Consider the following 72,089-nt stretch of genomic DNA (forward strand, 5'->3'; position numbering starts at 1 on the left):
ACACAAATGCACCAAATTGTTATTAAATATTAGTCTCTAAAATCCACTCAATTCTCTAATATACTTCACAATAAGTCTTATATCTTAATAGTTAGGTTTAGCTAATTCTTATAGGTTTATAGTTATACGTACTTAGTATAATCTTATTTCGCTCTCAAATTACATTCCTAGGGGTTCGCGTCCTAAGAATATAACTATAGCTCTAATACCACCTCTGTAGCGCCCCCAAACCCGCTCTTTCACGGATTTGGGTCGCCACATCATGCAGTGTATCAAATACATGTTTATTATTACAATAGCATAAAAAGTACTTTTATTACATTTATCTTATCACGTCCACAGATCCAAGGATCACATACTAATAACATACAAACTCCGCGAACCAAAGTATCAACCACTAGAACTTTATTACATAACTAAAATTTATTCCACTGTTAGGCGACTTCCATAACATATGGTTGCCACACAGACAATCTAACGATCCATGCTTGAACTTGACATCTTTTCATTGCCCTTCGCACGCGGATTTGGATGTTTATCATTTTCTGATTTGACTGCTAAAAGAAATATAATGATAGAAAGAGTGAGCATTAATATGCTCAGCAAATTCACTATTTAACCAACACCCAAAAATAGAAAATAACAGAATACATTTGAATTTTTTTTCTTTTTAGAATAAACGATAACTGACGACTTAAATAATAAAACTCAAATATGAGAATGTTAACAACTCAAACATATCTTTAAACAACATGACACAAGAGCATACTGGTCGTCCACCTTTCGATACCCCATGGCTCGATCAACTACCATGACACAAGTATCGACTCCTGCAGAACTCGCGTGTAGCGTGATCAGTGCCTTCAGGCAAGTCCCACCTTACATTTCAAATTTTGCTAGCAATTAATCATTAATGGGTTATCACACAACCCTGTCTATCACAGAGCAAATGTCACTTTGAACATAACACATTATCACTAACCATGGTTAACCATCACGGACCAGATTGGATATGGTCAACGTTTCCGGACCATATAATCATGGTCAACGTTTCTGGACCATGTTGACCAGTTTTGAATATGAATCCCCGAGTAATTCCTTGATAGCGAAGCTAGACACTAGAAAATTTATTTGTTAAGTCTAGCACACAGCTAGCACTTTCCAAATAAATTACATTAACCCGAAAAATGGATTAATTCAGAGAACAAGGAAATAATTTTAGACGACACGGACAAGGCATCGTCTGGAAGGCAAAGGAGGTGACCATCTCGAACAAAGAGATGGGTCAAGTTCAAAGAAAAATTATTTAGTTATCTCAAATCAGAAGAATAACCAAACGGCTAAATAACGTTCAGGACTATTGTGAGTAGGACCAATCACTACGAGTAATAAACTTAACATATTTCCTAATAATTTCTGATTCGAACAATGAATCAGTCCTTGACTTCAATAAAAGTGGATACATCTGGACAATAGATGTAACCAACAAGAAACTAATGTGGTTGACCCGAATTAAGGAATCAAACCTTAACTAGAAGAAATTAAAAGGAGTCGTCTCGAACAATGAGCACGACTAAGGTTTATTAAAAGATAGGGTAATCGATCGAAGAAATTTAAATACAAATAGCTAATCCAAAATGATGATAATATTTAAAAAGTTCAGAAAATAAATCATTCTTAAATAAATAAATAAATTTGAAATAAAAATACTCGAGAAAAATATAATTAAAAATATTTACGAAAACAAATATTTTTAAGGTGAGTGGAGAGATAGTAAACTTGCCTTGCTCGCCCGTATGCTAAGAATAATTATAATAATTTAAAATAATACGCAAGCTCAATATTGCTCCAATATTCCACGAGGAAAAATAGAATTTCTATCAATTCATAAAATAAGGAAAAAAAATTAAATAATATTCGACAGAGGAGCTCAAACACTCACTCTAAATATTCTTTCTTAAAATATTTTAATGCCAATAATTTTTTTTATTATTATTTTAATAATGAATTAATCGAGTCATTTTATTTATTAAATTATACTAAGCTGATAATATCACTAAAACTTGACTTTATTTATGACCACATTTACACTCTTCTATTTTTATTTCATAATTATTTTACTATTAAATAACTTGGTAACAATGCATCCACTCTAAGTATCTTGTATTATTTTTAATCACCACTTATACTATATTCCATAAATTAATACTCAAATTCTTGTTTAACCAAAAATAATAATACGTTACTTTTATCTAATTTCTTTTGCCCAATAATCCAACTATTTCACCCTTTTTTTTGTTTTAATGTCACTTTTATTTATCCCATTCTTTTATTTCATTTATTACCCATTATTTATTAACAATACTTATTATTTATCAACTCATTTTAATTTTATTTTACCAATTTACAGATTTACCCCCATCTTCCCCAAACTCATCCTCAACCTTTCCTCCCCCCACCACCTCATCACCTTCCATGGCTGCCGCCGGCCGGAGCCGCCGCCACCGGCCGTTTTCCGGCTAACCCGAAATATAATTTTCTTCGCATAATTCTGCTGCCCATGGCCCGATCTACAAGCTCCCATTAATCGTTTTTCCAGAAATTATTACCCACCCATTTTCCGGCTAAAATCTCTCTCCCTCTTCCTCTCTTTCTCTCCCTCACTCTCGTTCTCTCTCTCTCTTGTTCTCTCTCTCCCTCTCTCTCTCTCTCCCTTTCTCTTTGCTCTCTCTCTTCTTCCCTCTCTCCCTCTCTGTAACTACCGAACACCACCACCACGTCGGTGGTGGCTCCGCCGTCGTCCCCTTCCCCTGTACCAACATCACACATACACAACTCCCTCCTCTCAACCACTCTCAATCAATCTCTCCTCTCTCTTTCCCTCAATCTCTCCCTCTATTAGCCTCTCCATGTCTCACTCTCGGTTGCTCTCTGCACCAACATGCAACACAGCAACAACACAATCAACACTTCCTCTCCGTTTTCTCCGTCTCCGACCGACCACCCTCCACCACCGCTGCACAAATACACACAACCAAACACACCACACAGATCTTCCCTTCTTCTCCTGCAACGTCCGTTTTCCGCCACCATGTCGGAAACCACCGCCGGCGACTCCACAGCCGCGGTGGCTCCGCCCGTTCTCCTCCTCCAAACAACTCACGTACAGTTGTTCTCCCCCCTGTTTATCTTTTGCAAATTAGGACCCTTACCACAGCAACCAACACATCTGGGAATACCCTTATTTACAGTTCTACAACCCTTTTAATTTGTAGTCCCCTTTTGTTAAAATAAAAAATAAATAAATAAATAAACAATTAAATCAATAAATCTCAAGCCCCTTAATTATATCTTATCAATTTATTAGGTGTATACATACAGCTTAAAGGCTGAAATTTTGCAACACTTGCAAAAATTAATTCCCTAACAATAACAACAATACTACTCTACTCCCTAATTATTCTCTAGAGATAAATTAAGGTTAATGACACCAAATCTTAGTAAAGAAGGATAAAATTTTGCAGTAGTTACCTTGAATGCAGATTAGTTTTATTACACAATCTCCTAATTTCCCTCTTTCTCCTGAATCTTTTACTCTTCACAGACGGCTAAAAGAACCTTCGTAACCCTAATTATTATTTTTTTTATAAGGGTATCTTTATCTAGACTCTTCCTGAAAAAAATCTAACTTCCCGATCCTTCTACTCAAAATATCTAAGAAGCTTCAATTATAAGCCAAGCATTTTATTTTATTTATCACTTTTCTTTATGATGAAAATATTATTACCAACTAAAAAAACATAAAGATAAAAATTTTCCTAAGTGAGTTAAATTAAAATATCTTAAAATAATTATGATACTAATTTTATTGAGTCTCAAATAAATCATTACTAGAGTTTAAATCTATCAAAATAATTTTACTAGTTAAAATAAAATAGTATTCTAAATAAATTAATTAGCTGCTTTGAAAAAAAAATAAATTTATAAAATAAATAACTAATAGTTATTATAAATAAAACTAGGGATCTCCGCACACAGAATAAAATTATTAAATGACTGATAAAATTTTCTAAGAATTAATTCTAGCCTCAAATTTTATTTTATTTAATTATTTTTTCATTTATTTATTTATCTATTTATTATTTTTAACCGGGTACAAAAGCAAAATTTTCTTGTGGGCTAAAATTTACAAATTTTTGAGGCGGTCTAAATAAAAATTAGAATATTACTTGTGTGTTGTCGGTCGTTACAGAAACTATTTTTCAGAATTTTTAAATCAATTTTAAATAATTAAATCTAATTATTAAATCAATTAAAATTAATTAATAATTAATGAAATTAATTAATCAATTAATATTAAATTAATCGATTAATTAAAATAATTAAAAATTAATTAAAATTAATTAACAAAATAAATCAGATTTATTTTTAAGTAAATAAATTACTAAAAAGAATTTTCAGAAATTTTAAAATGAGTAAATGAACAATTTCTGATTTTTAAAATTAACCAAATATCACTTTTAAAATATTTTTAAATAGCAATCCATTTATTGCAATTTTTATAAACGTGAGGGACTGAACCGTAAACTGTTGTAAACTACGGGGGTTGAAATCGTAATTTCACCCCCTTCCCCCTTCTTCTCCGTCCTGGCCGGCCGGAACTCCATGGCCGCCGCCATGGAGCTTTTTCGGCGGCACTAAAACATTCCAGACCAACGCCAGACTGATGGGAATTAAAGGTTTTACTACCAGGGATCTATATACGTTTGCCATAACATCAACAACTCATAGAAATGGACGGAAATCTCGTCTGAAAAACGCGCCGCCGCTGGGCTCGTTTTTCCGGCGAGCTCTTTCGGGCTATCGTTCGTTAATCCTATATATACCGTTCACTTCGTCTCCAAACGATCTACAAGATGGTATAAACAATTCCAACCAATAACTCCTGAACCATATAGACCCTAATTTTCAATTTTGAGAATCAAACTCAATTTTTTATATGTTATTGAACTCCAAATTTGAAGTATAATATATCAAAATGACCTGGAAGATATAATCTACACGATTATGCCATCAAATCATATCAAAAATATCAAGAACAAAAATTCAAATTTTAATCCATAATTAATTCGAATTTAAATAATTAAATCAGAAAATACCATGATTTCTGGGCAAAAATAAATGGTTGATTCAGAAAGAAGATTTCGAGAGCTTCATTTTGATATGTTGCACTCCCGAATCGGAGTTCGATAACGTCTTCGTTTGTGCGTTTGATTTTCAAGAACGTATCGGTTTCCAGGGTTTTTCTCTGTATTTACTGTATTTTTACTGGTTGTGAATGAATAAACGAATAAGATAAAATAAGAAATATGCTATATATATTTACAGAATATTGGTTTGTTCTGGATCGTTTTGGATCGTTAAATTAGTTACTTAGCCGCTAAGTAACTGCAATAACGATCCGATTTGATATTAGTTTTGGATAATTATCCCAACCGGGCTTTTTATAAAACACTTTATACGAAAATAATGTAATATTATACCGTCTTTTGAGAATACAGGTTTTGTTGATTCACCGAAATGATTGTCTTATCGAAAATCTTGCGTCGGGCCGCGCACGGGTCAAACCGTAATCTGGATCGAAAAAGTCAAAACACGGAAAATATCTGGATTTACCAGATTAGGTTAGGAAGGAGTTTTTAGAAGAGTTTCGGGTTGTAAAAACGTAAAAACGGTTGAAGTCGGACGATTACCGGCTTTATAAAATAATTTTGTAATTATTCAGAAAATAATTAATAATTTCATAAATCATTATAAAATCATATAACACTCCATAATTTACCAGAAAAATACCTTAATTATCTATATTTTATTCTGGACATATTAAAATCAACATATTCATATTTTATTATATACAAACATCCAAATATTATTATCAATCATCAGATAATTCACCAAAAATTTATATAATATTCACATAGTAATCATATATTGATACAGATAATTACACAATATTTCCCGGATGTTACACCTCATTCCTGGCTCCCTCCTTAAGTTGACAACGTGAATGCTTCTATCATCGAGCTTTATAATCTGGCAATTGCCAGGAGTTCTCATACGCACTAAACAACCAAAAACTCTTAGATGACCAACGTCTGATTTCTTTCCTGTAAAAGCCTCGTATGGCGTTATCCCGGTTAAAGCACAAGTAGGCAACTTGTTTAGAACATACACAACATTTCTTACTGCCTCTACCCATAACATAATTGGTAAACTCATCTCCTTCAAGCTGCTTCTTGCCATCTCAACCACAGTTCGGTTTCGATGATCTACTACGCCACTTTTTGAGGCGTATAGGGCGTCGTGTAATGCCTTTCAATCCCAGCAGCCTCACAATATTTTCTGAACTCATTCGAACAAAACTCCCTTCCTCTATCAGTCCTGAGAGTCTTGATTTATTTTCCAGATTTCTTCTCGACCAAAACCCAAAACACTTTAAATGCATTGAGAGCTTCATACTTGGTTTTAAGAAAGTAAACCCATATATATCTGCTGAAATCATCGACGAGAAGTAAGAATTACATGTTTCCTGAAGTCTTTTATGGAGAGATTGGACCACAAATGTCTGCAAGGATCAAATCAAGTGCTTTCTTGGACATGTAATTCGTTTTGCTTGGAATTTGCATTCGAGTTTTCTTGGACATATGACAACCATCACAAGTACCCTTTGGCTGTTGAATGTTTGGCAACCCCGTTACCATTTTATTTCTTGTCATTAATGTCATAGCTTGGTAATTAACGTGACCCAAACGATTATGCCACAGTTTTGACACTTCTTCCACCTTAGACATCGAGCATATACCTTTACTGGTTTCGATGATTATTTTATAGACGCGATTCGATGACCTTTTCACCTTCATTAGCAGTCGTTCTTCTTTATCGAAAACCCATAGAAAATCTCCTTTCATCACCACTCTATTACCATCTTCAGAAAGTTGACCAAGACTCACATTGTTGTTCTTCAAACTGGGAATCAAATACACATCTCGCAAAGCTCTTTCTTCCCTGTTTTTGCAGACCATCACCACTGTACCCTTTCCTGCAACTTCAACCATCGATCCATCTCCGAATATGACCTGACCAGTTATGCTTTTATCTAGGTTTGTAAATTTTGCACGTGATCCAGTCATATGGTTGTTGGCTCCATTATCAAGGTACCATACAACTGAATCATTGCCATTTTCTTCTTTAGTTTCCAGCAGCGTTGGCAATACACGATATTCATCAATAATTTTCTGTTCTGCATTCCCTTCATCGATTTTTGGCATCAGTAAGGCTGGCTCATCATCATCAACCAACGCCATGTTCTCCATGTTTATAATCTCTTATTTTCTTTGCCTTTCGACATTTAACTGATATATGTCCATAGTTTTGGCAATTATAACATCGAATCTTGCTTTTGTCACGACTCCCTCGACCTCTGAAATTTGAAGATCCCTCTTTTTTTGCATGTCTCATCCATTCCTCCCGAGTAAACAATAGCTTATTTTCTTCACTTTCTCTTTTTTCCCACTCTTCCTTAGTCAGCAAAAGCTGACTTTCTTTTGGCTCTGTTTTGCCCACCAATCATTCCTCATGTGCCTTGAGAGAGCCTATGACCTCCTCCACCGACATTGTTTCAAGGTCCCCAAATTGTTCCATGGTGGATGTAATTTGTAGAAACCTCGACGGTACTGCACGTAGGAGCTTTTCCACAACGTATGATTCATCCATCTCCTCCTCCAAAGCCCTGATGTTTGTTACCAAACCATTCATTTTCAGGTGAAAATTATCGATTTGCTCACTTTCTTTCATGCCCAAAGCCTCAAATTCGGATTTCAAAGTTTGAATTTGTGCTTGTTTCACTCGATCTGCTCCTTGGCGTAGCGTCTTAATCATCTCCCACACCTCTTTGACAGTTTGTTTCTCCGCAATTGACAACAGTACTTCCTCTAGAATCCCTTGGTAGATCAGAGCCAAGGAAATCTTGTCACTTTTCTCACCACTAGCAGCTTTGGAGTCACTGTTGTCACTTTTCTCTACAATAGCAGCTTTTGGGTCACTCGGTTCAACAACACTCCAAACACCTTGTGCCTGCATGAAAATCTTCATCTTGATAGCCCAGCTCGTGTAATTGGTTTTCGTTAACATTGGTTAACTCAACCCTATGGACCCTCCCTTCAGCTTGTTAACATCCATCGCCGGTGTCTTTGACATTCACCCAGAACTTCCCACTCTAATACCAAATATTGTTAATATAGATATCAATATATAAGTATATTAACTGTTTAATATGAAACTGAGAAAGAAAAGCACATAAACTGCTCCTCAAAAACTTACACTCTTTTATTCAGCTTGACAGAATACAATATATGAAAAGACTCTAACTGAAATAAACGACATACTAGAACATGACTAAAAACTTCCTAAAAACTGTTCACTACTTAGACTTATTCGCAATCATGTACTAATGTATATTGCTGCATATAATGATTCAGACAAAACAAACATCAACTTATTCAAATAAAACACCGGTTTGAGATTAATGTCTAACAATAACCAAACCCTTCCAAGTAAACATTCTAACCTAATGATGTTGCAAGTCATTTTCTGTTAAACATCATCAGAAAGAATGTTTCAAATGACAATTAACAAGTCGGCGCGTTCTCCATTCATCTTTATCTTATGTTTTTACGTACTGTAAAAACCGGGTCAAATCATTTATATTAATACCAACTCTTACACTTAATTACTTGTTCAATTAGATCTTCTCGCCCTACAAGAAAAGAACTTAAACAACTGTTAAAACTAAGTACTGAATACAAAGTAAAAGAGAAATGTACATTTTTACTCCTGAATTATTTATGAATATTTTATTTAATCCAACCAAAGCTTGAATTTGTCTTCATTATATATTTACTTGGTTAATTATTATTTGTAAACAAAGTCAGACAATTTTTTAATATTAAATACCTTATCAACATATGTTTTGATATGTAAACATGCAGGCGTGTAGCTTCTCTAACAGCTGCAAAGCAAATGGAGTACTGGGATTTGGTTGTGATATTGTTTATGTATATTGCTCAATCTTAGCAGACATTTTCAAAGCTGGACATGGTTTTCATTTTATGACAACTTCACACGTCTCCACCTAATCGTCCTTAACAATCCTAAATTTAAACTAATTCAGCATAACCACTTTTTCCCGCGTTTTATTTACTATAAAAGCACACAAACATTTATCACTAATGCTACATTCAAAATTTCATCCACTAACGCGAAATATACTCTCTCTTGTGTTCGATTCACATACGAAGTTATTCCGGTAACAAGAAGCAGATTTTTTAATCGAAAATGATGAATTCAAAGTGCATCGGACTGGCGTTGTATTGTTGTTTAATTCTCTCCATCATTGTATCTACGATGGGAGCTTACTCGCCCCCACTTAAGGTTGGTTATTACAGGAGAAGCTGTCCACAGGCAGAGTCAATTGTTAGAAATGCTGTTAAAAAAGCTGTGTCGAAAAATCCAGGCCTTGCTGCTGGTCTCATTAGAATGCATTTCCATGACTGCTTTGTCAGGGTATGTGAAATTAAGAATTCATTCTATTTACTTTAAACATCATGTGTCTATATTTTCTATCAACGTTTTCTGTAAAATATCATCAGGTCATGTCAAGTTCTACCAGGCTTGACATGATTATATGTTTCCAAAAAGGTTTTCTTAAGTATTAATCAGAGATGTAACATCTCTTTGATTCGATGGCTTGTTTTTTATGTTTCAGGGTTGTGAAGGTTCTATATTATTGGATTCAACGCCTAATAATCTAGCTGAAAGAACTCATCCAGCGAATAATCCAAGTCTACGGGGTTTTGAAGTGATTGATAAGGCCAAATCTAAACTTGAAGCTGTATGTCCCAACAACGTGTCATGCTCAGATATACTAGCTTTCGCTGCTCGTGACAGCGCTTTTAGAGCAGGAGGCATATACTATGCAGTTCCTTCAGGGCGTCGTGATGGACGTGAGTCTGTGTTTGATGATGTTACAAATAATCTCCCTCTTGCTTCATTTACTGCCACGGAACTTGTAGACAACTTTGCACGAAAAGGATTGTCATTAGATGAAATGGTCACACTCTCTGGCGCTCATTCTATTGGCGTTTCACATTGCAGTTCATTTTCAGATCGTCTATATAAGTTTAACGCAACACATTCCCAAGATCCTTCCATGGATCCAAAATATGCTTCATTTTTGAAGAGAAAGTGTCTCAAATCTAGTTCACAAGATCCTACAGTGAATCTTGATTCGACACCTAGACATTTGGACAATCAATATTATAAGGATTTGAAGTATAAAAGAGGTTTATTGACGTCTGATCAGACTCTGTTAACGAGCCCTTTGACGTCTAAGAATGCATGGTACAACGCCAAATTTGGAACAACTTGGCGTGCTAAGTATGCTGCTGCAATGGTGCGCATGGGCTCTATAGAAGTCCTCACAGGGACAGAAGGGGAGATTCGAAAGATATGCAGGGTTGTGAACTGATCTATGATTTCTTATAATGTTGGATAGCTTTGATAGTTTAATCTTTTGGTCACAATCTTGTCAAAATCGAATAAGCGTGTCTTTATGCTTTTTTCTTGATTATATAATAAGAATTGATATGCATGTTGATAACTTATTTCTTCCCGGGTCTTCTCCTCTCTCACATACGTCAGAGCCCTGTCCACGTGGAAGCCGAAATGAGGTTAACCTGCTTCGTAGGGGACTCTGCAAAATAGAACCGGAGGGGGTGGTTTCCTGCGGCAACTCCGGTGTGAGAATAAGAAATGGGGTTTCTTGAAGAAGAAGGGGAGAGAAGAAGGAGCTATTCAAAAATATGTATAGTAGTGTGTGTATAGGTGTGTAGCAGTCAAATATTTTTCAACCCCTAAAACCCTCTTTTTGGTGCCTTTTATAGGTCCCAAGATTTAGGGTTTTTGGGGTTTGTACCTCTTCATCCTAGCCTTTGATCATTTTTGATTGGTGATTGATTGGATGGTTTTGATGGACTGTGGGGTCAGGTGTCCGTCTTCCACCAGTGTTGCCTTGGGATCTTTGCACATGAACCGCTGAGATGCAATTGTTCCATTTTGGGTAACATGAGACAGTTGACTCTTTTATCCTATGCCACATGGCACCGATGACCACCCTAGTTTGGGCCTGAGGTGTTATCTCTCTGGGCTTCTGTTCCTTTATTTGGGCTTGGTTATTCGTGGCTTATCATTTTCCTCCCACTCCCTTATGCGGTTTTTCCCGGATGGAGAGTAGTCTTCTTTTTCGGGGCGTGTGTTTTGAGCTATGTGATTCAGAATTTTTTTTTTGAATTTTTCCTTTGATTTGTGGCCCCTAGCCCCGGGGTGCTGTTGGGTACAAATCCCCGGGGTTGTGTTTGGGTAGGCTTTTTGGTTTTTGTCACTTGGAAAAAAAGTTTCATTTTTCCTTTGATTTGTGACCCTTAACCCCGGGGTGTTGTTAGATACAAGTCCCCGGGATCGTGTTTGGGTAGACCTTTTGGTTCTTGTCACTTGGAAAAAAAATTCATTTTTCCTTTGATTTGTGGCCCGTAACCCCAGGGTGTTGTTGAATACAAGTCCCCGGGGTTGTGTTTGGGTAGGTCTTTTGGCTTTTGTCACTTGGAAATTTTTTTAATTTTTTTCTTTGATTTTTGGCCCCTAACCCCGGGATGTTGTTAGATACAAGTCCCTGGGGTTGTGTTTGGGTGACTGGGTGCAGATGCGACAGGTGCATAGTACTTTAGCACTTTTCCCGGAGTGTCAGGCGGCGGTTGAGCTTCTTGTACGAATATAGGTATACATATATGTATATGTACGAAACGTTGCAGTTTCCCCCCCTTTTTTGTCCTCAAAAGTCGTTCCTGTTAAATAATTACAGTTATGTAATCATTAACTGCGGTGGTTATTTTCTGGACTCTCAGGATTGTGCCATGTGTCTTCATCCGACGGACACGATTGTGTGGCAGTTGAGTGGGTTACTACTTCGTTTGTGCCTATAAATACCCCACATTTGCCATTTCTTTTTTCTTTACGAAATTACAAACACCAAAAATCCTCCATTTTCTTTCTTCAAGGCGAACTTCGAGATTTCTGCTCTTTGAAGCTGTTCGATTTCTCTTGCTTTCTTGTAGGTGTTTGAGCCCTTCTTTTCGGTTTTTTGCTTTTTTTGTGACTGTGTTTGATTTGATGAATATTCGTAGTTTGAATCTTTGAATGCATGTGTATGAAATATCCGAGTCGGTTTAATTTTGTCATGTCGAGTTTTGGCGATTTGAATGTAGAATTGATATTGTTCCTTGTTTGGAGTTTAGGTTTGGGTTGCATAAAAAATGATTTATTTCACATAAAACTGGGCTTGTTATCTGGTTTCTGTATATGTAAGAAAAGGGGTTTTGATTTATGCCAAAAATCTGGGTTCGTGTTTGCATGTTGGTGGTTGTGTATATGCGTATGTATAGGTTGTATGATGTATTTTGGTGTTTTGATTCTAAGGTTAACTGTTTCTGAGTAGTTTTTTGTGTTTCTTTTTCTTTCCTTCCCGAAATGGCATAGACTCCGGGGTTACATGGTTAGGAGAGGTAAAAGGAAACAATTGGCTAAACTTAAACGTAGACCCGACCGTCCCCATTTCGGATTTCCCGAACATTCTTCAAGTGACTCTTCCCCGGAACCAGAGAATATGCCTCCCCGTCGCCAAGTTGTAGTTGAGGAGTTGCCTACTTTCCTTTTAAACCCCGGGAAGACTTTGGGTAGAAGAGACGGGTCTTGGGTAGATATAGATCACTATTTTATTCAGACCCGGGAGAATAGTCCCCCCCATGACTACTATTTTAGGGACCTTTCTACTGCTTATAGGCATGGGGGAATAGAGCCTTATGATGGGGCTCGCATGGATCAACTTTTCTATAACGCTCCCGGGACGGGTTATGTTCCGGCTTCCCGTCATCCCGACCTTTCGGAGTATACCTTTGAGCAAGTAGATGATGTAATGAAAACCGTTTTCCACTTTGGGGATGAGATTGAGTGGAGGTGGCCCGAGCCTCATGAGAGGGTTTATCACCGTCCTGTGGGTGGTTGGGTAGCTATTCCTTTAGAGCATCTTCGTAGCATGAGGCCCAACCTTCACCAGTTCACCAAGTCTTTATTCCGTGATGTCTACGGGATACCTTTTACTCAGCTAGCCCCGAATTCTGTTAAGTGGGTTTCCTGGTTTCTTGCCTGTTGCCACGTAAAGAAGCACCTTCCTACCTTCAAGCTTTTCCACTACCTTTTTAAGATTAAGAAGTCCACCCTGCCTCCCCTTTTTGAGTTCACAGTCAACATAGATGTTTGCGGGTTTCCTCCTTTTACCAAGAGTGCACCTGTGTTTATGTTGAACTCGCTCTAGGTTGGCACCAGGAGTTCATCTTCGTCCGGGGTGGGGACCTGGAGTTTATGCCTGTGTAAAAAACTGCTTTGAAAAATAACAGGTTCCCAACCGAGAGGCTCGGTGGAGATGCCCTGACAAAGATGTATAATTTTTTGGTGTCTCTTGGTGCCCAGTGGACCCGGGATACCTTTTTAGATAACCAAATCCTGTATAATGTTGGCTGTAAGAGCTTTACTTCAGTAGTTTTTTCCTTGTACTTTTTCTTGATGTATATTTTTGCCCTGATGTCTTTTTTCTAAACTGTTGCTCCTTGTGCAGGTCTTCCGCTCCTTAACCCTTTCCATCACGCTATGTCACAACAGTTCAAGGATTTGGCCGGAAGGTTCAAGAAGATCGGTGGAGTTATGCAGTTGGACTCTGGAAAGAAGAAGGCTGGTGTAGGTAGTGGTTCTCAAGCCCGGGATGATGGTTCTTGGGGAATAGCGTGAGGCAGAGTGCTCCGGTGGTTACTACGCCTATTGTCCCGGAGCCCGAGGAGGTTGAGGTGCTGGAGCTGGATGAAGAGGAGGTTGGAACTTTGAACCCTCGCAAGAGGAAGGCTGCGGAGGAAGCTGCTGGTGGCTCCGGAACTCCCCAGTGTAGAAGGGTTTCTTCCCCGGGCCCTACTGAGGAGGAAAGCCAGAAGCTAGTGGAGGAGGATGCGTTGAAGAACCTCTTAGCCCGGATAACTCTGGATGATCGTCGGAACGAGATGTTCGAAAACTATGCCCCCCTGCTGACTTCGAGTGCTATGCCAAGGAGGATCTGGATACCTTCCTTGATCATCTTGTTCGGGATGTTTCAGAGGTAAGAGTGTTCCCTTATTATCTTTTTTCTTCTTCCCTTTGCATCAGTGCTGGAGCTGGATGAAGAGGAGGTTGGAACTTTGAACCCTCGCAAGAGGAAGGCTGCGGAGGAAACTGCTGGTGGCTCCGGAATTCCCCAGCGTAGAAGGGTTTCTGATTCGGGCCCTACTGAGGAGGAGAGCCAGAAGCTAGTGGAGGAGGATGCGTTGAAGAACCTCTTAGCCCGTATGACTCTGGATGATCGTCGGAACGAGATGTTCGAAAACTATGCCTCCCCTGCTGACTTCGAGTGCTATGCCAAGGAGGATCTGGATACCTTCCTTGATCATCTTGTTCGGGATGTTTCAGAGGTAAGAGAGTTCCCTTATTATCTTTTTTCTTCTTCCCTTTGCATCAGTATTGAGTCATCTCTTTTCAGGCTAATGCTCGGATCATCGGCTGCTCTACCATTCTTGCTTTAATATATGATTCCTGAAGATATATTAATATCATCAGTCCATTTCTTTCCTCGTTGAAACTAACTAAGGCTCAAATTAAATGTAAATAACATGTCACTTAAATTCTCATATATTAACAAGATCTGAAATTTATAGCAAGGGAATAACACTGGTAAATCATAACACCGTGTAAAATAAAGATTTTGATGCCGCATACATAATATTATATATAAATATATAGTTGTTTATAAATCAACAATGGAAGTTTAACGGCAAGAAGCACCCCCTCCGCCACATTCAACATTCACCTTGACAGCTTCCTCTTTCTTGACGCTAGTAACATCTGCAACAGTCTCTTTTTTCTCAACCTTTGCAGCATTCAAGACCTGATAATTTTTAACTTTCTTGACTGGTTCGAGCTTGGAAACTTCCACTTTGGGCATTTTCATGGTCACCAACGGCTCTTTCTTAGGAGTAGTCACAGCCCTTGTAGACGGGCAGCAACTCCTTGCTGAACAGCAGCTCCTTGCTGAACAGCAGCTCTTTCTATCCATTTTACAAATTTTTTTATTTCTTATAACAAAGTACTGATCAAAAGCGTTGGTAGAATCTTTATGGGTGTGGAGAAAGTAGCGAGCAAGTAGAGCAATATATAGTTGCATAGTTGGGCGCATTGTGGTATGCCTCAAATATTATTTAATATTTAAGACTAATATTTAAAGAAATACTTTCTTTATTCAACTAGCCAACCTCCTGAAATGAGGTCGTGGTTTTATATTTATAGAGAATCCGAAATGAGCTATTATTTACAAATAGACCTCTTGGGATTTTACAGAAGGTGTTACATAATTATTACAACTAACATTACATGAAAAATGTCAATAGACAACGGTTATGCACTGATGTGAAAAAATTCTAAAAACCGATGTCTACGTGGGTGCATGTAGTAAAAGGCCCCTATTTTTCATATCGGTTTTGGACCGATGTGAAAGATAGTATAATACATTGTTTCTAAATAATAACTGATGTATTAGATATACTAAGACATCGGTCAATAACTGATTTGTAAAAAAAGAAACGATGTTAATTGTACTTATACAACAACTCTTCTGTACATAAAAACGATGTATTTGTACAATTAAAACAAGACATGTAAAATTCATATACCATAATCACAAGATCAAAACCGTAAAAATTAGAACAAAACTAGAAATGAAGAAAACAAAAATGCTCCAAAGTCATGTTTATCTCATGGAAATATAATCTCCCGACTATTAGCATATTTGCTCTGATTTTATATTAAATCACATCTAGATGTTAGTTATCTAGGCCTACATTTTGATCAAATATATAGTGCATTTTCACGAGATTATATTACCTAATGAGGAAGTTGTTTATAATAATCCCACAATGAACTAGAAAGTGTTCAAAACTTGTTCTTTGGGATCATTTTAATGAACAACATATTTGATAAAATGAGTACAATCATAAATTATGAAGGAAATATGATCCTTGCACACAAACACAACCCAACACTCTTTTTTTTGCTGAAGATATACTCTTATTAAGAATATGTCAGCTCATACAAATTCAAACTTACTAAACCCCTAAGCTCTGAACAAGAAGTGACATACAAATTCATATTACTAAACCCATGAAAGTCAAAATCATACTAATCAGACCCGAGCTCTGTAACATCAAAAGAAATACATAGCTGGATAAAATATATTAGAATTTAGATACCTCGAAGAGAAGCATTGGGATAAAGACTATGAGCACGTTAGAGCAATATAAGGAGACAAGAACAAGGTGAAACATGAGGAGGCAACTGAGAAGTACTCCTGCAAAATACACTATCTAAATTCTCCAGATCTGTCAAAAGAAGTCTGTAGAAAAAAGATGAATTAAACCAAAAATTGAATTTTGAAAAGAAATCAGAATAAAACTTACTAATTGAGAGCAGGTTCTAGCTAGGGTTCAATCTTATTTGCACAAATTGACCAATCTTCAACCTCCTTTGCAGGTAATCGTATTTTGTCGAAACCAAGGTTTTGATAAATAGAAATCTAGGAATTAAATTAGGAATTTCATGTCTAGGGTTCGAATTAGGGGTTTAGTAAGTTACGGTTTTGATTTGGGGATGAAGAATGAGAGTGACAGCGAGAAAGAGAGAAAATCGAGGAATGAAAGAAAAGAGGAAGAGAGTGAGAAAGAGAGAAAGTCGGGAGAGAGAAAGAGATATGAGAGAGTTTAGTGTGGGGGGAATATTTAGAGATACAGAGATAAAATGTAAGGGGGGAAACGTTTTAATCAAAGAGGGAAGGAGGCCGCATAAGTTTTTGGTTTTTTAAAAGGTAGTTTAGACATCAGTTTTTTTATAAATAATGTAAAAAACGGTCTTTAACATCATTTTGGAACAAACTGATGTTAAAAACATTTTTAACATTGGTCCTTAATGACAGCGATATCTATGAGGTGATGTCTATTGGTCTTTTTCTTGTAGTGTAAGTCTTCTTGGGCCTTCCCTCCTACTCCAAGTCCCAACATTTGTCACCCCTCTCTTTTTGTGCAATATCTCTAGATTTGCTTTGTGTATTTTTTAGGAGGTAAAATGTGATCGTAATTAAAGTTAGTACAGTAATAGAAAATAATGAGGAAGAATAAAATGAAATGAAAGAAAATAAAATAGTAAATAAATAAGGACAAGCATAGGGTGTAAAAATAAGTGATTTCATTATACTTTTTTTCCGCAAGAATATATACTGCAGTTTCTTGTTTTTATGTGCCCATTCAGTTGTTTCCCATTCAGTTTCCCTTCCTGTCAATCAAAAGGAGTTCGTCGGTTGCCTCTGAAGTTCATTTCATCTCCTCCCCTATTCCTTTAAGTTTTCTTTCATTTCTACTTTTAAAACTAGTCGGTACTTAAGGTCTGGTTAAGGTAAAAAGCTTGTTTTTTATGTTCTTTGTAAAGTCTTGTTTATCTTGTTCATGGCCGCCAATAGTTCACCTTCTTTCGTGCAAACCATTTTTGGTCGCAACCCCGAGAAGAGACCTCTTGAAGAGGGTGATCAAGAATCATAGAATATGGAATATGGAATGCACGGCATCCCGTTGATTTTGTTTCACTATGGCCTTCGATTACCCATGCATCCATTCTATTTTGCGATGTATGAGGTGATAGGATGTGGCATTGGTAAGCTGGCCCCGAACTTGATTGCGCAGCTAAGTGTCTTTGTTGCTTTGTGTTATGATAAGAATAGGATACCGTATGTCAAGTTGTTCTTCTCTATCTATGGGGTACGGTACCACGAGAGACAGGTTTATTTCGATACTCGACATAGGAGAATGAAGATAGTTGTGTCACATCTTCTAATTCTGGTTATCATTCTAAGTGGCTATACATAGGTGGGCCTGATTTGGAGTTTGTTAGGCCGTGTCGAAAGATTAGTAGCATAAATATCGAACAACTTAATGGCTTGAATAAGTATGATTCTTATTATTTAGATAGGTTTCATGGCTCGAGGTCTGTTTATACTCATTTGCAGTTAAAAATTTTGAAGTTTTTGGAGGAGCATAACCGTAAGGCTTATATTTTTGAAAGATTGTGTATATTTTCACTTACGTGTTTTGAATAATAAGACTTTGACACTGGTTGGCAACCGGGTTTTGATGACTAACACAGTTAATCCTCAGGTTTGTCAAGAGGCGGTTCGTGTGGAGATTCAGTTGTCAGAGCGTTGGACTGGGAGTGTGACCCTGCCTTTGCGATTGTTTAAGATTTTCAACCTTCCTCAGGATCAAGTGGATTACGAGGGTCGAAGGCGAGATGAGTTAGTTGATCATTGTAAAGGTCGAACTGGCCGGGTGAGAATAATTTATATCTGAAAGTTTCCTTTCTTTGATTAATTCGTTTTATGGTTTTGTTGTAGCTTATGCTCTTTGTTTCTTTTGACTGTTAGATTCTTGCAGACTTTGTTAGGACGAAAACATGCGCTAATATTCACGCAAGTATACGCGATCACAAGTAATATAGAATTAATTCTAGTTCATTCCCACAGAGTCTGGTTTAGGTTAATTTCAAATAATTTACTTATACAATAATGGTATGATTATTATTCAATGTTATGATGATAACAAGTTGAGATTGTTTATAACTAAGAATTAACTAACATGCTATAACTAAGAGATTAAAAGGTTGACTTACTATATGAGACAAACATTAGATTCTAACTTCATTACTACTTCATTCAATAGCCTTTTGTTCTTAACCTTAGCATGCAGTGGTGATGACAACTAATCAGATAACACGAAACTAGTAAACGCCAACCTTCGTTGTACAAATACCCTACTACCAAACATCCACAAAAGAGATAGAAGCTGAATAGACACCGAATATGTTGAGACCCTATATGTCTATAGAATTTGACAACATAACGGTTTAATCTGCAAGTTATCTATTGTGATTACATAGGGCAAGTAAGATGGTTAAAATTACCTACGAATCATGCATAACAAATACATGAACCTATGCTAGCATGGCAAGTTCTAAACCTCTATATTCACTTTCGCTTCAATAGAGATTAACACGCTATCTTATAAGTTCGCGATGCTCGTCAGATGAATAGGCACAACCAATACTGGGATATCATAAAGTCACCACACACTAAGGTATCAAAACAAATTAACTAATGAAATCCATAAGTAAATCCGCTAGAACCCCACGATAACGATTAGTTCATAACCGAATTTATCACCACCTTGGGTTCCGATAAAAGCATGGTATAATAAACTAAGTCTTTATAAACTGAATAATAATCAAAGTATGTAATCAAGAGTAATAGGTTCAACAAACAAGAAAACTAGCATCCAAGATTATAACTTAAAACAAAGAATCATAAATATAAACTAGATCCTCTTCGCCTTGGTTGTATTTGTGCTCCTAGCTCTTCTCGTTGTCTTCTCGTTAGTCTCTGTTATGAAAAACATCTTTTTTAGGCTTTATATACACTGTAGAATAATCCTGGGCTTCAAACTCTCAAAATCTAAGTAGAAACAGAATTTTAAAAACCTGGCCTGGCACGGCCGCGCGCTCTCCCAGCGCGGGCGCGCTGTACTTCTGTTGTTCTGGCGCGGTCGCGTAATATCACAGCGTGGACAAGCTGAACTTGTGGAGAAAATTCAATTTCTTATTTTCTTGGCTGGTTTTTTATGGTGATTCATGAGCAAACATTCAGGACACCTTCCGAACACCAATTTAGCACCAAAGCAATGTTAAATCTCCTTATCCCTTTATCTACGCCTGAAATGCAAAACATTACAAAAACGTATCAAAAACACAAATAACTTGAGTACAAAACACCAATTCGAGCCTTTATAGGACGTTATAAGTGGACATGAATGTCACTTAACACACCCCCAAACTTGAACCGATGCTTGTCCTCAAGCATGAACAGACTCAAAGAACAAGAAATAAAAATGCATGAATGCAACTACATGAATGCAACGATCCCCTCAGAATAACTAAACCAATCGATGAGCAATATCTCAACAAATGCAGTTACTCGGACAAAGATCAATCAAATCCCACAATTCAACTTACAAGTCAGAAACGTGTGTGTGTGAGCAAATGCATAAAAGATATACTATCGCAACTAGATCAATAATCATGACTCACTACTCATCAAGGTAATCACAAGGTTATAAATAGAATAAAAGCTAAACTCAAAATAATTGACAATATTTCAATTTTATTGGAGTTATACAAGGATTCATGCTTTTATTCACAACACATAATAACACAAATATGCTTATTTGACTGTGTAATAAGTGAGGTCCATAAAAGACTTATACAATAATACACATGTAGCGAGCGTTAGGTTAGTGGATCCCATACTCCACTAGGCACAAAGTCCCCTAAGAACTTAATAACTCAAGTATTAAAGAGCCCACTCCTGATCAATTATGCATAACACCTATTTTTTCTTTTTTTTCTTTTTTTTTCTTTTTTTCCATTTTTTTCTCTCTTTTTCACATGATTTCTGAACGAGTGTGTTTCCTCCATCTCGCTCAACCCTAGACTACTCATATTAAATGAGTCGGCTACTAGCCATTTGACACCTAGCCACAACAACTAGCAATGAAATCCAATATTTTTTCCAATTTTTAAATATCCATGTTATTTTACCATTAAGAGAATACCCTAAATTCTAAATACAAACAAGTGATTAAACCTTGACAAACAACAAACCATGGCCATGATCTAGCACGCAAGCAACCTATAAGTCTTAGTGAAATTTTTCTTGCTTCTAGCATGTAGATCAACTTGATAGGACTTAACATCACTACACTAGCATCAATATCACAAATCAATCGGTAAAGTAAACCAATGGATCATGTTATAATGCAAATGCAACTGTATGCAACATACTAACATGCATTCTAAATAATAGAAAACAAGTAAATAAAAAAAACTACATGACATATGCAACTATATGAACTAAACTGCATGACATATGCAAACTATCTAGACATACACAAACATATTCCTTAACTACCACCCCAAACTTAAAATATTCACTATCCTCAGTGAAGGTAATAGTAAGGAATCAGCCATACCTACTCGGAATCAGGATCATCACCCTCAATGGGTGGAGTATTCAGAGTGTCAGGAGGCGGGTACATAGAGTCCTCACCAAATACTGGCCACTAGATGTCAACTCATGTGGCTCTGAATGCAGTCCCCAACGCCTGGGTAAGGTCCTGTGCAAACCTATTATAGATGTCATGCATCGCATCCATTCTCCTCATCAAGCGCCTATACTGCGCCGAACCCAAACCAGCACTATCCTCAACATCATGATGTTGCTGCTGATGCGACTGTGAAGGACCAGCTTCACCTAGCTGATGTCTCCAAGATGCTCTGCTGGCCTGAGTCGTACCACCAGCATATGCCTGATCAGCCGGCCTTCCACCTGGCAAGTGATCATATGAATAACCGAGCTCCTTTTCATCCGGCTTCCCACCGTAACACTCCTGCATACTCAAAAGCGTGGAACTTTCAATAGGAGCACTAGGAAGCTGAAGCTGCTCGTGTGCGGGCCAATAAACTCCAACCGCCACACACAACTTCGTCATAATGGATGCATAGGGAATACAACCCCTAGTGTTGCCTTGTAGAAACCTCAGAATACCCTGATAAATCACCGACCCGAGATCCACATTATCTACTTGAAGAATCCCGCATAATAACCGTGTATGATCCATAGTAACATCATGCACGTGAGAAGATGGCATGATGTTTGCACAAATAAAAGAATTCTATGCACGTGCAAACATGTTCATGTACGAGGCAGGGAAAGTGGCATATTCGTTCATGCCCCTCTTGAACTTCCAGTGAGTCTCTGGCACACACAACGTCGCAACAATCAAATCCATGTTAAAATCATTCCCCATCTTAGCATTCCAATCCTCCTGCTCTAGCCTCCTCTCGGGCTGGTTGATCACCATCCGAATAAGCCTCAGCACTGTAATCCACCATCAACCCCCTCAACACAGTAAAACCATCCTTATCCGCCTTCGCATTCATGTAAAACTCGCGAACAACACTCATGGGAACAGCAGCGGATGTCTTACAAAAAGAAACCCAACCCAACTCCAGATTCATCTCAAGCAACTTACCATCCTTACCCGATGGAAGAAAACCCCTCTCCTTCACAATTGGCTTCGTTAACAGCCTCACATACTCCGCTTCAGCCGCCAGAGTAGAAACCCTAGGCCTCACACCGCCAACACTCGAAGAATCAGTGGTGTTGCTGCTAACTTGGGTTCTTTGTCTCTTGGGAGCCATTGAATGTGAATAAGAGAGAATAATAGAGAAGTGTAAGAGAGATTTAGGTTTGAGAATTGAGAAGTGATGGAGAAGATTGTGTATAAGTGTATGTATATATAGGGAATTAGGAATTAGTTTTTGGAAAAAAAGTGGCATTTGATTATGGGAATAATGGGAGTAATGAGGGTGATTGAAACTAATTTTGAGAGGGAACTATGGAAGGTGGGAGAGGGAAATTCGGCTGTGATATGATTTTTCTTTGATTTTTTCATTTTTTTCTATGTTTTTCAGCTTTAGGGGGACAGCGCAGCCGCGCACTATCGTAGCGCGGCAGCACCGTGCTTCTATCAATCCAGCGCGGCCGCCCCGCCAGGCAGCACGGGCGTGCACAGTTTCTGTACTTTCAGCATGGCCACCTCGCTTCCCAGCGCGGGCGCGCCGTGCTACTGGAATGCTAATGTACAACAAACTTGGGTTGCCTCTCAAGAAGCGCTTGGTTTATATTGCTAGCTTCACGTAGAATTTCCGAGATCAGGTGGACAACAAAACGGCACCTGGATCATTCTCAAAAATCTACACCGCTCCATGTGGAAACACAAGTTTGACAACAAACGGCCCTGACCACCTCGACTTTAATTTTCCAGGAAAAATACGGAGATGAGAGTTAAACAAAAGAACTTGTTGCCCCCCGCATAAATGATTTGAGCAATAGACCCCTATCGTGCCACCTCTTGACTTTCTCCTTATAGATTTTGTTGTTCTCATACGCTTGAAGTCAAAACTCGTCTAGTTCATTCAATTGAAGTATCCTTTTCTTTCCGATTGCATCTAAATCAAGGTTCAACTTCTTCAAAGCCCAATACGCATTATGCTCTAACTCCACGGGAAAATGACAACCCTTACCATAAACCAATTAAAACAGTGACATGCCTAGCGGAGTCTTGTATGTTGTCTAATATGCCCACACAGCTTCATCCAGCTTCAAAGACCAATCATTCCTTGATGGACATACAACATTCTATAGAATACGCTTTATCTCTCTATTAGATACCTCATCTTGACTATTAGTCTGAGGATGGTAGGTTGTAGCAATGCGATAATTCACATTATATCACTGCATCATAGCAGTGAACTTGCGATTACAGAAATGCGATCCCTCGTCACTGATTATGACTCTTGGAGTCCCAAATCTTGTGAATATCTACTTATGAAGAAAATTAAGCACTACCTTTGCATCATTCTTCGACAAAGCCTTGACTTCAACCCATTTCGGCACATAATAAACCGCCAATAAGATATACTGATTATTGCAAGATGAGACAAATGGCCCCATAAAGTCAATTCACCAAACATCGAAGACCTCAACCTCGAGAAGCACATTAAGAGGCATCTCATCCCTCTTGGACATATTACCAACCAGCTGGCATCGATCACACTTCAAAATAAACTTATGCGCATTTTTAAACAATGTAGACCAAAAGAATCCTTCTTGAAGGATACGAGCTGCTGTATTTTCTCTACCATAGTGGCCTCCATAAATAGTCGAATAACAATCTTAAAAGTTCCCCCCCCCCCGTTTCGATGTACGGAATACATCTCATGATGATTTGGTCAGCTCCTTGCCTAAACAAAAATGGCTCATTCCACATGTACCACTTCACCTCATGAAGAAACTTCTTCCTTTGAGCAGAAGATAAGTATGGAGGCATAATATTGTTCACAAGGTAGTTCACAATGTCCGCGAACCACGGTTCTTCCTCTTGCACTCCAAATAACTGCTCATCGGGAAAAGACTCATTAATTAATGTATTATCCTGTAAAGTCGCACTTGGATCTTCTAAATGAGAGAGATGATCAGTGACTTGATTCTCAGTACCTTTTATATCCTTGATCTCCAACTCAAAATCCTGAAGTAAAAGAACCCATCGAATCAATCTAGGCTTCGAGTCCTTCTTCGAGATGAGATAGCGAATCGCAGCGTGATCAGTGAAAACTGTCACCTTCGTCCTAAGAAAATAAGATCGAAACTTCTCAAAACCGTAGACAATGGCTAAGAGTTCTTTCTCATTAGTAGTATAGTTCAGTTGAGCATCATTTAGGGTCTTACTAGCATAGTAGACCACATGAAATATATTGTTCTTCATCTGCCCAAGAACTGCTCCAACTACATAGTCACTTACATTGCACATCATCTCAAAAGGTTCATTCCAATCAGGTGTAGTTATGACAGGTGTCGTGATCAAATTCTTCTTTAAGCTCTCAAAAGTAGCTAGGCACTCATCATCAAACTTAAAAAGGACATATTTCTCTAGAAGATTGCACAACGGTTTAGAGATTTTAGAGGAGTCCTTGATGAACCGCCTATAGAAACCCTCATGGCCAAGAAAGCTGCGGACTCCCCTAACAGAAATTGGAGGAGGAAGGTTTTCAATTACTCCCACCTTGGCTTTGTCCACCTCAAAACCTTTACTAGAGACCTTGTGCCCAAGAATGATGCCCTGTTGCACCATAAAGTGACATTTCTCTCAATTGAGAACCAGATTGGTCTCAACATACCTTTTAAGAGCTGCGCCAAGATTTTGCAAGCACTCGTCAAAAGAATCATCGAACATAGAGAAATCGTCCATAAACACCTCCACATTCTGACTAATCATGTCAAAAAAATGGCCATCATGCATCTCTGAAATGTGGCAAGGGCACCATAAAAATCCAAAAAAACTCTTTTGAAGGCAAAAGTACCAAATGGAAAAGTGAAGGTAGTCTTTTCCTGATCTTCTGGAGCAATACAAATCTGATTATAACCCGAATAGCCATCCAGAAGACAATAGTATTCATGCCCAGCCAACCTGTCAAGCATCTGATCAATAAACGAAAGAGGGAAGTGATCCTTCCTTGGCCTTGTTCAGCTTCCTGTAATCCATGCAAACTCTCCACCCCGTGACCGTTCGAGTAGGAATGAGCTCATTCTTTTCATTAGCCACAACTGTGATGCCCCCTTTCTTTGGCACACACCGAACTGGACTCACCCAAGAACTATCAGAAATATGATAGATTATCCCTGCATCTAGCCACTTGAGAATTTCCTTCTTCATAACCTCTTTCATTATCAGATTTAGCCATCTCTGCTGCTCAACAGTTGGCTTACTTCCTTCCTCGAGCAGAATTTTATGCATGCAATAAGAAGGGCTGATTCCCTTGATATCTGCTATAGTCCATCCAATTACCGATTTGAACTCTCTCATAATTCTCAAGTGCTTTTCCTGATCACTACCTGAAAGGTCCGATGCAATAATAGCAGGCAAAGTAGATGCATCACCTAAAAACGCATACCTCAAGTGTTTAGGCAAAGGCTTAAGCTCAAGTGTTGGAGCTTCCTCAATAGATGGCTTGAGGCGCTTTGGAGAATTTTTTGATTCTTCCAATCCAAGAGATTCAAATGGCATGTCGAGCCTTCGCTTCCAAGGAAAAGCATTCAAATACTGCAATCGCTCATCACCTTCATCATCTTCACTATCTGAAAAAATCCCAACAAGGCCTTTTCTAAGGCATCAGACCTTAGCATTTGATCAAGTTCTGAAGTAACCACAGAATCGACCAATTTCACTTTTTAAGCACTCCTCATTATCAATAGGAAATTTCATGGCATTGAATATGTTAAAAGTCATATCCTGATCCAGTACTCGCATAGTGAGCTCACCATTCTGCACATCAATCAAGGTTCGGCCCGTAGCGAAGAATGGTCTTCTTAAGATTATGGGAATCTTCTTATCCTCCTCGAAATCAAGAATTCAAAAGTCAACAGGAAAGATGAGTTTGTCCACCTTGACCAAGACATCCTCCACAATGCCTCGTGGATATGAATAGAATGATCGACCAACTGTAAGGACATAAAAGTAGGCTTTGAATTAGGTAAGTAATCTAGCTTGACTATCTGAGAGAGAATACCTTTCATAAACTTCGCATAGCTAGGCATCTGTTCAAGAGCTTCGGCAAAAGGTATGTTGATATGAAGTTTCTTGAACACCTCCAAAAACTTAGCAAACTGCATATCCAACTTTTGCTTCTGCAGCCTTTTAGGAAAAGGAGGTACAGGATAGATCTGTTTCCCCCCGGTATTACCCTCAGGAGGAGTGTGCTCCACAGTTTTCTTCCTTGGTTCCACTTCTGCTTCCTTCTGTACTTTTTCTTCAGCCACAACTTCAGATTCTTGAACTTGAGCTTTATTTTGACTTGTAACCTTCCCAGACCTCAATGTAATTGCCTTAACCTGCTATTTTGTTTCCTTCTTGCCTGGAACTTTTGTGTCACTAGGAAGTGTACCAGGTTCTTGATTTAGCAAGGCATTGGCAATCTATCCAATTTGATTTTCCAAGGTCTTGATAGAAACCGCTTGGCTCTTGCACATGAGCCTCAACTCTTCCAATTCAGATTTTTCATTAGATTGTTGCAGTTGGAGTTGTTGTGTTGGTGCGTATTGCTGGCTCTGAAAACCGGGAGGATTGTATTGCTTTGCTGCATATTGCTGATAAAGCTGCTGCCCCACATTCTGAGTGTTGCTCCAGATGAAGTTAGAATGATTGCGGTTGTTAGGATGATAGGTGGCTGGAACTGGTTGTTGCGACCTCTGAAAGTTGCTCACAAACTGAGCTGATTCACTAGAAATAGCACACTACTCTGTCTCATGGGCACCAACACAAAGCTCACAGACACTAGTGATCTGATTAACTTCATAATTAGCCAAAGAATCCATCTTCATCGTCAAAACCTTAAGCTGAGCAGCTATAGCAGTAGCTGCATCTACCTCCAGAATTCCTGCTACTTTGCCTTAAGTTAGTCTCTGAGAAGGGTTCTGGTATTCATTAACAGTCATCAGTTCAATCAAATCATAAGCTTCATCATAGCTCTTAGCCCATAAGGCTCCACCTGATGCTGTATCAAGCATGGGTCTAGAAGTCGCACCCAAACCATTATAAAAGCAGTTAATGATCATCCAGTCAGGCATCCCATTATGAGGACACTTTTTAAGCATCTCCTTATAACGATCGCAAGCTTCACCCAAAGATTCTCCCGATTGCTGCACAAATTGAGTAAGAGCATTCCTGATTACAGCTGTCTTCTCCATAGGAAATTATTTAGTGAGAAACTTCTGAGCAAGAACTTCCCACTTGGTGATAGAGCCTGGTGGTAGATAATGCAACCAACACTTAGCCTTATCCCTCAGAGAGAATGGGAAAAGCCTCAACTTAATAGCATCTTCAGAAACATTATTGAATTGGGAAGTGTCACAGATCTCGATGAAATCTCTAATATGCAGATTGGGATCTTCAGTCAGAGAACCCCCAAACTAGATCGAGTTCTGCACCATCTGAATCGTGCTAGTCTTGATTTAAAAAGTGTTAGCCGCGATGGCTGGTATGGCAATGCCAGATTGAATATCATTGATATTCGGTTGAAAATAGTACATCAAAGCCTTTATATTCGCTTCTGGTTCACCCATTACAACAAGAGCTTCTTCTTTAACTTTCTCCTCCTCAGTAAGAACTTCTTCCTCTACTAAAACTTCTTCCTCTACTAAAACTTCTTCCTCCGCTTTATCCAGTGTTCTCTTACGAGATCGAGAACGCGTTTGCATACACGCTCTCTAGAGTACCTGAAAAAGCAACAAGTAAATAAATAAGTAAAATATCCGAGTCACTAAACTTTAACGATCACTGATGTCAAGCATATAAACTAAAAATTAACATCGAGTCCCCGGCAGCGGCGCCAAAAACTTGTTAGGACAAAAACACGCGCTAATATTCACACAAGTATACGCGATCACAAGTAATATGGAATTAAATCTAGTTTGCTCCCACAAAGACTGGTTTAGCTTAATTTCAATTAATGTACTTATGCAACAATGGCATGGTTATTATTCAATGCTAAGATGATAACAAGTTAAGATTGTTTAAGACTAAGAATTAACTGACATGCAATAATTAAGGGATTGAAAGGTTGATTTACTATATGGGACAAATATGGGATTCTAACTTCATTACTACTTCATTCAATAGCCTTTTGTTCTTAACCTTAGCATGCAATGGTGATCACACTTAATCAGACAATATGAAACTATTAAATGCCAACCTTCATTATACGAATACCCTACTACCAGACATCCACAAAAGGGATAGAAGCTGAATAAATACCGAATATGTTGAGACCCTATATGTCTATAGAATTTGACAACATAAAGGTTTAAAGTGCAAGTTATCTATTGTGTTTACATAGGGCAAGTAAGATGGTTAAAATTACCTATAAATCATGCATAACAAATACATGAACCTAAGCTAGCATGGCAAGTTCTAAACCCCTATATTCACTTTCGCTTCAATAGAGATTAACACGCTATCTTATAAGTTCGCAACGCTCATAAGATAAATAAGCTCAACCAATACTAGGATATCATACAATCACCACACAATAAGGTATCAAAACAGATTCACTAATGAAATCCATAACTAAATCCGCAAGAACCCCACGATAACGATTAGTTCATAACCGAACTTATCATCACCGTGGGTTCGAATGAAAGCATGGTATAATAAACTAAGTCTTTATAAACTGAATAATAATCAAAATACGTAATCAAGATTAATAGGTTCAACAAACAAGAAAACTAGCATCCAAGATTACAACTTAAAATAAAGAATCATAAGTATAAACTGGATACTCTTCGTCTTGGTTGCATTTGTGCTCCTAGGCCTTCTATTTGTCCTCTCCTTAATCTACGTTATGAAAAATGTCTTTTTAGGCTTTATATATGCTGTAGAATAATCCTGGGCTTCAAACTCTCAAAATCCAAGTAGAAACAAAATTCTGAAAACCCGGCTTGGCGCGGCCGCGTGTTTTTGTGAGTCATTTTAGAGGCTGAAATTTGAAATATCTGTTCTTTTTCTATAAGCTTGTTTTATTTTGACCTGACTTAGCATATGTGTTACTTTATCACTATTTTCGTAACTTTTCGAGAAGTGTGTTATATTGCGATGTAATATTTATATCGGTCGTACTGTTTTCTGACCTTACCATAAGGTTGAATTTTCTATAATAGAAAAGGTGTCTTCTTAGTGTATTTTACTTGATATTTTAAGAGAGAGTTCTTATCCCTAATTGTTTGCCTTGTTCTGTTTTCGCCGTGTTTAGTTTGTTTCTTTGCAAGTTGTGTTTGTAGCTGGTTTTCCGCAGTTTTGTAGAGGGATATGCCGTGCCATAATATGATCGTTGTGATAACTCTTTCTAATTTTCATGTTATCATGAAATTTTCACTTGTAATAGTTAAGTTGTATTTGGATAATTTAGGAGATTTTATGTATTATCGAACATGCAGAGTTATCTGCAGTCACAAGGGGTATTTGTCAAATTTGATCGCCGCTATGATGTTAAGATTTTCATAGTAATTGGCCCTTTATTTGGATAGGCTACATGACTTCATTTAAAAACAAGAGGTGTTCTAAAAGCTGGAATTGTCATAAATTAAAAGGTCCCTCAATGGGAGTCTCATAATGTCCCTCATTTCATTGAGGGTTGATTATTGTCTTAAGGCTTCGAATATTACAAACAGAAGTAAATTACTGATAGAATTTTTTAAGATGAATCCCGTTCTTGGCATTTTTAATCTGCTGACCGCCGAGATGTGCGAGCTCATAAGTTCATACACTAACAACCTTCGATACCTGGTATGGGCCTTCCCATATCGGTTTGAACTTTCCCGATGTTGGGGGTTGTGATGCAGCAGAGTCACGAAGTACTAGGTCATCGACCTTGAAGCTCTTGGTTTTGACTTTTTTGTTGATGTACTTGGTAGTATTTTCTTGCTGTGCCATCATCCTGAGTCGAGACTCGTCTCTCGTTTCCTCGAGTAAGTCATTGTGAATACCTATGCCCTTGAGAGCTAGTGAAGGTTCAAATATCTTTACTCGTGGGGAAATTAGGCTTAATTCAACTGGAAGTACAACATCGATGCCGTATGCCAAACGGAATGGACCACGGCACATTCGGGAGTTCATCGACCCAGCAGCGGGGAATTTCTTCAATAATTTTCTTTAGGCCTTGTAGGATAGTTCTATTTGTTACCTCCGCGAGTCCATTGTCCTGTGGGTATGCGACTGAAGCTTTGATGTGTTGGATTTTTAGTTCCTCTAGGTCTTTCTCCAATTGAGCTCCCACAAATTGTGTGCCATTATCAGAAACTAAAATTCTTGGAACTCCAAACCGAAATGCGACATACTCCATGAAGAATTCAATCATCTTTTTCTCTCTTATCTTAGAAAGGGGTTTTGCCTTGACCCACTTGGTAGCGTAATCCACCGTGACTACTATGTATTGCCACTGGTTTTTGGATCGTGGGAAGGGACCCACGATGTCTATCCCCCATTGATAGAAAGGGAAGGGAGCTAGTATGGAATTGAGTTCGGTCGTGGGTCGATGGTTGATATTACCATGAAGTTGGCATGCTTGGTACCTTTTGACATACTTTTCACAGTCTTTATTGATTGTGGGCCAGTACAGCCACTATCTGTTGATTTTAAGAGCCGGGTTCTTTCCTCCGAGGTGTTTATTTCATATATCATTATGAACTTCGATCATCGCTTGATTAGACTCCTACGAGCTCAGGCAGCGGAGTAGTGGCTCGGATAAGGCACGTCGGTATAGCGAAGAGCCGATAACAGAGTAATTTATTTCCTTAAACATGAGCGAACGAGCTTCGTTCTTTCCTTCAGGGAGTTTATTTTGGAGGAAATAGTCGAGGAATGGTTTTCACCAATCGAAGTTATTTTGAATCTGATTAATGGATAACTCGTCGATGGCTGGAGACATCAGAACATCGACATATATAGGGTCGAGATTCACGGGGAGGTTAGAGGATGCTAATTTGGCAAGAGAGTCTGCCCACTGATTTTCCTCTTTATCAACGTTCGAGAGCTTCCATGAAGAGAATTTTTTTAAGCAACTCTTGTGTGCGCGCAAGGTATAGATCCATTCTTTCATTATGTGTTTTGAATTCCCCACTTATTTGCTTGGCTACCAGTTGAGAATCTCTGAATATGTCGATAATCTCAGCCTCGAGGTGAGCTGCCAGTTTTAAACTTGTGATCAAAGCCTCATATTCGGCAATATTGTTTGTAGATGTGAACTTAAACTTGAGGGCCTTTTGGATCTTGAATCCTTCTAGAATGATTCGGATTATCCCGGCTCCACCTGATTCGGTAGTCGAGGATCCATCGATGAACAGCAGCCATGGCCTTAACTGGCCTTCATCGGGCTTAGGAGTTTTGGCTTTGAATTGACACTCTACAACAAAATCTGAGAGAACCTGGTCTTTGATCGTTGTTTGAGGTTTATATTCGATGTAGAATTGGCTCAACTTGATGGTCCAAGTGGCGAGTCTTCCCGTCATGTCGGGTTTATGCAGAATTCTCTTGAGAGGTTGATTTATAAGCACATGAATTTCCCTCGCCTGGAAGTAGTGTTGCAATTTTCGGATGGCGATGACCAGTGCATAGACTAATTTCTCGACCTGTGGGTATCTAGTTTCTGCATCTCGTAATGACTGGCTTATATAGTACGCCGGGACTTCTTTTCCTTCGTCGAGTCGAGCTAAAGCTACCGCGATGGTTTCATCGAAAGCCGAGAGATACACACGCAATGGTTCGCCTGGTATAGGCCGAGTCAGGATAGGTGGATTTGTTTAGAATACTTTTAGCTCAGAGAAACATTTTTTATAGTCATCATTCCACTCAAAATGAGAGGATTTGGAAGCTTTTTTCATTGCGGAGAAAAATGGGATGCATCTTTTTGACGACTGGGGAATAAACTTTTGGAGTGCGGTGATACAGCCTCTTAGTTTTTGAAAATCTTTAACGGACCTTGGTATCTTCGTTTCCAAGATTGCTTTTGTTTCTGAAGATCTGCTTCGATACCTCTTTGTGTGACTAAAACCCAAAGGAATTTACCCGCGGTGAGACCGAATGAACATTTGGTTGGGTTTAGACGCATATAATTGCTTCTCGCGTTCTCAAATATTTCATGAAGGTCAGACACATGGTCAGAGGAAATTTTTGATTTTGTAATCAGGTCATCGACATAATCAACATATTTCTCTTAATCTGTGAGACAAATATCCTATCCATCATCTGTTGGAATGTGGCCCCTGTGTTGATTAAGCTTAAAGGCATTACTCGGTATCCAAAGACCCCTCTGTGTGTGATGAATGCAGTTTATTGCCAATCTTGAGTTTCCATCTTAATGTGATTGTACCCTAAGAAAGCATCTATGAATGATAGGAGTTCATTTCCCGCTGTTGCATCAATGAGTTGATCGATATTCGTTAGAGGGTAGAAATCTTTGGGGCAAGCCCTATTCACATCTGAGTAATTGATACACATTATCCACTTTCCATTACTTTTCTTGACCAAGACCACATTCGAGACCCATGTGGGGAATTGCATCGGTTCAATGAACCCGGCCTCGAGTAACCTGTCTATTTCTTGGTCAATGGCTGCTCTTTTCTCAGCCGAGAATGTTCGGTGTTTCTGTCTTACTGGTACGATGTTTTTGCTAATGTGGAGAGAATGTCGAACAATGACCACTGGAATCCTCGACATGTCTTTGGGGTCCCAGGCGCAGATATCGGAGAACTCTTTGATGATGAGGTTCCGGATATCTTGTTTTAAAGGTTCAGGATGATTTTTGCCAATTTTTGTAGTTCTTTCAGAGTTTCCTTCAAATACTTCAATCTCTTCAGTTTCTTCAATTGGGGAGCAAGAGTTGCTCGTGGGTGTGTCGATCAATTCTCTGGGGTCAACATCAAGGACCTGATTCACGTCAAGTTCGTCAACTTTCTTACCTTGAGTAACCACGGTGAGATAGCATCGCCTTACTAATGCCTAATCACCGGTCATCTCTCCTACACCAAAGTCTGTAGGGAATTTCATCTTGAGGTGAGAAATGGAGGTGATTGCCCATAGGGTGGAGATCGTTGTTCTACCCAATATGGCGCTAAAACTGGAAGAAGCACTGATTACATGAAATTTCACCATTTTCCATATTTGGCACGAGGGTGAACCAAAGAGCACCGGCATGTCGATGGTTCCTACAACATGGACCTCATTTTCGTTAAAGCCATACAACGAAGAGCGAGATTTTTCAAGTCTTCAATCACCAAGGTCCATTCTTGTAGAAGCATGGTGATATAACACATCAACAGAACTTCCATTATCGATAAAAAGTTTCTTGACACTATTATTTCCTACCCTTATGGTGATGACTAAGGTGTCTTGGTGTCCCTCGAGGAGGCCAGGACGATAGTCGTCGTCGGAGAAAGAAATGATGGGGGATGGATTTGTCCGTGGACATTTCACAGTTAATGGATTGATATTAAATACCTCTCTTTCATAGTTTTTACGGGTGTTATTAGAGAGATCGCCTGCTGCTACCCCGCCAAAAATAACGCCAATAACACGATCATCATCGCCTCTATAATCTCGGCGATGTGTCTTGTCGTGTTGCACATAATGAACAAGTTATCCTCGGCGAATCTTGCTTTCAATGAGGTTGCTTAATTGGAAATATTGTTCAGTTGTATGGCCTGTATCTTCATGATAATTGCAATATCAAGAACTTGGAGGTCAACCCGGTTTCATTGGCCTCGGGGGCCGATAATCTGGTTTGGTTTTCAACACAGCTAGTATGGTTGTTTTTTCAGCATTTAGCTTAGTGAATTCTCTTTTGTTTTTGGGGCGAGGTTGCCATTCTCTTTCACGCCTTTCGCGTGGTCGAATGTCATTATCTCATCGCATGTCATTTTCGAATTGCCTTGGGGGATGACGTTATTCTCGAGGTCTGTCATTTCTTAGAGACCGAGGGCTATAACTCCGACGATGTTCATACCTCGACGAATGTCACGGCGACTGAATACAACTGACTGCCTCCTGTTATTGTGCAAGAAAGGCTTGTACTATAACAAGACTAAGTCAAATTGACAGCCCTAAGTAAGTTGTATGATAATCTAAGTTTGCATTTTGTATTGTATCACTTAAATCTGTAAAAGTATAAATAAATTAGACTTGAGTATTTTTCTGTAAACAGTCTCAAGCCTAAGAATAAGATCTGGAAGAAGATCATGAAGATCATGCCTCAGATACAATATAAAGAAGTCAGAGATTAAGTCTTATAGAGAAGTCATTCAAGAACTCTAGAATGACTTATCGAGAAGTCAAGAAACAGCTTGAAGAGAAGTCTCAGAGATATCGACAAGCCAAAAAGAAGATATGAAGATTGAAGATATCGACAAGTCATTTCTACATTAGAGAACTTAGAGATATCAATAATCCAAAACGAATATATGAAGATTAGAGATACCGACAAGTTAATTCTACATGCAAAGACTTGAAGACCTCGATAAGTCAAGATCATACTCTAGAACTCAGAGATCTCGATAAGTCAATATCATACTCGAGAACTCAAAGATCTCGACAAGTCAAGTTCACATTTGAGAACTCGGAGACTTCGATAAGTCAAAACACTTGTAGAGAACTAAGAGATCTCAATAAGTCATTATACTTATCAAGATGTCAGTTCTCTATAGTTCAAACTGGTGATCTCAATGTAAAACTCAAAGTACAGAATGCAGACCAGTTAAATATCCAAGATTATCAATCAACAAACATATCAATAACTGATTTGAAAAGTCTACAAAAAGCAGCTTGAAGAGTACAAGATCAAAGGCTAAGATTAACTGGCAAAGTAAAGTCACAAACATGCACGATTTGCAAAGATACACTAAGCTAGAAATATAAAGTTTTAGTTAACTTAGAGTAGGGTTTAGTACATGCTATTGCATGTTGTGTAAAACCTGTGTTTACTGTTCTATAAAGTAAACACTGGATGTTTTGTTTTAAGTTGTAACAAAATAGATCTAGAAATCTTGTAACTCTCTCAAGAAAGAAGCTGAGTTCTTTATCAACAAAGAACCTAAAAATTTGTACCATGACATACTTGATTTTAATATAAAATTAAGTGAGTTTTGAAAGAGAGTGTGTTTATGTGCATGTTTTATTATTCCTGATTAATACATATTATCTCTACAAGTCAGACTACTTATTCACCACTTCCAAAATTGTTCAAGAAGTTTTAAATTATCCAAAAACACATTCACCCCCTGTGTTGTATTCATTACCTAACAAGTGGTATCAGAGCAAAATTTGAAAGAAACAGATTCAAGATTTGGAAGAATGAATACACATAAAATCATTAGTATCAAAATTCCTGCCTTTGACAAAGCTAACTATACTCTATGAAAAAAGTGGATGATGTTATATCTGAGAATGGCTAACCAAATGTATGTTCAGATTTTATAGAATGGCCCCTTCATACCTATGGAGAGGGTTAAAGAATCTATAGATGGAGACATGGTTATCCCAGTTCACTATGGTCCTACAGATCCTTCAACGTATATAGATCCTAAAAATAGAAAGTTGCTCTTGATAGTGGTCTGCAACTATTTCTTATATAGTCATTAGACAATGTAACGTTCAATAACATTCTCAACTATGAAACTGTAAAGCAAATCTGGGAAAAGATTTAAATACTTTGTGAAGGTACGGAGGAGGTTAGATCTAACCAAAGGAGGATATTGATTTCACAGTATGAGGGTTTCATGGCTAAACCAAAAGAAAGTATAACTGATGTGTTTGAAAGGTTTAACAAGCTGATTAATGACTTGCAGCTTCATGACAAATACTATGAAGCTGAAGAAGTGAACCTGAAGTTTATGCTCACACTTTTGGATCATTTGGAACAGAAAATTTTATTAATAAGAGAAGGGAGAGACTTGAGCAGGATGATAGTGAAAGTCTTATATGGGATTTTAAAGACATATGAACTGGAAATGATTCAAAGAAAATCACTAAGAGTTGGTCAAGGGCACATTGTTTATGGATCAAGTGCTCTAATTGTTAATGACAGCCAGACAGCTGATGATGAGCTTGAAATTCAGACCCCAGGTGCCTCAAGCAGTGAGAAAAACAATAAATCACAGAAGCAAGTCATTTTGGAATTGGAAGAAGATGAGTTCTATACCTTAGATGAACTTGATGAACTAGATTAATCAATGGCATATCTCGCAAGAAAGTTCTCTAATATTATAGTCAAGAAACCAAGGTTCTTCAAGGGTAAAGGACAACCATTCAACAAGGACAACACCTGGAACGGAAAATGGCAGTACACACCTGTTGGCAAAAGTGGCTACAAGACTGGATCCGTTGATAGATCAAAAATAAGATGCTACAACTGTGATGATCTAGGTCACTTTGCTACAAAGTGACCAAGAAAGTGAAGAAAGACAAGGCCTATATTGAACTGGAGGAAAAGTATGAGGCTCTTCTGAGAAAGCAATAGGGAAAAGCTTATATTGCAAAGGGAAAGAGTTGGGATGATTCAGACAATGATGATGATGAGGAAGTAAGAATCTATGCACTCATGGCCTTGGAGCAAGGAGAGTCATCCTCATCCAAAGCAAAGGTACTCACTCTAACAACAATTGATTTAAATGCAAGTAAATATAAGGAAATTGTTGAGAAGATGAACATAGAGATGTTCCACATTCACACTAGCATGGTAGCAGCTAATGAGGAGTTTAGCAGATTGTAAAAGGAAAATAAGTAGCTTGAGAATGAGAGGCAAGAAACTGAGTTGTTGCTTATGGAGCTTGAGACAGTCAAACAATAAAATGAATATCTGAAAAACAAGCTGAAATGTGCAAGTGAAATTGAGGCAGTGTTGAGGGAGAAGCTGGAAAAGAATGAGGTTAAGTTGAAGTTTTTTAGAAATGCATCTGAATTGGTTGGATTATACGATGAGAAAAATAAGCCATGTGCTAACATAACTATTGGTCTTCACTATGAAGCATTGAACAACAACAAGAAAGTTGTAGGTGAAAGAGGCAAGAAAATTGCAAGTGAAGATGTTCCGGTTATGATGAGAAAAGTTGAGTCACCTCTGTTCAAAGCTTATGAAGTTAACTTCAGTGAAAATGAGTTGTTGATCAAATAGGAGCTGGCAGATGAAGATGCTGAAAAAAATGAAAGCACTCCTGTTCCTGAAGTTAAAGTGAAGCCCATGGTCAATCAAGATCTCAAGACAGATGTCAAAATACCTGTTAAGGAAACCAAGAAAGAGAATGCTGGAAAGAGAAAGAAAAACAGAAATGGGAAAATGGGAGTTAACAAAAGCAATAACTTTGTATTTGCTACAAATGTTAGTCACTAAACTCGCGCTAATAATTCACGCAAGTATACGAGTTCGCAAGTAGTATAAGATATAAATCAGATTGGATCCCACAGAGACTGTATTGGTTAACTATTCAACTCATGCACTTAAGCAACAATGTATGGTTATTATTCAATTCTAAGACGATAACAAAGTGAGGTTGTTTATAACTAAGAATTAAACTAATTATTATAACTACGAGAATAAGATAGACTGAGTTAATATATATGACAAACATGAGATTCTAACTTTATTAAGTACTTCATTCAATAGCCTTTTTATTCTTAACCTTAGCATGCAATGATGATGACACTAATCAGACAACACGAAACTGATAAACGCCAACTTTCATTGCATGAGTACCATTCTACCAGACATCCACAAAAGAGATAGAAGCTGAATAGGCATCAATTATATTGAAACCCTATATGTCTATAGAATTTGACAACATAACGGTTTAAGCACAAGTTATCTATCTTGATTACATAGGGCAAGTAAGATGGTTAAAATTACCTATGAATCATGCATAACATACATGAACCTATGCTAGCATGGCAAGTTCTAAATCCTTAAATTCACTTTCATTTCATTAAGAATTAACACACTATCTTATAAGTTCGCGATGCTCACAAGACGAATACGCACAACCATAACTAGGATATCATAAAATCACCACATATTAAGGTATCAAACAATTTAACTAAAGAAATCCATAAATAAATCCGCTAGAACCCCACGATAACGATTAGCCCATAATCGAACTCATCGCCAACGTGGGTTCTAATGAAAACATGATATAGCAAACGTAGTCTTTATACGAATAAATAAACCAAAGTACAATCAAGAATATAGGTTCAACAAAACAAGAAACAAGCATCAAAATTACAACTCAAAACAAAGATTCACAAGAATAAACTAGATCGTCTTTGCCTTTGTTGAATTATGCCAAAAGGTCTCTTGTCGTCTTCTCCTTGCTTGATGTCTTGATATCTCTAAATATATCTTAAAAAATGTCCTAAGTTATGTTTATATAGGAGGCCATGCATCCCAGGCGTCCAGCAATTCAAATTATAAAAGAATCAGGATTTGTTTATCCCGACCCAGCGCGGCTGCGCGCTTCACCAGCACGGGCGCGCTGACTTCCTGTACTCCCGGCGCGGCCGCACGCAACACTAGCGCGGGTGCGCCTGCTTTCTACCAAAAACTATTTTTTTCTTCTTCTTTATTCCTAGTAGCTTTGAACCCATCTTTCAAGCTTTTATTCCAGCACATCCTAAACACCATATTAGCATCAAAACAATGCTAATTCACCTGATTCACTAAGTAAAGCCTGAAATGCAAAAACACTTGAAAACACGTTAAAACACAAATAACTTGAGTACAAATACAGCAACTCAAAGCTTATTAGAGCATAAATAAGTGTCATAAATGCCACTTAATACACCCCCAAACTTGAATCGATGCTTGTCCCCAAGCATAAACAGGCTCAAAGAACAAGAAATAAAAATGCATGAATGCAACTAATATAAATGCAGCGATTCCTAAAGAATAACTAAACCAATCAACCAGCAACACCTTAGCAAATGCAATTATTCGCATAAGGATCCATCCAATTTCACAAATCAATCTACATACTAGAGACGTGCGTGTGTGCAAATGCTTACATATATACTATTACAACTAGATCGACAATCATAACTCACAACTTATCAAAACAATCGCAAGTTTATAAATAGAATAAAAGCTAGACTCAAAATAACTTATAACACTTCAATTCTTATATCAGAGTTAACAGGAATTCATGCTTTTATTCACAATAAGCAACACAAATATGCCACACAAAAATCGGGTTAGAATTGATTTTGGCATTAAAATCCTGATTTTCTCTTAATAAACTGCTATTTTTATTTTTTTTCTGAACAGGTACTCGGCGCGGCCACGCGCTAGGACAGCGCGGGCGCGCTTGGTTACTGGAAAAATGGCACGGCAGCGCGCTTGGCCAGCGAGGGCGTCCCCAGCTTCTGTACTTGGCCCCGATTTTTTTTCTTTTTCTGATTTTTTTGTGTTTTTCTTTTTTCTTCTTGCTTCCTCTACCTAATAATGTACAACATACTTGGGTTGCCTCCCAAGAAGCGCTTCTTTTAAATTGCTAGCTCGACGTAGAATCTCGAGATCAAGTGGACAATAAAACGAAACTAACCACCTCGTGGTTTTCCGTGTCACCATAATAATGCTTCAACCATTGACCATTTACCTTGAATGCTTGGCCCGGATCATTCTCAAAAATTTCCACCGCTCCATGTGGAAACACAGTTTGATTATGAAGGGCCCTGACCATCTTAACTTCAACTTTCCAGGAAAAAGGCGGAGACGATAGTTGAATAAAAGAACTTGTTGCCCTGGCACAAATTTCTTGAGCAATAGACCCCGATCGTGCCACCTCTTGACTTTTTCCTTGTACATTTTGCTGTTCTCATAAGCTTGAAGTTGAAATTCGTCAAGTTCATTCAATTGAAGCATTCTTTTCTTCCCATCCACATCCAAGTCCAGATTCAATTTCTTCAAAGCCCAATAAGCTTTATGCACGAGCTCCACCGACAAATGACACCCCTTACCATAAACCAACTGAAAGGGCGACATTCCTAATGGAGTCTTATATGCTATTCTATACGCCCAAACAGCTTCATCAAGCTTCAAAGACCAATCCTTCCTTGATGGACGTACCACTTTCTCCAAAATGCGCTTTATCTCTCTGTTAGATACCTCAGCTTGACCATTTATCTGAGGATGATAAGCCGTAGCAATGCGATGATTCACATTATACCTCTTCATCATGGAAGTGAACTTGCGGTTGCAAAAATGTGAGCCCTCATCACTGATTATGACTCTTGGAGTCCCAAACCTTGTGAATATCTTCTTGTGAAGAAAATTTAGCACGACTTTCGCATCATTCGTTGGCAATGCCTTAACTTCAACCCATTTTGACACGTAATCAACCGCCAACAAGATATACTGATTGTTGCAAGATGAGACAAATGGCCCCATGAAGTCAATTTCCCAAACATTAAAGACCTCAACCTCAAGAAGTACATTAAGAGGCATCTCATCCTTTTTAGCCATATTGCCCACACGTTGACATCGATCAAATTTCAAAACCAACTGATTAGCATCTTTAAACAATGTTGGCCAAAAGAAACCTGCTTGAAGAACACGAGTTGCTGTCTTTTCTCCACCATAATGTCCTCCATAAGCCGTTGAGTGGCAATCTCGCAAGATCCCCCCCATTTCGCTGTAAGGAATACATCTCCTGATGATTTGGTCAGCTCCTTGGTGAAAAAGAAATGGCTCATCCCACATATACCACTTCACTTCATATAGAAACTTCTTCATTGGAGCATAAGATAAGTTAGGAGGCATGATGTTACTCACAAGGTAGTTCACAATGTTTGCAAACCACGGCTCTTCTTCTTGCACTCCAAACAGCCGCTCGTCGGGAAAAGACTCATTTATCAAGGTCTTATCCAATGAAGTAGCATTAGGATTCTCTAAACGCGAGAAATGATCAGTGAGTTGATATTGAGTTCCTTTTCCGTCCTTGATCTCTAGGTCAAATTCTTGGAGCAAAAGAACTCATCTAATCAATCTAGGCTTCGATTCCTTCTTTCAAATGAGATATCTAATGGCAGCGTGATCAGTGAAAATTGTCACCTTAGTCCCAAGTAGATATGATCAAAATTTCTCAAAACCATAGACAATAGCCAAAAGTTCTTTCTCCGTAGTAGTGTAGTTCAGTTGAGCACCATTTAAAGTCTTACTTGCGTAGTAGACTACATGAAATATATTGTTCTTCCTCTGCCCAAGAACTGCTCCATCTGCATAGTCACTTGCATCACACATCATCTCAAAAGGTTCACTCCAATCAGGTGCAGTTATCAAACTCGTCATCAAACTTGAAAGGGACATCTTCTTCAATGTCTCAAAAGCCTTTTAACTTCATTAAGTACTTCATTCAATAGCCTTTTTATTCTTAACCTTAGCATGCAATGGTGATGAAACTAATCAGACAACACGAAACTTATAAACGCCAACTTTCGTTGTACGAGTACCATTCTACAAGACATCCATAAAAGAGATAGAAGCTGAATAGGCACCAATTATATTGAGACCCTATATGTCTATAGAATTTGACAACATAACGGTTTAAACACAAGTTATCTATCTTGATTATATAGGGCAAGTAAGATGGTTAAAATTACCTACGAATCATGCATAATAATACATGAACCTATGCTAGCATGGCAAGTTCTAAATCCTTAAATTCACTTTTGCTTCATTAAGAATTAACACACTATCTTATAAGTTCGCGACGCTCACAAGACGAATACGCACAACCATAACTAGGATATCATACAATCACCACATACTAATATCAAACAATTTAACTTAAGAAATCTATAAATAAATCCGCTAGAACCCCACGATAACGATTACCCCATAATCGAACTCATCGCCAATATGGGTTCTAATGAAAACATGATATAGCAAACATAGTCTTTATACGAATAAATAAACCAAAGTACAATCAAGAATATAGGTTCAGCAAAACAAGAGACAAGCATCCAAATTATAACTACAAACAAAGATTTACAAGAATAAACTAAATCATCTTCGCCTTTAGGGAATTGTGCCAAAAGGTCTCTTGTCGTCTTCTCATTGCTTGATGTCTTGATATCCCTGAATATATCTTAAAAAATGACCTAAGTTATGTTTATATAGCAGGCCATGCATCCCAGGAGTCCAGCAATTCAAATTATAAAAGAATCAGGATTTGTTTATCCCGACCCAGCGTGGCCGCGCGCTTTACCAGCACGGGCGCGCTGACTTCCTGTACTCCCGGCGTGGCAGCGCGCAACACCAGCACGGTCGCGCCTGCCTTCTACCAAAAATTATTTTTTTTCTTCTTCTTTATTCCTTGCAGCTTTGAGCCAATCTTTCTAGCTTTTATTCCAGCACATCCTAAACACTATATTAGCATCAAAATAATGCTAATTCACCTGATTCACTAAGCCTAGCCTGAAATGCTAAAACACTTGAAAACACGTTAAAACGCAAATAACTTGAGTACAAATACACCAACTCAAAGCTTATTAGAGCATAAATAAGTGTCATAAATGCCACATAACAACAAACGTTCCAAGAAAACAATGTCATAAATGTGGCTCTGTTAATCATTTAACTCACCTTTGAAAAAAGGTTTTTAGTAAGCCAGGAATGAAATCATGCAAGTACAATAAAGCAAAAACTAAAGATCCCTACTCATTCCATGATAAGTTTGATTGCATACCTTGCAACATGAAACTAATGACAAGTTGCCACAAGCTGACAGTTGATTTTAATGAAATCAATATTGAGTCTTCAGCTAAGAAGGGTAATGCACATCACTCAATGAATTCTGTTCTTTTTGAATCATCAAACTCTACCTCTACTGAATCAGTTAATAAGAAGAAAGTACCCAACATTGTTTGGGTTGCTAAACACATTTAAACTCATTGTGTGTAGAGCAAAGGAAGGAAAGTCATATGGATCATAGACAGTGGATGCTCAAGACATATGACAGGTGATATGGCCCAGCTATCACAATTTGAGGAGAAGGTCGGCCCTTTGGTGACCTTTGGAGACAACAGCAAAGGATTCACAATGGCATATGGAAAGATAATTTCTGGAAATGTTGTGATTGATGATGTAGCACTGGGAGCTGGTCTTGAAGTGAATCATCTCAGTGTCAGCCAATTTGCAGATAAAAGTTTCAAAGTTTTATTTGACAAAAAAAAATGCACTTTTATCAGCAAGAAAACTGGTGAAGTTTCTCTGAAAGGAGTAAGGAAAGGAAGCTTATTTGTTGTAGACTTGGACGTAGTAAATGAGGATGGAATATGTTGCTTCTACACCAAGGTATCTATAGAGCAAAGTAAGCTATGGCATAAGAAGCTGTCTCACTTGAATTTCAAAGCAATAAACTCTTTGGTAAAAAAAGAAGATAGTGAGAGACATGCCTAATCTGGAGTTTGCTCAAGATGAAGTCTGTGATGCTTGTCAAAAAGGAAAAATGAAAATATCAAGTCACAAGAGTAAAAATGTGAATTCTATAAGTGCATCTTTACAACTTATTTACATGGATTTATATGGACCAGTTAATGTCCAGTCAATTTCAAGAAAAAGATATGCACTTGTGATGGTGGATGACTACTCAAGATATACATGGTAGAATTTATGCAATCTATGGATGAAACTCCACACGTCATAATTGAATACATCAAGAAGGTTGAAAAGCAGGCTGGAGATCAGAATTATGTGAAAAGATTGAGGAGTGATAATGGAACAAAATTCAAGAATGCAATCTTAATTGAATTCTGCAAAGACAAGGGCATTATTCAAGAATTCTCAGCTGCTAGAACATCTCAGCAAAATGGGGTAGTTAAGAGAAAGATTAGAACACTGATAGAGGCTACTAGAATAATGCTGCAAGATGCAAAGTTGCCAACACATTTTTGGGAAGAAGTTGTGAACACTGCATGCTACACTCAAAACAGATATCTCATTAACAAGAATCTTGTCAAGTCACCCTATTCAATCATGTTTAAAAGAAAGCCTACTGTGAAGCATCTTCATGTGTTTGGAAACAAGTGCTATGCTTTAAAGGACAACTTTGAATATGTGGGAAAATTTGACTCTAAGGTTTTTGAGGCAATTTTTCTAGGATATTCATTGGAAAGAACTGCATATAAAGTCTGTGTGGTTAAACAGAAGAAAATTATGGAAAGCACAGATGTTACTTTTGATGATGACAAGTGTCCAGGCTTGGAATGCCTTGATGAAGATGAAGCTGAAGTGCTAAAGTTTGAGAATATCAACATTGATAGTGATTCTGATGATAAAGCTGAAGTCAACACAAATCACAGAGTTAATGAAGAGTCTACTGAACAAGTGAATCATGAGAATGGAAGCTCATCTTATATACCTGAATTTGATAGCACAAACTCAGGGGGAGAAAGAGAGGAAGGTTCTGCAAGTCATGCCAATGATGAAGAAAATATAGAAAACTCAAGTCAACAAACTCACACCAGAAAGTGGGATAGAAGTCACACTAGAAAAGAAATTATTGGTGATTCAACTGTTGGATTGAGGCCTAGGAGTGCAACTACAAATGAATGTCTTCATGCATGTTTTCTTTCACAAATTGAGCCAAAAAAACTGAAAAAACTCTACTTGATCCTGATTGGATATTTGTTATGCAAGAGGAGCTAAATCAGTTTGAAAGAAACAAAGTTTAGGAGTTGATTCCTGGACTAAAGAACAGAAGTGTAACTGGAACGAAGTGGGTGTACAGGAACAAGATGGATAAAAATAGAATTGTCACCAGAAATAAAGAAAGGTTGTGTCACACCCCCAAATTACACTTAACAATATAAATGACTTAATAATAAAACAATGTTATAAAAAGCTGTTTACAGACAATATCCAGGATCGCTAGGTTTAGTGTTTGAAGAACAGTCCAACCCTACAAACTAATACAACTTCATAACTACCGGTCCTCACAATAGACTTTCAGCTACCTACCTGAGCTCTCAAATAAGCCTCAGCATCTCCAGTGGACTTACGAGCGGTCTGCTTGAATCTAACCATAGCTGCTAGCTGTAATATCAGGGTGAAAGCAAGTAGTGAGCCAAATGCTCAGCAAGTGCTAAACAATACGATACAAAATATGAATCAAGATACATATGAAAGAATGACAATGTGAAGATAGAGCTAATAGCAATAATAGATGAACTTTTGGGTGATGGCATCATTTGTTTGTAACAAAACATTTCCAAAATCATTTCTTAATCCAAAAACCATTTTATGACGCTACGGATTACAGCAGGTGATTAGCCGCGAAGTAATCCCGAACCTCGCTGGGTTCTAAAACATTAATGGGATCCCTAGGCAACTTTTAAGCCTACAATTTAAGTATGGAAAGGACTCGCGTCTCAGTCCAGATCCACTATCTAAAGAAAACATTTGTCCCCCTTTGGGACTGAAAATCCAACTTTTTAATCATTTTAAAAACTGATGTCGATTGATAATAAATTTCTTAAACAGTAACATCTTCACTATTCTCAAGAAAACATTTATTGTCCCTTTGACAATTTGGCTTTTAAAAACTTTACAGTTTGATAAAAATTTGATGCCAGAAATAATAACATTTCAAAAGCTCTTTAGGCATGAAAGGATTGAGTACTTTAAGGAATTTTATGCCAAACTCAACAACAGTTGTACTAAGTTAAGGTTTATTGCCAGACGAATTGAACTATCAAGGTGAGGAAATCAATTCAGGGTTCAATGCAAAGGAACAATTTACTAATTTAAAGGAATAATCAGGGTTGAGTAACAATAGTTTAACAGAGGGAAATTCTAATGATTATAAGTAAGGGTATCAACCATTCCAATTCCGAAGGATTTCAAATAATAGGGTTATGATCAAAAATCAAAGGATTAAGATTACGAGATTCTTATTGATAGAAGAACAATCTTCTCACTAGAGGTTATCAAAGATGAATATCAATGGTTTAACAATCAAGGAAGAAAGTATTGTAAAAGAGTTACTAGGGTTACAATCATAGGGTATCAAAGAAATTTCAATGTTCGAGTATCATAGTAAGGGGCAATAAGAAAGTGTACAAATGAATCGTTATCTCAGGGTTTAATGAAAGGAAATGATAAACAATCGAAAATGGTGATATGATTCGAAGGGATTAACTTTCTCAAGTTCGCAAGGAAATTCGATAATGTATAATCAATAAGGATATTTAAAGACTAAGTCAAGGGGAATACAACAAGGTATATGAATGATTATTAAAGGTGCGAAATGCTTCTGAATGAGTTTGGGGTGATCAAGGTATAATAATTATACTAACTCAAATCAAGCTCGGGTACTTATAACAATGTGCAATATCAAATTCAAGCAAGCTATCATGGTTCCAATAAGTATCTCAGGGTACTTGCATAACATATAATTAACAAAAGGAGTATACTTGCATAATATCAATTCAACATGGGGAAACACTCGCATAATGTCATTACGAAGGAAGAGTACACTTGCACAATATAAGTTTACAAGGGAAGGACACTTGCCTTGAGAGGTTTGACTACACACGACTTATCTTGGGAGTGACGGGAGCACTACTCGACCTTGACGGCAAGCTTCCTATCTTCACTTGATCCTACAAAATAATAAGAATCCCTCATTACTACGGACTCTTATGACACCAAACAACCCTAACACCAAATGCACAAATTGACTCCAAGTAACGCTTAGTGTCTTATATTGCGTAAAACACTACGTTAACACATAACACCATGCACATATACATATAGTAGCACCTTGGAGCACATAACACATATAGGTATACTCATACTATTATTTAGACTTGGTGCTTTATTCGGGACTTGAATGATCTCACTCTCAAATCTCCACAATTCCACTTGCGACACACTACTAAACTAGTCTCGACTTTTGAAGGGCCTACACTTGGTGGTTCCAATTCTCTTAGCCAAAACCTTGGCCTAACACTCCACTGACCTATATATAAATTCAAATCCTAGGGCTCACTCATGCCTCACTCATAGGGTCCATAAAACTAAACGCTAAAAGAAAGCGTTCTCACTTGCATACTTATGGCGACACCTTAGGCAACTCTCGGTTATTAACACCACTAAAGCTCGAATATTCCTAACCAAAACTGACCTACTGGATTCTTAAGTCTTTAAGCTAACTTGTGCACTTTGAATGACACTAAGGGCCTTCCTAGATTTTCTTGGGCCTAAGCTCAAAGTTGACACAACTCTAAATGAGTGTCCTGAAAACTGTCCTATTTGGACTAACTTAAACTCATTGGTTCTAACTCTAAACCGCCATGGTTAAACTTGAAACTCTTCCTTAAACTCCCTAGTAGCAGTAGTAATCAATTCCTAATGAGGGCTTACTCTTAATCCAACTTTTTGATCTCCAAAACGTACTAAACTCAATCTGACCCCTGTTCTGGCAGAATCTAAGTTTTGGTGTGTGCACCTCACTAAATGGTTGGGTTTCTCTAATTAATGGCTTCTGGACTCAACTACAACCCAAGTACTAACTCCCCGTGGCTTGGGCCTAACAATGCCTAAGAAATGCCCATTCAAAATCAACACACAACTCACATGCAAATCTGGAAAAATTTCAGGATTCTATCCTAACCTTTCCACCTTAACTCCCACTTTAAAACCACGAATTAAATCTCAACCAAGGCAAATTTACTTCTATAAGACTCTAAACTAAGGCCTCAACCAATAATGGAGATCATTCATGCCCTATAGCACCAACATGCAAACTAAAACTTATCATTCAACTCACAATGATCACAAAAACAAGTTCGACTAAATAATGGGATTATTAGCTCATAAATTCCACTTAAAATACTAAATTATTTCAAGGTCTCATGCACACTATATTTTAAAAACTAAGATCAAGTATGATATCAAGGAAATAATTCGTTATTTTAGCCCATATAGGTCGAATTTAATCACAAGCCAAACATGCATGTATATTTTCGAAAAAGAGAGCATATATAGCTTGATCATTCTTGAAAATAATGCCCTATCTCTAACATGCAAAGTAAAACATGGCATTACAACTAGAGATCAGTAGCATGCAAGTGTTTTAAAGGAGTTTTAATCAAGAAAACACTTAGTTTATGCACATAAAAAATATATCTCATGGAGAACTCTTTAATCCACATGAATAAAGAGTTTCTCCTTGGAGATCACATAAAAACAAGACATGCAAGCATTAAACTTCATCTCCTAAGCATGGAACTTCTTGGAAAGTGTATTATATATTAATGAGTAGTGAAATTACACTAGAAAGGCAAGGATTTGTTGAAAAAAAAATGAAGGGGATGGGGGAAGGGGTTTAGCCGAGAGGGAGGAGAGAGTGAGGTGAGGGTGGAGTGTGGAGTGAAAAATGAAATGATCATGACAACTTGTGCTTATTTTATGGTTTTGATTTGATTAAATGTGAGTGGAGTTCAGAATTTATAAGAGTGCCCTTCTCCCAAAGCTAAGCCAAAAATGCATGTAAGGTTAGTTTGGTCTTTTGGTGGATAAAAGAGAGTTAGTGGGGTATGAATTGTCTTTTTAGCCCTTTAAGTTGAATGGGAGGGTATTTGCATGCATGGGTATTCATGTAAATTTCTAATTACTAAACTACTAATTTCAAATATTTTTTTTTATAAAATAAAATAAAATTTCGAAAATTATAAAAGTTGTACCATAAAATAACTTGTATTTTTAGAAATTTTATGAGATCACTTTTGTGATTTATGAATGAAATAATTTAAAAAAAAATAATTTTCCCAAGGTAAAGAATATTCTCTATAAATCAAGAATAAGAGAAATTAATAAAACTCTCGCTTTGAAAAATTCGTATTTTAAATAAAGTAATTTATAATGCAGCAAATTCCATTCACACAAATATACAATCAATAAATATATTTATAGTCGACTCTAATATTATACAGAGTTCGCAAATAATATTACACAAAATACCAGTCATAACATTCTCTCCCCCTTAAAGGATTCTGTCCTCAGAATCTAAGAGAACGGATGAGGATACCGGGAACGCATATCAGACTCGAACTCCTAAGTTGACTCTTCGACCTTGAGGTTCCTCCAAAGTACTTTTACTAACTTTACCGACTTATTTCTAAGACTCTTTGCTTGCCAGTCGAGTATTTTGACAGGTTGCTCCTCATACGACAAGTCTGCCTGAATTTCTATTGGCTCATACTCTATTACAAGATTGACATCCGGGTTATACTTTTTTTTTTCTTTCTTTTTTTTTTTAACAAAAACACATAAAAGACATTATAAACATGCTGATACTGTGGAGGCAGCACTAACTCATAAGACACTTCCTTACTTGGTTAAAAAAATCTCAACAGGACCTATATATCTAGGTGCTAATTTGCCTTTCTTTCCAAATCTAGTCAACCCTTTCCACGGTGACACGTTTAACAATACAGATTCGCCGACTAGAAAACTTACATCCTTTCGAGCAGGATCTGCGTACTTCCTTTTCCTGTCTTGAGAAGCAAGCAATCTTTTCTGGATCAGTTTGACTGTCTCCCTCATCTATTGGACCAGTTCGGGACCTAGAATCTCTCCTTCTCCAACTTCATCCCAATTCGTTGGCGATCTGCACTTTCTTTTATACAACGCTTCGTACGGTGGTATGCCAATGCTTGAGTGATAGCTGTTGTTGTAGGAGAACTCTACCAATGGTAAATGTTCATCCCAACTTCCCATATAATCAATAACGCAACTTCGTAACATGTCTTCAATTGTTTGAATGGTCCTCTCGCTTTGACCATCAGTCTGCGGATGATACGCCAAGCTCCTATTTAGCTTGGTGCCAAGACTCTCTTGAAACTGTTTCCAAAATCTTGAGTTGAATCGCGGATCTCGATCCGAAACTATCGATACTGGAACGCCGTGACGTAACACAATCTCATGCACGTACATATGCACCAATCTATCGAATGAAGTCCTTTCATTGATCGGCAGAAAATACACTGACTTGGTAAGGCGATCAACAATAACTCAAATGGTGTCGTGTCCAGATTTCGTCCGAGGTAATCCCACTATAAAATTTATAGCAATATTTTATCGTTTCCATTCCGGTATCTTCAATGGCTGAATTAACCCGTTTGGTCTTTGGTGTTCCGCTTAACCCGTCAACACGTATAATATTTCGCAACCCAATCCGCAATTTCCCTTTTCATGTTCAGCTACCAAAACTTCTTTTTTTTTTCAAATCTTCACACCCCTTAGTGCTTCCTGGAGGAATTGAAAGTCTCAAATTGTGAGCTTTCTGCAGTATTTCATTATTTTCAGTTCAACTACTTGAGGAATCCAAATCCTTGATGAAAATCTTAATATCCCTTGCTCATCTTTTTGCGTACATAACTCTTCTCCGGTCATTCGATTATTCTCTTGATATCAATATTCATTTTGATGTCATATCAAATTAGATATCAATATGAACTTTGATGCTCACAACATCCCATATTGAAGTCAATATCAATCATCTATATTAATACCACCTTTGATATTTAACAACAAACTAAATATCAACATCAAGTAAAAACTGATTAGACTGTATTTTATTCAAACAACTCCTTTGGTAATGCCATCAAATTTAATCTTTCCTTTCTGCTGAGCGCGTCGGCTACTACATTCGCCTTTCCTGTGTGATAATGTATCGAACAATCGTATTCCTTTATAAGCTCCAACCATCTCCTTTGCCTCATGTTGAGCTCCTTCTGAATGAATATATACTTCAAGCTCCTATGATCCGTGTATATTTTACACTTCTCTCCATACAGGTAGTGCCTCCATATCTTGAACGCAATTACTATAGTTGCTAACTCCAAATCATGAGTCGGATATTTCAATTTATGGGGTTTAATCTGTCTGGATGCATATGAAATCACCTTGTTAGCACACAACCCAAACCCTTATATGAAGCGTCGCTATAAATAACGAATTCTCCTTTGTCATTCGGTAATACCAATATCGGGGCGATAACCAACCTTTGCTTCAATTCTTGGAAACACTCTTCACAATCCTTATACCATTCAAACTTGTGGTTCTTCCTTATTAGCTTAGTCAGTGGCATAGCAATCTTTGAGAAATCTTTTATGAATCTTCTGTAATACCCGACCAATCCTAGAAAACTTCTTACTTTTGTGGGAGTCTTGGGTCTCTCCCAACTCATTACTGCTTCGATCTTTGTAGGGTCCATTCTAATTCCTTCACTTCCAATTATAAGCCCTAAAAATTAAACTTCTTGCAACCAAAACCCGTACTTTGAAAATTTGGCATACAGCTTCTCTTGTCTAAGAATCTCCAAAGCTATCCATAAATGTTGCTCATGCTCCTCTTCTGACTTTGAATATATCAAAATGTCTTCGATGAAGACCACGTCGAACTTATCCAAATATCTCTTTAAAACTTTATTCATTAAATCCATAAAAGCTGATGGGGCATTTATTAACCCAAATGGCATTACTAAAAACTCATAATGTTCATACCTTGTTCTGAATGATGTCTTCGGAATATCTTCTAGCTTGATCTTCGACTGATGGTATCCTGACCTTAAATCAATCTTAGAGAAACACTTAGCTCCTTTTAATTGATCGAATAGATCATCTATCCTTGGTAGCGGATATATGTTCTTAATCGTCAATTTGTTTAACTCGCGATAGTCTATACAAGTCTCATACTCCCATCCTTTTTCTTTATAAACAGAACTGGTGCTCCCCATGGCGACATACTGGACCTTATATTTATCCAAAAGTTCTTGCAATTGACTTGCTAACTCCTTCATCTCTGCTGGGCCATTTTATACGGTGCCTTAGAAACTGGTTCTGCTCCTGGAGCAAGATTAATCTCAAACTCAATTTTTCGATTGGCGGTAATCCTGGAAACTCTTCTAGAAACACGTTCAGAAACTCTCTCACCACTGGAATCACTTCTATACTAGGAACTTCCTTCTCCGAATCCACTACATAAGCTAGGAATGCCTCGCAACCTTTTCTAAGCAACTTGCTAGCCTGAACAGCTGTCAGAAATAATTATTCTTGCTTTTGTCCTTTAAACACCGCTTTCATTCCATTCTTTGACCTTAAACAAACTCTTTTAGACTTATAATCTATCTGAGCACTACACTCATTTGCCAAATGTCCTTTCTTATTGCACCAATAACAAGTCATGTTGACCTTATTATAAACTCCCAGATGCTTCTTCCCACAGTGCTTGCATTCAACCCTTGGCTGCCTATTCTCAGTTGCTGGTCCTTGATTCTATTGGAAATTTCCTTTGTTATTCTGCTTCTTACTCACTTCTCCTTTCTTCTGTGAGTTCCACCCCTTCTGGAATCCAATCCTCTTCATATTCTTGTCTATCTGACCTCCTGATTCCGTCCTTTCTCCTTGAAACACCTTTTCTTTTTTTTTCTCTTTCCTTCCTGGACTGCACTCAATTACTTTTAATCAAAGTCGCCTTCTGAACTACTCCTGCATAAGTATCGATTTCAAACATCGACACTCTATCCCGAATCCAATATTCAAGCCCTTGCTGAAACCTTTGGGCTTTCTCTTCTTCAGTTCCTACATACTTGGCCACAAACCTTGATAATTCATTGAACTTCTTCTCATACTCCAAGACTGACATATTCTCTTACTTCAATTCCAAAGACTTCACTTCCATCTGCTTCTGAATATACTTGGGATAATACTTCTCCAAGAATAGATCCTAAAATCTTGCCCAAGTAGCTAGCTGAACTGCTTCCATGGCCTTCACGGATTCCCACCAATAGATCACTTCTCCCTTCAGAAAATACATAGCGTAGACAGTCTTCTAATCTTCCTCTAACCTAACCAATTCTAAAGATCTCTCCATTTCTCTTATCCAGGTGTTGGCTACAACTGGGTCAGTGGTATCATGAAAAGCTGGAGGGTTCACACTTTGAAAAGCTTTGAAAGTTACTATTGGCTGAGGAGGTAATGGTGGATCTGGTTGATGTTGGTGTTGTTCATAATTCTCTAGGTTTCAAAATTGTTGTTGTTGGGATTCTTGTTGAGTAGTTTGATGTTGTTGAGCAAGTGTATGGGTTTGCTATTGCAAAGTTTCCAATATTCGAAGGATATCAGGTTCAGTAGAGGAACTAGTTTGCCTCGTCTTTTTGGGTGGCATGATTCTGAAATAAAACGGTTTAACAAAACAGTTGTAAATATAACATTTTTTTCAAGTTAAGGGGGTTTACAAGTTAAGGTTCTCACATGCAATTCAGATTTTTGGTTATTAGCAATAAAGGTGATAGACAATTCTAGATATGGAAACGAAAGTGAAATTGAAACGAAATAGCAAGGCATTAATCATCAAAGCAAAGTCGGCTTACAACACAATAATTAAGGTTCAAATGAAATACAACGATATCAAAGTTCAACAAGGAAATAGGGAAACTATATAGTTCAAGAGTTTAAAAACTAGGATGATAGCCAACTGGAAAAGAAATTAGGAAATCTAGCTCCTAATCGACCTAATCTTCTGCTTCCTGAGTCTCCTCGCTATCGTCACGAGCCTTTGGAATCTCGATCCACTCCTGCTTCTGAAGCACCTTCACTATGTCCTGAAGCTCATTTGTCACTAGCTGGATGGTATGCTGGCTACTGCGATCGTGGTGCACTGGTATCTGGTTGAGCTTATTGTTGATGAGCGGCAACAAGGACTCGGGTCTCATGATCAACTACGCCCTAGGTTCATTCTTAGGTCGAGTATCATCCTCAAAAGCTACATCGAGTCGCTCCAACAATCGATCATACTTCCCCTGAAGCCTATTGAACTGAAGCCTCGAATCAGCGTACATAGAGAAAGAGATAGTGTCGGATGGCACTGAAGATGAAGACGAATGCATCCTTTGCTGAGATATAATGAAGGGAAATATTGGCTATTTACCCGAATAATATCTACTTACTCTCTCGCGCTTCCTATATTTATATTCTACACCTTATAGCCTATTTGGACTGTTTTCAGGGACTCTAAACCATAGCTCTGATACCAAGACCTGTCACACCCCCAAATTACACTTAACAATATAAATGACTTAATAATAAAACAATGTTACAAAAGGCTGTTTACAGACAATATCCAGGATCGCTAGGTTTAGTGTTTGAAGAACAGTCCAACCCTACAAACTAATACAACTTCATAACTACCAGTCCTCACAATAGACTTTCAGCTACCTACCTGAGCTCTCAAATAAGCCTCAGCATCTCCAGTGGACTTACGAGCGGTCTGCTTGAATCTAACCATAGCTGCTAGCTGTAATATCAGGGTGAAAGCAAGTAGTGAGCCAAATGCTCAGCAAGTGCTAAACAATACGATACAAAATATGAATCAAGATACATATGAAAGAATGACAATGTGAAGATAGAGCTAATAGCAATAAGAGATGAACTTTTGGGTGATGGCATCATTTGTTTGTAACAAAACATTTCCAAAATCATTTCTTAATCCAAAAACCATTTTATGACGCTACGGATTACAGCCGGTGATCAGCCGCGAAGTAATCCCGAACCTCGCTGGGTTCTAAAACATTAATGGGATCCCTAGGCAACTTTTAAGCCTACAATTTAAGTATGGAAAGGACTCGCGTCTCAGTCCAGATCCACTATCTAAAGAAAACATTTGTCCCCCTTTGGGACTGAAAATCCAACTTTTTAATCATTTTAAAAACTGATGCCGATTGATAATAAATTTCTTAAACAGTAACATCTTCACTATTCTCAAGAAAACATTTATTGTCCCTTTGACAATTTGGCTTTTAAAAACTTTACAGTTTGATAAAAATTTGATGCCAGAAATAATAACATTTCAAAAGCTCTTTAGGCATGAAAGGATTGAGTACTTCTTTAAGGAATTCTATGCCAAACTCAACAACAGTTGTACTAAGTTAAGGTTTATTGCCAGACGAATTGAACTATCAAGGTGAGGAAATCAATTCAGGGTTCAATGCAAAGGAACAATTTACTGATTTAAAGGAATAATCAGGGTTGAGTAACAATAGTTTAATAGAGGGAAATTCTAATGATTATAAGTAAGGGTATCAATCATTCCAATTCCGAAGGATTTCAAATAATAGGGTTATGATCAAAAATTAAAGGATTAAGATTACGAGATTCTTATTGATAGAAGAACAATCTTCTCATTAGAGGTTATCAAAGATGAATATCAATGGTTTAACAATCAAGGAAGAAAGTATTGTAAAAGAGTTCGAATCAATAAACCATAAAGGTAGGAATCTCAACTAGGGTTACAATCATAGGGTATCAAAGAAATTTCAATGTTCGAGTATCATAGTAAGGGGCAATAAGAAAGTGTACAAATGAATCGTTATCTCAGGGTTTAATGAAAGGAAATGATAAACAATCGAAAATGGTGATATGATTCGAAGGGATTAACTTTCTCAAGTTCGCAAGGAAATTCGATAATGTATAATCAATAAGGATATTTAAAGACTAAGTCAAGGGGAATACAACAAGGTATATGAATGATTATTAAAGGTGCGAAATGCTTCTGAATGAGTTTGGGGTGATCAAGGTATACCAATTATACTAACTCAAATCAAGCTCGGGTACTTATAACAATGGGCAATATCAAATTCAAGCAAGCTATCATGGTTCCAATAAGTATCTCAGGGTACTTGCATAACATATAATTAAAAAAAGGAGTATACTTACATAATATCAATTCAACAAGGGGAAACACTCGCATAATGTCATTACGAAGGAATAGTACACTTGCACAATATAAGTTTACAAGAGAAGGACACTTGCCTTGAGAGATTTGACTACACACGACTTGTCTTGGGAGTGACGGGAGCACTACTCGACCTTGACGGCAAGCTTCCTATCTTCACTTGATCCTACAAAATAATAAGAATCCCTCATTACTACGGACTCTTATGACACCAAACAACCCTAACATCAAATGCACAAATTGACTCCAAGTAACGCTTAGTGTCTTATATTGCGTAAAACACTAAGTTAACACACAATACCATGCACATATACATATAGTAGCACCTTGGAGCACATAACACATATAGGTATACTCATACTATTATTTAGACTTGGTGCTTTATTCGGGACTTGAATGATCTCACTCTCAAATCTCCACAATTCCACTTGCGACACACTACTAAACTAGTCTCGACTTTTGAAGGGCCTACACTTGGTGGTTCCAATTCTCTTAGCCAAAACCTTGGCCTAACACTCCACTGACCTATATATAAATTCAAATCCTAGGGCTCACTCATGCCTCACTCATAGGGTCCATAAAACTAAACGCTAAAAGAAAGCGTTCTCACTTGCATACTTATGGCGACACCTTAGGCAACTCTCGGTTTTTAACACCACTAAAACTCGAATATTCCTAACCAAAACTGACCTACTGGATTCTTAAGTCTATAAGCTAACTTGTGCACTTTGAATGACACTAAGGGCCTTCCTAGATTTTCTTGGGCCTAAGCTCAAAGTTGACACAACTCTAAATGAGTGTCCTGAAAACTGCCCTGTTTTGGACTAACTTAAACTCATTGGTTCTAACTCTAAACCTCCATGGTTCGACTTGAAACTCTTCCTTAAACTCCCTAGTATCATTAGTAATCAATTTCTAATGAGGGCTTACTCTTAATCCAACTTTTTGATCTCCAAAACGTACTAAACTCAATCTGACCCCTGTTCTGGCAGAATCTAAGTTTTGGTGTGTGCACCTCACTAAATGGTTGGGTTTCTCTAATTAATGGCTTCTGGACTCAACTACAACCCAAGTACTAACTCCCCGTGGCTTGGGCCTAACAATGCCTAAGAAATGCCCATTCAAAATCAACACACAACTCACATGCAAATCTGGAAAAATTTCAGGATTCTATCCTAGCCTTTCCACCTTAACTCCCACTTTAAAACCACGAATTAAATCTCAACCAAGGCAAATTTACTTCTATAAGACTCTAAACTAAGGCCTCAACCAAGAATGGAGATCATTCATGCCCTATAGCACCAACATGCAAACTAAAACTTATCATGCAACTCACAATGATCACAAAAACAAGTTCAACTAAATAATGGGATTATTAGCTCATAAATTCCACTTAAAATACTAAATTATTTCAAGGTCTCATGCACACTATATTATAAAAATTAAGATCAAGTATGATATCAAGGAAATAATTCATTTTTTTAGCCCATATAGGTCGAATTTAATCACAAGCCAAACATGCATGTATATTTTCGAAAAAGAGAGCATATATAGCTTGATCATTCTTGAAAATAATGCCCTATCTCTAACATGCAAAGTAAAACATGGCATTACAACTAGAGATCAGTAGCATGCAAGTGTTTTAAAGGAGTTTTAATCAAGGAAACACTTAGTTTATGCACTTAAAAAATATATCTCATGGAGAACTCTTTAATCCACATGAATAAAGAGTTTCTCCTTGGAGATCACATAAAAACAAGACATGCAAGCATTAAACTTCATCTCCTAAGCATGGAACTTCTTGGAAAGTGTATTATATATTAATGAGTAGTGAAATTACACTAGAAAGGCAAGGATTTGTTGAAAAAAAAAATGAAGGGGATGGGGGAAGGAGTTTAGCCGAGAGGGAGGAGAGAGTGAGGTGAGGGTGGAGTGTGGAGTGAAAAATGAAATGATCATGACAACTTGTGCTTGTTTTATGGTTTTGATTTGATTAAATGTGAGTGGAGTTCAGAATTTACAAGAGTGCCCTTCTCCCAAAGCTAAGCCAAAAATGCATGTAAGGTTAGTTTGGTCTTTTGGTGGATAAAAGAGAGTTAGTGGGGTATGAATTGTCTTTTTAGCTCTTTAAGTTGAATGGGAGGGTATTTGTATGCATGGGTATTCATGTAAATTTCTAATTACTAAACTACTAATTTCAAATATTTTTTTTTTATAAAATAAAATAAAATTTCGAAAATTATAAAAGTTGTACCATAAAATAACTTGGATTTTTAGAAATTTTATGAGATCACTTTTGTGATTTGTGAATGAAATAATTTTAAAAAAAAAATAATTTTCCCAAGGTAAAGAATATTCTCTATAAATCAAGAATAAGAGAAATTAATAAAACTCTCGCTTTGAAAAATTTGTATTTTAAATAAAGTAATTTATAATGCAGCAAATTCCATTCACACAAATATATAATGAATAAATATATTTATAGTCGACTCTAATATTATACAGAGTTCGCAAATAATATTACACAAAATACCAGTCGTAACAGGTTGGTTACAAAAGGCTACTCAAAGGAGGAAGAAATTGACTATGATGAAACTTTTACTCCATTTGCAATACTTGAAGTAATAAGGATTTTTCTTGCATTTGCTGCACATTCAAATTTCAAAGTATATCAAATGGATGTCAATAGTGCTTTTCTTAATGGTGAGTTGGAAGAAAAAGTTTATGTGCAACAGCCACCTGGCTTTGAAGATCCAGAATTTCCAAACTTTGTATACAAGTTGCTCAAGGCTCTCTATGGACTAAAACAAGCACCTAGAGCCTGGTATAACACATTGTCAGATTTTCCACTTAAACATGGATTCACTAGAGGAACAATAGACAAGACACTCTTTTACAAGAAACATGGTGATGAAATGATCCTAGTTCAGATTTATGTGGATGATATTATCTTTGGTTCTACAAATGAAAAGCTTTATCAAAGATTCTCCAAACTTATATTTGCAAAGTGAATATGATATTAATATGATGAGGGAAGTAAGTTATTTTCTTGGACTTCAAGTCAGTCAAAGAAGTGATGGAATCTTCATCATCCAAACTAAGTATGTCAAGGATTTATTGAAAAAATTTGGTATGGTTGATTGTTCACCTGCATCTACACCTATTTCTATAACTATAAAGTTGGATGAAGATAAAAAGGGCAAGAGTGTAGATATTTCAAGCTATAAAGGAATGATTGGATCTTTGTTGTACTTAACTACTAGTAGACCAGACATCATGTTTGTTACATGTCTGTGTGCAAGATTTCAAGTCAATCTAAAAGAATCACATTTGATGGCTATGAAAAGGATTTTTAGATACTTGAAGGGGACTCCAAACTTGGGATTATGGTATCCTAAGGGAACTGGTTTTGAAGCTGTTGGATACACAGATGCAGATTTTGCTGGATGCAGGGTTGACAGAAAGAGTACCAATGGAAGCTGTCAGTTTCTTGGACAAAGACTTACATCCTAGTATAGTAAGAAACAACAATTTGTGTCAACTTCCATAGCTGAGGTTGAATACATAGCTGCTGGAAGTTGTTGTGCTCAAGTGCCTTGCATTAGAAATCAGCTAATGGATTATGGCCTAGTGTTACAAAAAATTCCAATTATGTGTGACAATATTAGTGCTATATCTATTGTGGCTAATCCAGTTAATCATTCTAGAACAAAGCACATTGATGTAAGGTACCATTTTATTAGAGAACGTGATGCTAATGGTACCATTGAGCTCATTTTTGTCCAAACAGAAAAATAATTATCATATATTTTTACTAAACCTTTGGATGAATCAACTTTCACTAGACTTGTAGGTGAAATTGGAATGTTAAATTCTTCATCCTAAGGCAATAACTCAGCTAATATTTTACAGCAGATTGGTTTTTAGTTAATCAAAATTAATTTTATTTCATTGGAAATTAACTGGAATATGAATTATAAATATTTCAGAAATCTCTACATATTTATTTCTCAAAACTCAAAATTTAGCTTGGAATTTTTTAATTCTAAGAAAATTGCCTAAATGTTGATTTGCATTTTCAATATGCAAAATTAGCACAAGGCAGAATCAAAGTGAGCAAAAGTGTATAGAGAACTGAGTTCTCGATAAGTCTAACTGACTTATCGACAAGACATTTTAAGACTTCTCGAGTGAGTTCTCGACAAGTCAATATTCTGACTTCTCGAGGGACTTCTCAATAAGTTTTATTATGACTTATCGATAAGTCATTGAAGAGTTCTCTATAAGTGTTAACTTACAGAATTCTCTACAAGTACAATTTTAGACTTATAAATAACTCAGAACTGAGATAATTTAATTCAGTAAATTATTTTAGTAAAATACTTTTGACTAAAATCATTCTGATTTTATTTTAATTTATTCAAATAAAAATTGGAAACAAATCAGTCCATTTAGGACAAACTGAGTACTTATTTGACATTTCGACAAGTCAGTTTTAGTTCTCTAAAAGATTAAATTAAAATGACTTCTCCATATATAATTATCTTTTCAAAATGACTTCTCAATAAGAAAATTCCAAACGTTTACTACTGAGCTCTCGATAAGACATTTACTTTTACCATAAATACTCAGACATCTTGATATACATATACTTACGCCTTCGAGAACTCTAAATGACCTAGAATTTCCAAATCTAAACTGATTTCTCTCTCGTTTCAACCTCTTTCTCTTCAATTTTTCTTACCCACTAAAATTCATAGTCTCCTCAATAGCATCAAACACTATTGTACCCTTTATCCCAAAAGAAACCAACTTTCTTATAGTTCTGGATGCAAATCAAGCTTTTGAAGCATTCAAAAGCTTTGTGAAATTTTTGTCTGAAACATACTTTGTAGGAGCTCTTACTACTAATCATGTACTCTACTTGGATGTGTTAGGGGATTTCTGGAATACAACATTGACAAGAACAGTGGTGCATGAGAATCAGGCAGCATCAATAATGATAAATTGTACAATCAAGGGCCAACATGTGGAGATCACTGAGAATGATGTCAATATGGCTTTGGGCATACCTACTGAAAAGCTGGTGGAGGTTCCAACTCGGGATGAGCTCTATAAATTCATGGACTTCATCAATTATTCTGAAAAGATTAATCTTGCAAGCATGAACAAAAATAACTTGAGGAGGGAATGGTCTTTTCTCTTTGATTCAGTAATCAGGGCTTTCACTTGCGGAAAGTCAGGGTTTAACAACATTTCAAGTGTTGTCCAGAAGCTGCTCTAATCAATGGCTCACAACAAACAGATATATGTAGGATACTACATCTTGGAGGAATTGAGCACCAGGTTAACAATGCCATTAGCATCAAGAGGTAAGGAAATATTTCTTCCTAGATTTATTATGTCTTCTTTACACTATAAAGTAAATGACATGCATACGATAGATGGTGTAGATATATCATTAATAGGAAATTGTAAGCAAGTCTCCAAAATTCTATTTGGATCACAATCTATAAAGAACAAGGTGCATGTGGGTCTTAAATTAACTCCATTCATGTTTGAGAAATTTAGGACTTATCCCTATCCTATGCTTGACATGAGGTCCAGTGTAACTCAATCTAGAACAGTAATGGTCCCTGATCCTATGGAAGTACAAACACAGGAACACCAACAGGGAACTTCCAATGTTGAGACCCCTTCTTCTATACCAGTAGCTGCTAGAAAGCCAACCACTTCATCCTCTCAAAAGGGTGAAGTGAGTAAAAAGAAGAGAAAGCAGACACCTTTACCAATTATAAATGAGAGTGGTGAGGAACAGACAGAACCTGAGTCACCCTTGGTCAAAAGAAAACCAAAGAAGGCTAAAAACTTAGATCTGACCACTCAAGCCACCTCTACATCCTCCCAGCAGGAGGTAGTTGTAAAAAAGGGAAATAAACAGACTCTAAAGGCATCCTCTCAACAGGGTGTCTCTATTGAAAAGAGCATTCTCCCTAGTGCACCATGTAATGAGTCTGCACAACCATCACTTGAACAAATTCAAGTGTATGGGAGGAGAAATAAGGATGTCACACACAAGGAGAGCACATCCATTGAAGGTCCCTCATTTATTCTAGGGGAGCTACCAACACTCACTCATGATTAACAAATTCTTATCTCTAATATTTCTTCTTCTTACACGACACTTGAATCTAATTCTCAAGTGCAGTCCCACTCAAGTGACTTGGTTCAAGAAACCTTGCTCACCACCCAGACACCAAATTTAGATGGTGAGAGGCTATTAGCTGGGGTAGACCTTGATGACACCATCACAAACATGGGGGATTCATCAGTTTTTACTGAAGATCCCATGGTAGTTACAGATGCACCTTTATGTACAAATCAGCCTTCACAGGATATAATGTTTAAGGTAGTATTCCTGAGGGAGAGCTATCTAAATCCTCTCCAATTCAATTGGAAGTTCTTGTTACAGGAGAAACTCCCCTCACAACCCTAGCTGAAATTGCACGAACAATTGAGGCTGGGAGTACAATTTCTAATGACCCTGCTATGGGAGAGGCAAGAACATCACACTCATGTGATAGTGGTTTGCAAGAAGCACAAGAGTTTGAGTCTGGTGCACATGAAAATAACCCAGTCATATCCCCACCAATTCAACTAGAGGTTCCCAACACAAGTGGAGAACAACACCCTGTCACAACCATAGTGCAAACTGTGAGTCAAATTGTGACTCCTATCACATGTGGTTTTGTTACCTTATCTCCTTCACACCCAATAATCAACTTTTCACCTCTCAACCACAAGAACCTCACCTCATAGCCCAATGGCTAGAAGAAGCTGCATCTCAACCTTAAATAGTTGATATTCAAATGGTTGACCAACTTAGTGGCCTAGCACGCTTATCACAGCAGTTTCTCACATCCAACATTTCAAATAAAGCCAGGACATCATGCTATCCTACCAGACAGATGTTGAGGAACAACAGGCTAAAATTGTTGATGAAGCTAGTCAGGATGCAAACTGTGATGATTTTTGGACAAGGAATTTTCAATTGAAATGGATGTTGTATCTACCCATCTTGGGGAGCAATGCAAGATCCTTATCTACACAGGATGTTTATGATGAAGTAAATAAAGTATACAAAGCTCAAATCATAGCTTTCCATAACTTTGGAAAAGCACTTCAAATTACTTTAATTGGGCATCAAGACAAGATAATGAAGATTGTTAGAGAAAAGATGGATCAAATCATTCCTTCCCAGACAGAGATCAAAAATAAATTCATAATCTTTGCTGATCAAATGGAAAGGTATGATCTAAGTGGAGTGGAATCTAGTGTCAAAAACCTAATAACCTCATTTGTAGCCCTGCATGACCAAGTTCAAAAACATATCACTCACTCCAATGACATAAGACTGACACTGGATCAAATACGCTCTAACAGATACACTCCTTCATCCTTGCTCATGGAAGAAATTAAGAAGGATGTGTAGGATACTTTTGGGGTCTCTACTTCCTCCACATCTCAATCCTCATCCAACATGCAAATTCAAGAACTTCAACAACAAGTGTCTTCTCTCCAAACTTCAAATGACTCACTTAGTGAACAACTACATGCTCTCACATCCTTGGTGCAAAGTCGACAAACAAAAACCCAAACCCTGGTGGACTCTCATAAGCACCTCCAAATGCAGAATTTTGTGGCTTTGGGAGCCATCATGGGGAAGCTCAATATACCATTACCCTCTTTGCCTGAAGTTGTAAGCCCAAAATTACCAATTCCCCTACTCATGCCTGTAACGACCGAGAAAATTTCGCTTGTATTATATCATAATAAAGATAAATTATGTGTATTATTATATGATTAAATGTGTTGAGTCATTAAACCCTAATTGCCATGTGCTATGTGTTGTCTGTTTTGATCCGAATGTGATTTGGATATTTATTGAGTGTTTTATCGTAAGTTATATATTTTATATCAAAGCCCGTACAGCTCAACAGTGTTTTAAAAGACCGTATTTCAAACAAAAATATTGGTCCTATTTTGCCAAATACGACCTATACCATATCGATATTCTGAACCCCTAGACGTTTTACAAATTTACTTTTTTCGCGAAAAACGATTTTTCTGGACCCCTTCAGGTGCCAAAAGCCCCACAAAAATCACATTTTTATTTTTATATGATCATGAAATTATCATACATCATTTTTCTTTGCATTTTTGTAATATTTATAATTTTTGGAAATTTTTAGCATTAATTTTGTATTTATTGGATATTTAATAATTCATAATTAATACCCAAAAATTATAAAATTTGGGGCCAAATATTTTTATTAGATGTATAATTAGCCCCTTAATTTTATTTAGGGGTATTATTTTCCATAATATAAATAGCCAAATTTATATTAATTAATTACTAATTAATCACAAAAATTCAGAAAATTAGTCAAAAATCCCCAAATTCCCAGAATTAGGGTTCTTGAGTTCTTGATTTCAATCTGAGATTTCAACGTGATTCCGACCTCCAAATCAGACATGTAAGTAGTCGTTGCAAAGCTTATGAATCATAGTTTTCAATTCTATAATTGTTTTTATTGATTGATTAGCCGATTTTAATTTCTTATTTTTGGATTATTACCTTGAATTCGGGTTTTGAGTTTGACTGATTGTTAGAAGATATTGATGTTATAAGCTTGTAGATCGTCTTGTTTGCAATCGATTCATATTAGTTTCATCGAGTTTGGTGTCGTTTTTGAGGTCGCCGGAGTTTGAACGCTGCCGCCGTGTTCTTCGCGTTCCCGACCGCGTTTCGATGAGAGGAAGACGAAGGAAGGAGGGGGGTTCGTGGTTGGGCGTATTGGGAGCACGATCGAAGAGAAACGGGCTTCGAATCACGTCGTTGGTCACCGTTTCGTCCACCGGGAAACCACCGGCGTCGTTGCCGGTGGCTGTTCTTGAGGACCCGGGTTCGACCCGGTTTGGACCCCGAGTACGACCCGCGTTCGATCTTTAAAACCCAAATCCTGTTTCCAGATTTGTGTTTCTGTAATTTCATTATTTAATTTTATTTTTATTAAATCAAAATCAGTTTTAATAATTCTAAAAATCAAATAAAAATTAGTTTTAAATTCTGAAAAATGTTATTAATAATTTCTGAATTATTTTATTAATTTAGAAATTCAAAAATCATTATTTATTTAATCATTTAATTATTTATTTTAAAATTTAGTTATTTATCTATTATTCAATAATTAAGTAATTAATTAATAAATAGGATTAAAAATAATCGAATAATATGATAATAATTCGTTAATTAGTCAAACAATGTGAGTAACTCGTAGTGATCCGAGTTGTCGATCGATGTGTTGAATTATTATTCGAATGATAATTTATTTATTCGAAGAGTGTCGTAATAATTATTCGTATCGATTATTTATTTATTAATAGTCGATCTAATCGGATAATTGATAATAATTTATAAATAATTGTAATCAATTGTAATCAATCATAATAATTAAGGATTAATTATTTTAAAATGTAATAAATATCAAATAATTATTTAAAAATATAATTAAGGATTATTTAATTATAATTAATTGTTTATAATTAATTATTAATTAATTAAATCTTATTTAATTCGTAATAATTAAACCGTTAGTCCGATTTGAGTGAAACGAAGACCCCTAGACTCAGAAAAATGAAATGAATTTAATAAAAATAATTGTAAGTCATAATTTCTTCCAAAAGAGAGTCGTATCGTGATAGTTAATTGTTTATAGGCCCTAATATAGCTAGAATCGAGTCAAATAAATCCCGAAAAATTATAAATGAAATCAAATAGGGTTAGTTAATACAAATATGAGTCTAGTATCGATTCTAAAAATATTTATAAGTTTTCAAAAATCAATTATGTGTTTTATGTACTATGTGCTATGTGCTTTATATGATTATATGAAACTTATGTGCTATGTAATTATATGTTTAGATATGCGAGTCAAATAGAAACGTATGGTAGATAATTAAGGTTACGTGGTATCAATTCGAGATACGCGTATAAAGTAAATTATCTAAACGACTATCTTTCTATGATTGATCCAGTATCAACAAGGCAGATCAAGCAAGAGACAGAAGGTGGTGAGTTGAACCAGGTTAAGTACGCGCAAGGTAAGTTTTTCCCCTATTCTAAATTCAGAATAGTGAAATATACCCCACTTTCCATATCAGTTACACTTTGATAATTCTTGTTCATATATACTGATACACAATTATTGATTCTTGTTTCCATTTATTTCCATTCTTGATTTATTGAATCCTCTATTCATGTTCCAATAATTTTATCCTTGTTATATATACTTTGATATATCCTGATGTTGGGATACATCAAAAGCATTCCGATTATTCCGGATGCTAAGCTTTGGACTGGATGGTTATGACACGGGCTGGGTTTTACCCAGACCTTAATTAATAGGCCATAGTTGCCTGAGTACTCCTTATATTGGTTGGGTCTATGCAGTTGGGTATAGATCCGCATTGTATCTTGACTGATCAGCAGGTTATAGTGCATATGTTGGTTCTTGTTTCCAGTCTTGGTCATTTAGCACTCGCCAATATTGGCAAATTGTTATTCTTTACAGAAACAAACTGTTGTTCAAACCAACAGCTTACCGATTCATTCATTCTTCTCCTTTACACTATATACATATATTGTTGGAGGCTTGTTGAGCAATTTTGGCTCATCCCCTTTTATTGTTATTCCTATTATTTTTCAGTTAAGGTAGAGAATGAAACCCATCAGAACCTGCATAGTCAAGAAGCGAGTAAAGCGACGGGACCCTCTTATACCAAGAGTCTTCATCCCTATCCCAGAAGAGAGTTTTGAGCTAACAGATCAGGTGTAACAGGATAAGTAATAGTGATGAGTTGAATAAAAGTTATTTAGTATGAGATGTAAATAGAATAAAGTTTTGTAACAAAGAGAGTTCTTGAGACAGATTGTTTTCAAACTGGTTTGTAATAAAGTTAGTATGTCGTTTTTGTTTTCAAATCTTAACCTTAAAAGATCCTGAGTAGTAGTAGTTCGGGGTAATTATCTTATTTATATTCCGCTTGTGCAAAATTAGTGAGTAGTTAATATTAGTAATGCCTCAAATCTATACCCCGGATTTGGAGGGTGTTACAATGCATGTTCCCAAGACTAAGGGGGAGATAGAAGCTAGGATTTAACAGTCCAAGAATGCTGGTAAATCTAAGGAACCTGTCACTTCAACTTAGCATGGCCAAAGTTCTTCACAAGCTCAACAATTCCAAGATATGGGAAAAAATAGACTCAATAAGGCTGTAGAAGGACCAAATCAAGATCAAGAATTCATTGAACTTCTTGCAGTCCCGAGGATGTCTCTTTAAAACAACTACATCATCTACAAAAGAGCATTGGCCAAGACCATCAACTCCATTAGGGCAGTGGTTGTGAAAATTGATAACTTTTTGGAGAAAATGATTGTTATAAATATCAATGATGGTGGTGTAGATAGATGTCTTTAGTTGTCTCTTTCATATCCCAGAACATTAAGAACATCTGAGCTGGATGTAGTGATTGACAAGGTACATGTAGTCATCACAGAGGACACCCAATTGCTTCATAAACTTAAAAAAGCTTAAATAGATGTTTTTCCTGAATCTTATCTATATCCAAGTAAGAGGTGGCCTACATCTTCTTTCAGACCAAGAAATGCAAGATCTTCAATATTCCTAAGAACTGTGTTAGAGGGAATATGAGGTTGATTATGACACTTCAATCTGATCCAAAATGCAAAAAGAACAAGAAAATTGAAGATGAAGAAATGATCAGAATCCTTGAAAGGTACCTTGTGAATTCTAATACCATATTTCCAAACTCACAATACAACTTAAAAGATGACAAGGATGATGATGAGCAGAAGCATGATGAGAAAAAACCCTCTGGCTCAAATCCAAGTCAATCTTCAAGAGCAACTAGTAGCAATGACAAAAGGAAAGATGAGAATAAAGGTGATGACAAGAAGAAAGGGGATGAAATGAGAAGGAAGAAAAGGAAAGATGGCTCAGAACCACAACAACAAACCTTAAAAATCCAAATTAACTAAGCTCAACCTTCTAAGCCAACAAACTCAATTACTAAACCACCACAAACCTTAAAGCCTAAATACTTGTACAAACAAACTGCCAACACCTTTCTGAAAATATCAATCACCTCAAGACAAACATTTCTCATGAAAATCTCAAACCTACCTTCTGTTAAGCCATCAACCAAAATTCACTACAAGTCAGTTGGGAGAAAATCAAAGAAAATGCAAGTTACTGATAGGGACATCTGGAACTGCTTTAATCAACTTGATTTTATACCTTTAAACTGGTGCATCTCAGATGAAGGCTACTTTCAACAATTAGCTGACGAAATGGTCAGAGTTTGGGTTGTAACACTAAGGGAAGTAAGAATCTACTATCAGGATGGATCCTTCACATTTCTTGGAAGCAACTTAATGGACACTCTTTCACCCACAGAGATCAAAAGATTGATAAGATTACTGAAGGATAAGGATATTGCAACTGAGGCATGGAGGTCTGTTTTGGATAAATGGTTGGTAGAAAGGGAAGAAAGAAGAGAAAGAAACAAGCCTGAAAGTGAGGAGAGGAAGAGAAAGTATGATGAAGAGATAAAAATGTAAATTCAAAGATCTGAAGATCTCAAGGCAAAAGGGATGAGCATAGTTACTAAAGATGGACAATTTCTGAATGTCAAAGCTGGAAGATTCTCAAGGTTTATGATTGATTTATTGAGTGGTTACTCATTACATGACAAACTCAAACTTGTAGAAGCTTTAAAGGGGACACTAATCATAGAAGAACTGGAAATTCTTGTAAACTTAAAGGACCTCATTAGAGAAGAAACAGAAGATGAGATATTTGTTTGATGTATGTATCTGTCAAATTTAAGAAATCACTTAATGTATAAATATTGAGTTTCTGTCAATTTTTATGTAAAGTTTAATTGTTCATTGTAGCTTGGGGTTGTTAAGTGGCATTTAAGACACTTATTTATGCTCTAATAAGCTTTGAGTTGGTGTATTTGTACTCAAGTTATTTGTGTTTTAACGTGTTTTCAAGTGTTTTTGCATTCCAGGCTTTACGTTGTAAATCGGGTGAATTAGCATTCTTTTGATGCTAATATGGTGTTTAGGATGTGTTGGAATAAAAGCTTGAAAGATTGGCTTGAAGCTGCAAGGAATAAAGAAGAAGAAAAAATAAAGTTTTGGCAGAAGGCAGGCGCGCCCGCGTTGATGTTGTGCGCGGCCGCGCCAGGGAACAGAAAGTCAGTGCAGCCGCGTTGGTGAAGCGCGTGGCCGCGCTGGGTCGGGAGTTAAAAATTCTGATTCTTGTGCAATTCGAATTCTGGACTCCTGGGGTGCGTGGACTGCTATATAAACATAACTTAGGTCATTTTTTCAGAGAGATATTAAGATATATTCAGAGATTCAGAGTTTTCAAGACATCAAGGAAGGAGAAGATGGCAAGAGACCTTTTGGCACAATTCAACAAAGACGGAGACGATCTAGTTTATTCTTGTGAATCTTTGTTTTTAGTTTTAATTTTGATGCTTGTTTATTGTTTTTTTGAACCTATATTCTTGTATGTAATGGTTTTATTTAATTGTATAAAGACTACGTTTGCTATATCATGTTTTCATTGGAACCCACGTTGGCGATGAACATCACGAACTTATAAATTAGTGTGTTAATTCTTAATAAAGCGAAAGTGAATTTAAGGATTTAGAACTTGCCATGCTAGCATAGGTTCATGTATTGTTATGCATGATTTGTAGGTAATTTTAACCATCTTACTTGCCCTATGTAATCAAGATAGATAACTTGTGCTTAAACTGTTATGTTGTCAAATTATATAGACATATAGGGTCTCAATATAATTGGTGCCTATTCAGCTTCTATCTCTTTTTTGGATGTCTGGTAGAATGGTACTCGTGCAACGAAAGTTGGTGTTTATCAGTTTCGTGTTATCTGATTAGTGTCATCATCATTGCATTCTAAGGTTGAGAATAATAAGGCTATTAAATAAAGTATTTAATGAAGTTAGAATCCCATGTTTGTCATATATATTAACTCAGTCTATCTTATTCTCGTAGTTATAATAGTTAGCGTAATTCTTAGTTATAAACATTCTCAATTTGTTATCGTCTTAGCATTGAATAATAACCATACATTATTGCTTAGGTGCATAATTTAGATAGTTAACCAATACAGTCTCCGTGAGATCGAATTTGATTTATATTTTATACTACTTGCGAACTCGTATATTTGCGTATAATATTAGCGCGTGTTTAGCGACTAACAAGTTTTTGGCGCCGCTGCTGGGGACCGCAGTGTTAATTACTAGTTTATGTACTTTTCATCAGTGGTTGTTAAAGTTCATTGACTTGGACATTGTTACTTATTTGTTTCCTTGTTTTATTTCAGGTGATCTAGCGAGCGTGTATGCATAGGCGTTCGCGTACTCGCAAGAGAACACTGGATAAAGCCGAGGAAGAACTTGTGGTAATTCGTAGGGAAGTTTTTGAGGAAGAAAAGAAGGTAGAAGAAGAAGAAGAGAAAGTTGAAGAGCCAATTATAGTAGTTATGGGTGATCAAGCAGAGAATTCGAAGGCTTTGATTGACTATTCTAAGCCTAAGATTAATGACATTCAGTCTAGCATCATTAGACCAGCCATCGTGACTAACACTTTTGAGATCAAGTCAAGCACGATCTAGATGATACATAACTCAGTTCAGTGGGGGGTTCTCCTACCGAAGACCCCAACATGTACATCAGGGATTTCATCGAGATTTGTGACACTTTCAAGTTCAATGGTGTGACTGAAGATGCTATCAAGCTGCGACTCTTCCCATTCTCTTTGAGGGACAAAGCTAAGTGATGGGTATACTCTCTACCGGCAGGGTCAATCACAACTTGGGAAGATCTTGCTAAAATTTTCTTACTAAATTTTTTCCCATGGCGAAGACTGCTGCAACAGGAATGCTCTTACCCAGTTTACGCAGTAAACTGGAGAATCTCTGTGTGAGGGTTGGGATTGATATAAGGTGATGCTAAGGAAGTGCCCACACCATGGCATGCCTGATTGGATGATTAGCAACTATTTCTACAATGGATTGGGACCTACTTCTAGGCCCATGCTTGATGCAGCATTAGGAGGAGCCTTGTGGGCTAAGAGCTACGATGAAGCTTATGAACTTATTGAACTGATGGCTACTAATGAGTACCAGAATCCTTCCCAGAGACTGACTCAGGGAAAAGTTGCAGGAATTCTGGAGTTGGACGCAGCAACTGCTATAGCTACCCAACTTAAGGCTTTGACAATGAAGGTGGACACTTTGGCTAATTATGGAGTTAGTAAAATCACTAGTGTTTGTGAGCTTTGTGTTGGTTCCCATGAGACTGATCAGTGCACAATTTTGAATAAATCAGCTCAGTTCCTGAGCCACTTCCAGCGATTGCAGTAACCTGTGCCAGCCACCTATCATCCAAACAACCACAATCATCCTAAATTCAGTTGGAGTAATGCTCAGAATGCGGTTCAACAACCTTATCAGCTGTATCCAGCTAAGCAGTACATCCCTTTGGTTTTGAGCAACCGCATTATGCACCAAAAAAACAACTCTAGCTACACCAAGCTAATGAAAAATCTGAATTAGAGGAGTTGAAGCTTATGTACAAGAGCCAAGCTGTTTCTATCAAGACCTTGGAAAATCAAATTGGGCAAATTT

The 72,089-nt window shown here is 37.2% G+C and overlaps 3 protein-coding genes and 1 non-coding gene across 4 annotated transcripts; 2 read left to right on the plus strand and 2 right to left on the minus strand.

Annotated features, from left to right (window-relative positions):
• Positions 1-7,626: 7,626 nt before the first annotated feature.
• On the minus strand, positions 7,627-8,190 carry LOC141696136 (uncharacterized). The gene has a single exon (XM_074500323.1). It carries the CDS (start codon positions 8,188-8,190, stop codon positions 7,627-7,629), a length of 564 nt encoding a protein of 187 aa, XP_074356424.1.
• A 1,130-nt stretch (positions 8,191-9,320) lies between these two features.
• On the plus strand, positions 9,321-10,654 carry LOC141706138 (peroxidase 5-like). The gene is made up of 2 exons (XM_074508953.1): positions 9,321-9,621; positions 9,824-10,654. The coding sequence occupies exons 1-2, from the start codon at positions 9,394-9,396 to the stop codon at positions 10,583-10,585; spliced, it is 990 nt and encodes a 329-aa protein (XP_074365054.1). The 5' UTR covers positions 9,321-9,393; the 3' UTR covers positions 10,586-10,654.
• A 16,921-nt stretch (positions 10,655-27,575) lies between these two features.
• On the plus strand, positions 27,576-27,682 carry LOC141709214 (small nucleolar RNA R71). Its single transcript, XR_012569802.1, has one exon. It is a non-coding gene; the product is annotated as a small nucleolar RNA R71 (small nucleolar RNA).
• A 3,840-nt stretch (positions 27,683-31,522) lies between these two features.
• Positions 31,523-32,011, minus strand: LOC141696141 (uncharacterized). Its single transcript, XM_074500328.1, has one exon. The coding sequence runs from the start codon at positions 32,009-32,011 to the stop codon at positions 31,523-31,525; it is 489 nt and encodes a 162-aa protein (XP_074356429.1).
• Positions 32,012-72,089: the final 40,078 nt, after the last annotated feature.

The sequence above is a fragment of the Apium graveolens genome, chromosome 2 (genome assembly GCF_009905375.1).
Source record: "Apium graveolens cultivar Ventura chromosome 2, ASM990537v1, whole genome shotgun sequence".
Classification (NCBI taxonomy): Eukaryota; Viridiplantae; Streptophyta; class Magnoliopsida; order Apiales; family Apiaceae; genus Apium; species Apium graveolens.

What these genes read in the sequence shown, in the direction of transcription:
- LOC141706138 (XM_074508953.1), top strand. Translation starts at nt 9,394, where the DNA reads ATGATGAATTCAAAGTGCATCGGACTGGCGTTGTATTGTTGTTTAATT. An exon ending in TCCATGACTGCTTTGTCAGG is followed by an intron (nt 9,622 to 9,823) that starts GTATGTGAAATT and finishes TTTATGTTTCAG; the next exon opens with GGTTGTGAAGGTTCTATATT.
- LOC141696136 (XM_074500323.1), bottom strand. Translation starts at nt 8,190, where the DNA reads ATGTTAACGAAAACCAATTACACGAGCTGGGCTATCAAGATGAAGATT.
- LOC141696141 (XM_074500328.1), bottom strand. Translation starts at nt 32,011, where the DNA reads ATGACGGGAAGACTCGCCACTTGGACCATCAAGTTGAGCCAATTCTAC.